General features: G+C 39.7%; 1 long non-coding RNA gene across 1 annotated transcript; it reads left to right on the top strand.

Annotated features, from left to right (window-relative positions):
* Positions 1 to 30,310: 30,310 nt before the first annotated feature.
* LOC142182699 (uncharacterized) lies at positions 30,311 to 32,301 on the top strand. Its single transcript, XR_012711655.1, has 2 exons — positions 30,311 to 31,074; positions 31,756 to 32,301. It is a non-coding gene; the product is annotated as an uncharacterized LOC142182699 (long non-coding RNA).
* The last annotated feature ends 39,788 nt before the right edge of the window (positions 32,302 to 72,089 follow it).

Below are 72,089 nucleotides of genomic sequence, written 5' to 3'. Positions count from 1 at the left end.
CAACTTGAGAGGAAAGGCATGGAACTGTCGACTGCACCGATGATCGACTAGTTTTACTGCAAATACGCCTTTCCAAATTTAAAGGGTGATATATAGGAAGAGTGCAAACACTCATCAAGAATTGCTACAGGATTGATTACGGACGAATGGAATATAATGTTGAGCATGATTTATGCAACAATAAATAGCATGTTGTCACGTATTTGCACATTAAAAATGATAAATATAGTATTTAAATAATTGAAAGACGTTAAAAAAGAAAACAAGGATACAAGTCAGTTTCAAGAAATAAAGGAAATCATGAATGCTTGAGAAATAGGCAATTAAATCCAAATAAGAGGGAAGGGGAAAGGGTGCACATGTATTAACAGAATAAGGCATGCTTAAGACTAATTCACAAAAATAAGTTCGTTATGGTAAGAGCCTAAAATATCCCCAGCAGAGTCGCTATGCTGTTGCGCCCCATTTTTCCTCGCGGAGTCCAGGTTTCGACATTTCTTTGAGATAACTCATTTCCTTTTGGGAATTGGGTATGGAATTTGAAGAGTCGCCACCAAACGGATTTAAGGTGCATTAGGGTACCTAAAGCAAATAACTCATAAACTCGTTTGCATAACCAGAGATTGGGTAAGGGCTCGAAATAGCCTTGAAGTGAAGGTATTAGGCACCCCTCGAGGTCCACAATGGTGAGTCACGGCCAAACTCGAATTAGGTGAATTAGTCTTATAAGCAAACAAAGCAATTTAGACAAATAGATATTATGTTTAAAACAAGGAGTAAAGGGTCCTAGGTTTTTTAGCCTATAGGATCACTTCTGTGCAATACTTGGTAATTGTCCCCAAGTTGGGGTGATACACATAGCATTAGCGAACATGTCATCATATCCTTACTACCCGATTACCCTCCCCTTAATTATTGTTACCTAAGCACTCTAATAGTATCCAGTACGTGCCTTATGCGTGCATTACCCGTCCCTTGCATGTGGCCCTGGAGGTGTTTAGGACCTCTATTTAAGAAAGTTCTGGACTCACCTATGTTGTTTAAAAAGGATAAAACTAAATGACAAACAAAAGGCAGATAGGATTATCACATAAAAATGCAATTAAAGGCTCATATTTACCTCCACAAATAGATAAACAATTGCACGCCTCAAACAAACGGTTTTAAACGATTTAAAAGTCATATAGCAAGATATCTAGATGAGTACAACATGTGCAGTAGTTTTATTAAGGCGGGGCAGTAAATACCTAATCAGTTTACCTACTGATTTTATTACTTCCTGAATCTGGGCAGTTTCAAGCAGCAGGAAAATAACAGTATTAAAACCCAGAACTAATTAACCTACAAGATTGCCTAAATGATAACCGAACAGGCTTTTTATAGACCAGGTGTCTAAGCTGTAAACTAATTACTGATTTTAGCGGCTGATTTTATCTTAAACCCTAATGGCATGATTTCTAAGTGCAGAAGCTAATTCAAACACCTTATAGGCATGGCATCTAAATGCTGAAATGATTTCAAACCTTATAGGCGTGGTATCTAAATGCAGAAATGATTTCAATCTTATTGGCATGGTTTCTAGAATGCAGAATTGATTTTACAACCTTTAGACATGGTATCTAAACGCATGAACTGAATTAAAACGTTATAGGTATGATATCTAAATGCAGGAACTGATTTAAAACCTTATAGGCATGATATCTAGATGCAGGAACTAATTTAAAACCTTATTTGCATGAATGACTAAGTGTCAATAATGATTTCTATATGTGTTTCCTACATACATGATTTTTATGCGAGTAAAGCATCAATCAATTGTCAAGCTAACTTAACAAGGAAATTCCTAGAAACATGATTTCTAATGCACACACGAAGGTTTTGAAGACATAATTATCGATGCAAAACTGAAAAGGGACTTAGAAGCGGGTTTTCTAATGATGTGAAGGATGAAAATTCAGGATTTTAAGGAAGTAAATGACTCCTATAGGCATGGTTTCTAATACAAATAAGTAAACAAACATTGCAGCAACTTATAGGCATAATTTCTACCCGTTCCCAACAAAATATATATAAGAATCCCTCCTAGTCTTACTAATAATCCCAATATCTGTTTTACAAGGAATTATTATTACAAACCAAATATAAATGAATTACAAAATGAAACTGCTATACTATAGGGAACCTAGATAGGCCCAAAAGTAATCCTGGAAGCCATGCCTTCAACCTAAGTCTAAAACATGCCAATATTCTCATAGTATTCCCAATAATCTTCTGGTGTGTCAAAGTTCCCAAGGGCTTTAGGGACCTTGGGAAATGCTCACACCAGAAAACTTTTAAAGAAATATTTTGTGAGCAAGTTTTAGATAGTCATCCCCAGTGTGTCAGGGTTCAGAGGAGTCTCATGGACTCCTAAGTAGTGCTCACACTGGAGGGGCAGGACCCTAGATGTTTTAAGAGTAGGAGTTGAAATAGGATGTAGTTTTAAGAAAACGGTTTGGATTTTCTATGGTAAATAGGAACAAACATAGTCATTTCAATTCTTGGAATTCAAACAAAGATTCTAGCAATCAAACAGTAGACAGAAACTTCAAGTAAAGTTTCATAATTCCTAGATTCAACTTAGTTCATTAATTACTATTAGATGGGCATATGGACATGTATTAAACAAAGAAATGGCATGTTGGGATCACATTACCAATCAGACAGTCATATATGAAGGCCAGCAAGGGTTAGGAGCATGGAAATCATTAATCAAAAGTCTGTTAGGGGTGAATACTTAAAACAGGACAGAAAGAACATGCTAGTTGAGAAATAAGTAGACATAGGTCTAATTTACATATAAGCAAACATGTAGACATGTTGAAAGCAGGAAGCACATAGGTCTAGTTAAAACAAATAGACATGCTGACATACTGAAAACAGAAATCATCTAGGTCTAATCACATGTAAGTAGGCATGCTGATCAAGAGTAATAACATGAAGCATATAGGTCTATTTAGATAGAAATAGATATACTGGAAACAGGAAGTACACAAGTTTAATCACATAGAAGTAGACATAATAGCAGGAGAGAAGACATATAGTTAAGAGAACGCAAGAGGAAAGTAAAGTAAACAAGATCCAAGGGTCGAGCCTTGGCTTTCAGCCAGCTAAACAGTGCAACAAACAAAGAGTAGGAAGATTGTGATGGAGGATAAGAGCAAGAACTTTGTGCGTTCCTTTGTGTTCCTCTATGTGTGTGTGTGTTTTTTTCTGAGTGTTCGTGTAAGTGTCCTGAAAATTAGAACAAACAGGTTTTTATAGCATGCAATAGGATAGGTCACATAAGGTAATGAATCAATCACACATACATAAGGTATGAAAATCAATTAGCAATCAGTCAGGAATCAATTAAGAGGACAGAATCAAATAAGTACAACTTAATTTAAGGGAAAATCGCATCTAGAATCAATCCATAATTAAAAGCATGGTTAATAAGGTAAGAAACAATTTTCGAAATCAATTAGAAATCAGGACACACAATCAAGCTAAATATACGGATATATAAATAGAGTAAGGACAAATAAAGCTTAAATAAGGAAATATGGGTACTAAATTCAAACCTTAATTCAGGTAAGTAAATTAATTAACAACTTAATTGCCAGAGTTAAAGGTAATGGGCAAAAGACAATAGGATAAATAGTCAGAGAATCAAACCCCTAGAATATGTCAAAGTCATAGAGATGAAACTCAAATGAATCGGTCAAAATAGTAGATGTCACGACCCAAGTTTTCCCTCCATGAACTATTGTGATGGCACCTAGTCTCTACGACTAGGTAAACTTAACGATTTTCGGAAAAAGAGATGAAAGATAAAACTAGCCAAAAACTGTGGAATACACATAAATAAAGCATTTAATATGTCGCTCGGCATATACAAATAAAAACTCTCAAACTGAATCAACTCCCAAAACCCGGAATCTCATGAAACACACGATGTTGAATGACTACAAGTGTTCTAATCTCCGGAATGTCTAAACAAAAGTAAATACATGAGAGCTAAAGCTAGAGGGGAGAATAGAAAGGGACTCCTCGATCTACGTACGCGACAGATATACCTCGAAGTATCTGAAGATCGCCTCGCTGAGCCGAAGAATATGGATCTGCACACGAAAAACATGCGCAGGAAGGGCATGAGTACACCACAGTGGTACTCAGCAAGTGCCAAGCCTAACCTCGATTGAGTAGTGACGAGAAAGGTCAGGGCCCCACTGATTATAGATGAAAAACAAGGTGAAACAGTATAGAATATGACAATATAATTAAAGAGCTAATAGTTTATAACGAATAAAAACACAAAAAGAATCTAACTCAGTACACAGAAATAACAACAGGGGATCTTCCGGGATACCGTCCCATAGTCCCAAACGTAAATATCCAGAGGATCTCCCGGGATATCGTCCCATAGTCCAAATCATAGGGTGCAAAGAAAACTCCCGGAATACCAATCCATAGTCCCAAAGAAAATATCCACTACGGGAAACCTACCGGGTGTTGTCCCATAGTCCCAATCATAAATGTGCAGGGGGATCTACTGGAATATCGATATGTAGTCCCAAAATAAACAAGCAGGGGGATCTCTTGGGATATCATCCCATAGTCCAAAAGTAAACACACAACCATCTCAGAAGAATATACAGTTCTATTCAATAATTAAATAGGAAATTTCTACTCAAACATGCTGCACAGAGTACAAGTAGGCAATTAAGGCAAGTAAGACAATTAAGTCACGTAGGCATGTTTTTCCTAATCTAAAGAAGAGGCTTCAAGTACAAGTATTTGCTAAAATACAAGAAAACATGGTATTAGCTTAAGGAAAATGGGATTTTCAACAATTAGCATGTTTACGCACTCGTCACCTCACGTACACGGCACTATATAACAACAATACCAAATCCTAAGGGTAGTTCCCACACACAAGGTTAGGCAAGCTACTTACCTCGAACCAACTCAATCAACTTGAAATCACATTCTTGCCACGAGTACCTAACTCTAAATTTCCCAAATCTATTCAAATCAATTGCATAATGTAAATATAACTTCAAGTAACTAATTCCACTAATTAATTCTAAGCTAACACGCGAAATTAAGAAAATTGCCCAAAAAGTCCCCCGAGCCCACGTCTCGGAACCGAGTAAAAGTTATGGATTATAAACCCCCATTTACTCACGAGTTCACTCATACCAAAATTATCCAAATCCGATGTCAAATTCACAATCAAAACTCGAAATCTTAGTTGAAGAACTCTATTCCATTTTTCCCAATTTTTCCCACCAAATCCAAAATTAAATGATAAATAATGATAGATTAGTGGGATATAACCAAAATCGAGTGTAGAATCATTACTAATTGATATTCTGAAAATACCCCAAAATCTAGTTCAAATTCGAGCTCCCAAACTCTAGTTTTTATAAAAATGGCTAAACCCTCGATTTTGAAACTTTATAATATGTCCAGGTGATTCCTTCTTCGCGAACGCGGAAGGCCCATTGCGTTTGCGAAGTATAACTTGGCTTGGCCCAGAATTCCTTCATCGCGAAAGCGATGACCCTGTCGCAAACGCGGAAGCAACTCTCTCCCTCCTATGCGAACGCGGGAAATTCTTCACGAATGCGTAGGCATATGACCTCTCAACTTCGCGAATGTGGGACCAACATCACGAATGCGAAGGATTAAGATTCCACCTACCACATCTCCCCTTCGCGAACGCGAGACCCCACTCGCGAACGCAGAGAAGGAAACCATAATTAGAGACCTGCTGTAATTTATGCAATTTTCCTCTTGAGTCTAAAGGTCCGTTAAACTCACCGGAGGCCCCCAAGACCTCCACCAAACATGTCAACCAATCCTACAACATCATACGAACTTATTCCAACCCTCGAATCACATCAAACAACGCTAAAACCACAAATAACTCTTCAATCTAAGTGTTATGAACTAGAAATCTCAAGAATCCTACATCCGATGATAAAACCAACCAAACCAAGTCCGATTGACCCCAAATTTTACACACAAGTCACATTCAACACTACGGAGCTACTCTAACTCTTGAAATCAGATTCCGTCCCCGATATCAAAATTTCACTATCGAACCGGAAACTTCCAAATTTCAACTTTTGGCATTTCACGGGTAAATGAGGTATGGACCTTTAAAACACAATCCGAACATGCCCTTATGCCTGAAATCACCCAACGGGGCTAACGGAACCGACAAAATTCCATTATGAGGTCGTCTTCACACTGCTCCAACTACGGTCCAAATTCTAAAGCTCAAACTCTCATTTAGGGACTAAGTGTCCTAAAATACTGCGAAACTCAAAAAAAAATCATCCCAGCAAACCAAAATAGCATAAACAAATACGGGGAAAGTAGTTAATAGGGGATCGGGGCATTAATTCTTAAAACGACCGATCGGGTCATTACAGTAGAGAAGAAAACCATAGTTGAAAGCATTTAAATGTTTGAGCATTTCATAAAAAACCTGTTAGAGATCAAAACCCTGGGGTAAAGAACATAGTCATGAGAATCAGTCGAACATACAAAGAAATTAGGGTTAAACACTAAAAATTGGTATTTTTTCAGAAACTTAAAGGGGTGTAACCCTAGTTTTGAGAAGACAAAAGAAACCTGTTAATAATAAGAAACACAGAAAGTTTTTAAGAGAAATAACAAAATAAACATAAAACTATCTTAGATCTACAAAGATCTAAATGGATTTGAGCAGAAAGAGACTAGGGTTTTAAGAGAATGATAGAGATGCAAGAAAACCTAGTTTGAAACCAAAGATTCGAGCCATAAACACAAGATAATAGTACTCACAAATGGAGATGATCATAGGTAGATTCATAAACGGTTGAACAAATCTGGGTTGGATCTTATTTAAGATTCTTTTATAAACAACAAAATCGAACAACCAGAAGAGGTAAGAGGCCGATAGGGGCCTGAAATCACAGAGGAACTCCATGGAACGGGTAAGATTCGAAAGGGTTTGGGGAAATTTTGGGATGACGACGCTAGGGTTAGGGATAGTTTCAGAGAAAACGGATAAGAAGAGGGATTCAAGGGCGGCGGGGTCGGAGAAATGACTAGGGCTTGGGGTTTAGGGCTAATTAAAAAAGGCAACAACATCCTGAACCGTTGATCTCTGAGATCAACTGCCAGGATTTGATCTGGGTTGGGTGGGTTTAAAGAAAAGGGTTATGGGTTAGTTTAATTGGGCTGGGGGGTTTTAATTTGAATTGGGTCGGGGGGTCCGATTTAAACCAAATTAAAGGAGCTATTTGTTAAATGCCTAATTAATTAATAAAATAATTTGTAAAAATAGCTAATTGAATGATAAAAATAATTTTTATGCATGAAGGTGATTTAAAATAATTACTTAGCATTATAAAAATATAAAAATTTATTTGCTGTATAGATAATGTAATTATGCATATGTATGGGCTATTATTGCAAAATATGCAATTATAGCCTTAAAATACAAATGAAATTGTAGAAAATACAATTAAAATATTTGAACACTTATATAAGCATAAATGATGAATTTAGATGATTAAATCATCGTAAAGTAGTATGAGGGATAATTATTGAATATTTATATAATTAAAAATGCAGAAGTAAATTGATTTAAGGTCTTTAAAAATTATAGAAAATTTGTAAAAACATTTGTGCATGTTTGTAAATGCATGTACAATATTTTGAAAGTATGTGTGCATATTTAAAAATATATGAGAGAAAAGTTGGGTATCCACGGGTTGTGGCTTTAGATTTTATCGATGTGTCATGTCACTAGAGTAGTCGTGTTGGATGGGAGGAGGTCATCGGGATCTACAATGAATACTATTGGATTCGATTTTAGCATGTTGGAGGGATAATAGTGAAATTCAGCTTAGAAATTTACTATAGTCCTTGCCGAAGCAGAGGGAACTCCATGGCTAGTTGATCAGAGGAATGGTTATGATTTCTACGTGTTTCTTTCATCATTAGCAGTATACGAAAGTGTTGGAACGAGGCTTTTTTTGATAAGAGGTTATTACCAGCGTTTGGTTATGTTAGGCAACTACTGTGATTGAAAATTATCACTGTAAGTGTTTGAGTTATGTGGTATATCATGTGATTTCATCTTGGGTCATGATTATGACTGGATACAGCTTGTTCAGACTTATACAGTGTGTGGATACGAGATTCTAATCTTATAGAAAATTTCGGATGTGGAAATTGGATTCTAAGGCTAATGGGCTAGGTTAGATTAAGAAATTTCAATCATGTTGTATTATCAGACATATATGGCATAGGGTGATGTGGGATCACCCCCGGGTATGTGTAAAGTGAGATTATACATGTCACAACCCCGGTTCTCCCTCCATGAACCATTGTGACGTCACCTAGTCTCTACGACTAGGTAGGCCTAAAATGCGGAAGATAAACAAATTCACGGAAGAAAACAATTTAAAACAGAAGTAGAGTAATAAAACAGCGTTTAAAAGTGCCGCTCGACATACACAATATTTAACTCTCAAAAACTAATACATATTCCCAAAACCTGGAAACCCATGAATAACAAGCTATGAATATACTAAAAATGCTCTAACTCCGGAATGTCGACATCAACAAAAAAGATAGAAGGGCTTTAACTACAAGATAGAATAGAAAGGGACTCCTCGGTCTACGGACACGGCAGATATACCTCAAAGTCTCTGGAGCAGTCGCCTCTCCTCAAGGGTGATAGGGCTGAGTCAAAGTACCTGGATATGCACATGAAAAACATATACAGAAAGGGCATGAGTACACCACATCAGTACTCAGTAAGTACCGAGCCTAACCTCGGTCAGATAGTGACGAGAAAGGTTAGGGCCCTACTAAGATTTAACAAATATAGAGATGACAGAATAAGATAAGCAGTACAATTGAGAATTTACAGTAAGAATTTAATACAGGATAATAAGGAATACAATAACTGAAATAGAGATAAAGACAATAACAAGGAAATACTACTCTTCACAAGGATAATAACAAGGGATCTCTTTGTATCCCGAGGATCCCTTAGTACCCTCAATATATGTCAGGGATCTCTTGGTATCTCGAGGATCTCTTGGCATCCTCAATATATGATAGGGATCACTTGGTATCTTGAGGATCTCTCGGTATTCTCAATATATACTAGGGATCTCTTGGTACCCCGAGGATCTCTTGGTATCCTCAATGTATGATAGGGATCTTTTGGTATCCCAAGGATCTCTTGGTATCCACAATGTATGAGGATCTCTCGGTATCCTTAATATATGCTAAGGATCTCTTGGTATCCTGAGGATCTCTCGGTATCCTCAATATATGCTAGGGATCTCTTGGTATCTCGCACTTCAGCTCAAGTCATAAATGCGTACAGGGGATCTCCCGGGATGTCGTCCTGTAGTCCCTAGTAAAACACACAACAATAGCACAAGGAACACTCAAATAAAACTCAACTTCATAATAAAGTAACACAGGCACTTTTAACCTAGTATGCTTCACGTAATACAAATAAGGTAGTTAAAGTAAATAAAGCAATTAAGTCAATTAGAAATGCTTCTCTAAGCTAACAGCAGGTTTATAAGTGCAAATAGAATAAATAGAAAGGGAAAACACGATTAAAGTTACTTAATGAAAATAGGATTTTCAACAATTAGCACAAGTATGCACTCGTCACCTCACGTACAAGGCATTTCAATTATCACAATACCAATCCTAAGGGGAAAGTCCCTCACACAAGATTAGGCAAGCCACTAACGTCGAACCAGCTCAAATCAATCTGAAACCATGCTCTTGCCACGAGTACTCGACTCCAAATGGCCCGAATTTATTCAATTCAATTTCATAATGTAAATAACACTTTAAGTAACTGATTCTACAATTAAATTCTAAGCTAATACGCGAAATTAGGTAAAATGACCAAAATGCCCCTCGGGCCCACGTCTCGAAATTAGGTAATATTTACATTTCTAGAATCCTCACACTCTCACGAGTTCAGTCATACCAAAAGTACCAAAATCGGACCTCAAATGGTCCCTCAATCATCACTTAAAGGTCTCTAATTAGTCATGCCTTAACCCCCAAATTACCACTGATTTTCCTTAAATTATCATGTTTATAATGATAAAAATCACTCCAATAACGAGTTTAGGGACCAAAGACCTTACCCCAATGAACTCCTCTGAAATCTCCCTTTGAAAAATGCTCCCCAAGGCTTCTTCCCGTTTGAAAAGAGGTGAAAATAACTCAAATTTGCGAAGGCAAGTTTTTATATGTTCTGTCCAGTTAAACCGCATCTACGGCCCTGTGCGGTCCCGCTTCTGCAGAGCCAAGGTCGCATCTGCGACTTCTCATTAATTCCCTTTTTCCGCTTCTGCGATAGACCTTCCACACCTGCCAAATACCCTTCTCGCACCTGCTGGACCTCCCCAATTCCGCTTCTAGGTCCTGCAGGTGCGGTTATGACAGATATCAGCAGCTTCAGCTGCTTCAAACCACTTCCAATTCTTTTGACAACCATCCTAAATCATCCCGAGGCCCCCGGGACCTTAACCAAAAGCACAAACAAGTCTAATACCACTGCCCAAACTTATACCAATCCTTAAAACACCTAAAACAACATCGAAACAACGAATCAACCGCGGATTCAAGCCAAAGAACTCCAAAACTCTAAAAGTACACTTTCGATCAAAAAGTCTATCAAACCTTGTCCGAATGACCTGAAATTTTGCACACACGTCACATTCAACCCTACAGAGCTACTCCAATTCCGAAATTCCATTCTGACCTCGGATCAAAATCTCACTATCGAACCGAAAACTTCAAAAATTTGACCTTTGCCATTTCAAGCCTAAATTAGCTATGGGCCTCCAGAAACACAATCTGATCATGCCCCTAAGCCCTAAATCACTCAACGGAGCTAACGGAACCGACGGAATTCCATTATGAGGTTGTCTTCACACTGCTCCGACTACTGTCCAATATTTAGAACTTAAACTCTCATTTAGGGACAAAGTGTTCCAAAACTCTCTGGAACTCAAAACCGAACATCCCGGAAAATCAAAATAGCAGAAATAAACACGGGTAAAGCATTTAATAGGGGATCGGGGCGTAAATTCTTAAAACGACCGTCCGGGTCATTACATCCTCCCACACTTAAACATTTATTCGTCCTCGAACGAGCATAAAGACATATCTGAAGTAGTGAAAAGATGAGGGTAACGGTTGCGCATATCCTGCTTGGTCTCCCAGGTCGCCTCCTCGACCGGTTGACCCCGCCACTAAACCTTTACTGATGCAATGTTCTTTGACCTCAGTTTTCTAACCTGCATGCCCAATATTGCTACTGGTTCCTCAACATAAGATAGATCCATGTCCAACTGGATTGAACTGAAATCCAACACGTGCGACGTATCATTGTGATACCTCTGGTGCATCGAAACATAAAATACTAGATAAACTCCTACCAAGCTGGGAGGTAAGGCAAGCTCATAAGCAACCTTCCCAACACGCCTCAATATCTCAAAAGGGCCAATAAAACGCGAACTCTTCTTCCCTTTCTTCCCAAGTCTCATGACGCCCTTCATAGGCAAAACCCGAAGTAGGACCCGTTCTCCAACCATATAGGAAACCTCACAAACCTTCCAGTCTGCGTAGCTCTTTTGTCTTGACTGGGCTGTACGGAGTCTATCCTGAATCACCTTAACCTTCTCTAAAGCATCCTGAACCAAGTCTGTCCCCAATAATCTAGCCTCACCCGGCTCAAACCAACCCACCGGGGATCTACACCGTCTACCATATAAAGCCTCATACGGTGCCATCTGAATGCTGGACTGATAGCTGTTGTTGTAAGCAAACTCCGCCAATGGTAAGAACTGATCCCAAGACCCTCCAAACTCAATCACACATACACAGAGCATATCCTTAAGAATCTGATAGTGTACTCGGAATGCCCGTCCGTCTGAGGGTGAAATGTTGTACTCAACTCCACCCGAGTACCCAACTCATGCTGAACGACCCTCCAAAATCGTGATATGAACTAAGTACCTCTATCTGAAATGATGGAAACTAGAATACCATGCAGATGAACAATCTCCCGAATATAAATCTCTGCCAACCGCTCCAAAGAATAGGTAGTACGCACAGGAATGAAGTGAGCAGACTTGGTCAGCCGATCCACAATCACCCAAATAGCATCGAACTTTCTCAAAGTCCGTGGAAGCCCAACTAAAAAGTCCATGGTGACCCACTCCCAGTTTCACTCTGAAATCTCTATCTGTTGAAGCAACCCACCCGGTCTCTGGTGCTCATACTTCACCTGCTAACAGTTGAGGCATCGAGCTACAAACCTAACTATATCTTTCTTCATCTGCATCCACCAATAGTGCTGCCTCAAATCCTGGTACATCTTTGCGGCACCCGGATGAATGGAATACTGCAAACTATGGGCCTCCCCTAGAATCAACTCCCGAAGCCCATCAACATAGGGCATACAGATCCGACCATGCATCCTCAATACCCCATCATCCCCAATAGTCACATCTCTAGCATCACCGTGCTGAACCTTGTCCTTGAGGACAAGCAAATGAGGTTCATCATACTGACGCTCCTTGATACGATCAAATAAGGAAGATAGAGAAATCACGTAAGCTAGAACCTGACTAGGTTCCAAAAGACCCAGTCTCACAAAATGGCTGGCTAAGGCCTGAACATCCATCGCCATAGGCCTCTCCGATATAGGTAAATAAGCCAAACTACCCAAACTCTCTGCTTGGCGACTCAAAGCATCGGCCACCACATTGGCCTTGCTCGGGTGATACAAAATAGTGATACATAGTCCTTTAGCAAATCTAACCACCTCCTCTGGCGCAAATTTAGATCCTTTTGCTTGAACAGGTGCTACAAGCTCCAATGATCAGTATAAATCTCACAGGGAACACCATACAAATAATGACACAAATCTTTAGGGCATGAACAATGGCAGCTATCTCAAGGTTGTAGACCGAGTAATTCTTCTCGTATACCTTCAATCGTCTGGACGAGTAGGCAATCACCCTACCGCCCTACATTAATACTGCTCCAAGGCCAATCCTTGAGGCATTACATAGACAGCATAAGACCCCGAACCTGAAGGCAATATCAAAACTGGGGTTGTAGTTAAAGCTGTCTTGAGCTTCTAAAAGCTCGCCTCACACTCCTCCATCCACTGGAATGGAGCACCCTTCTGGGTTAACCTGGTCATAGGGGCTACAGTCGATGAAAACCCCTCCACAAAACGACGGTAATAACCCGCCAAGCTAAGGAAACTACGGATCTCTGTAGTTGAGATGGTCTGGGTCAACTCTGCACAACCTCTAATTTCTTTCGATCCATTAGAATACCCTTACTCGATACCAGGTGGTCTAGGAATGCCACAGAGTCCAACCAAAACTCACATTTCGAGAACTTATCATATAACTTCTTCTCTCTCAGAGTCTAAAGCACAGTCCTCAGGTATTGCTCATGATCTTCCCGACTCCGGGAATATAACAGAATATCATCAATAAAGACAATGACGAACGAGTCAAGATGCGGCCGGAACACACTATGCATTAAATGCATAGAGGCTTCTGGGGCATTGGTTAGCCCAAATGACATAACAAGGAACTCGTAATGACCATCTTTTTTCTTCACAAACAAGATAGGAGCACCCCAATGTGATATACTAGGCCGAATAAAACCCTTATCAAGCAATTCCTGTAATTGTTCCTTCAACTCAGGAGGAGCCATACAATACGGAGGAATAGAAATGGGCTGAGTGCCCGGCAATAGATCAATGTCAAAGTCAATATCTCTATCAGGCGGCATGCCCAGAAGATCAGCTGGAAACACATCAGAAAATCCCGCACTATAGGGACTGAATCAACTACAGGGGTATTAGTACTGACATCTCTCACATAAGCTAAATACGTGTCACACCCTTTCTCAAACATACATTGAGCTTTAAGAAAAGAAATAACTCTACTAGGAATGTGATCTAAAGTACCACTCCACTCAACACGTGGTACACCTGGCATAGCCAGTGTCACGGTTTTGGCGTGACAATCAACAATAGCAAAATGGGCCAACAACCATCCCATTCCCAAGATAATATCAAAATCTACCATACTAAGCAACAATAAATCAGCTCTGGTCTCAAAACCACTAAGAGCAATTAAACACGAGCGATAAATGTGGTCCACAACAAGAGAATCTCTCACAGGAGTAGAAATATAAATAGGGGAACTCAAAGAATCCCGAGGTATACCCAAATGCGGAGCAAAATAAGAAGACACATAATAGTAAGTGGAGCCTAGATCGAATAGAACCGATGCATCTCTGTGACAAACCAGTATAATACCTGTGATGATAGAATTAGAGGCAACAGCCTCGGTACGGGCAGGAAGGGCATAGTATCGGGCCTGTCTTCCCCCTCTAGAGTGACCTCTACCTCCCCGACCTCCACCTCTAGCTGGCTGAGCAGGTGGGGGTAGCAACTGGAGATGTAACCATAGCCTGAGCACTCTGCGGGGCGCGCTGTGACTGAGAAGTCTGTGAAGGCACACTCCTCCCAAGTCTAGGGCAATCTCTCACCACATGGCATGTATCACCACACTCAAAACAAGCTCTAGGAGGATGTGGAAGTGGGAACTGTGCGGTACAAGTATTCCAAGACCCCTGAACACCTGAAATACTATGCAATTTCTGAGGTGCAAACTGAGCTGGCTGACCCACAAAACCTCTACCATGTCGTACTCTTCCACCAAAATAAGGACCAGTAGGTCTCTTCAGTCTACGAGGTCTCCTCACTTCCCTATACTCTCTCTCCTAACCTCATCTATCCTCTCTCTCCTGGGCCCACCTGTCCTCTACTCGGCGAGAGGTCCTCACCACCCACTGAACTGGGACCACAAGCTGTGCCGCCATGACACTTGGAACCTAAACAATGAGAGCTCACTGCTCTGGGGTGGGGTGGTGGAAGTCTGGGTCCGTTCCCTGATCTGTGAAATAGTTGGTACAACCTGAATCAACCCTGCCTGAACTAATATACCAAACATGCTCAGAAACTGTGCTAATGTCTCATGAGTGTTGGACTAGCAGTATCAATAGGCATCTCCGGTGCCTGCACTCTGGCTGAAACTGCTGGTGGCTCCTTGGTGGAAGCTCGCGCGGGTGTTCTAGCTGCATCGTGTGCATGTGCTCGGCCTCTACCCCGGCCCCAACGGGGGCGCAGGTGTCTGATCATCTCTGGTAGCACGTGTCCTCACCATCTGTGAGAGAATGGAAGACATAGGTTTTGGATTGTTATGTCAAAAATCTTGCACAATAGGGAAATCAAATGAAATGGAATTTTCCTAATGGTTACACAGCCTCTCGTAGATAAGTACAGACGTCTCCGTACCGATCAACAAAACTCTAATAAACCGGCTTGTGATTCATGACTCCTATAAACCTAGAGCTCTGATACCAACTTGTTACAACCTCGGTTCTCCCTCCGTGAACCATCGTGACTGCACCTAGTCTCTACGACTAGGTAAGCCTAAAATGTGGAAGATAAACAAATTCACATAAGAAAATAATTTAAAATAGAAGTAGAGTAATAAAACAGCGTTTAAAAATGCCACTCGGCGTACACAATATTTAACTCTCAAAAACTAATACATATTCCCAAAACCCGAAAACCCATGAATCACAAGCTACGAATATACGAAAAATGCTCTAACTCCAGAATGTCTACATCAACAGAAAAGATAGAAGGGCTATAACTACAACATAGAATGGAAAGGGACTCCTCGGTCTGCGGACGCGGCAGATATACCTCGAAGTCTCTGGAGTAGTCGCCTCGCCTCAAGGGTGATAGGGCTGAGTCGAAGTACCTGGAGCTGCACATGAAAAACATGTGCAGAAAGGGCATGAGTACACCACAGCGGTACTCAGTAAGTGCCAAGCCTAACCTCAGTCGGGTAGTGACGAGGAAGGTCAGGGCCCTACTGAGATTTAACAAATATAAAGATGATAGAATAGTATAAGTAGTACAATTGAGAATTTATAGTAATAATTTAATACAGGATAATAAGGAATACAATAACTAAAAGAGAGATAAAGACAATCACAAGGAAATACTACTCTTCACAAGGATAATAACCGGGGATCTCTCAATATCCCGAGGATCCTTTAGTACCCTCAATATATGCCAGGTATCTCTTGGTATCCCAAGGATCTCTTGGTATCCTCAATGTATGCTAGGGATCTCTTGGTATCCTGAGGATCTCTTGGTATCCTCAATGTATGATAGGGATCTCTTGGTATCCTCAATGTATATGCTGGGAATCTCTTCATATCCCGAGGATCTCTCGGTATCCTTAATATATGCTAGGGATCTCTTGGTATCCCGAGGATCTCTCGGTATCCTCAATATGATAGGGATCTCTTGGAATTCCAAGGATCTCTCGGTATCCTCAATATATTCTAGGGATCTTTTGGTATCCCTCACTTTAGCTCAAGTCGTAAATGCATATAGGGGATCTCCCGGGATGTCGTCCCGTAGTCCCAAGTAAAACACACAACAATGGCACAAGGAATACTCAAATAAAACTCAACTTCATAATAAAGTAACACATGCACATCTAACATAGCATGCTTCACGTAATACAAATAAGGTAGTTAAAGAAAATAAAGTAATTAAGTCAATTAGACATGCTTCTCTAAGCTAACGATAGGTTTATAAGTGCAAGTAGAATAAATAGAAGGGGAAAACACGATTAAAGTTACTTGATAAAAATAAGATTTTTAACAATTAGTACAAGTATGCACTCGTCACTTCTCGTACAAGGCATTTCAATTATCACAATACCAATCCTAAGGGGAAAGTCCCTCACACAAGGTTAGGCAAGCCACTTACCTCGAACCAGCTCAATCAATCTGAAACCATGATCTTGCCACGAGTATTGTACTCCAAATGGCGCGAATCTATTCAATTCAATTTCATAATGTAAATAACACTTCAAGTAATTGATTCTATAATTAAATTCTAAGCTAATACGCAAAATTAGGTAAAATGACCAAAACGCCCCTCGGGCCCACGTCTCGGAATTAGGTAAAATTTTCATTTCTAAAATCCTCACACTCTCACGAGTTCAGTCATACCAAAAGTACCAAAATCGGACCTCAAATGGTCCCTCAAATCATCACTTAAAGTTCTCTAATTAGTCAAGCCCTAACCCCCAAATTACCACTGATTTTCCTTAAATTTTCATGTTTATAATGATAAAAATCACCCCAACGAGTTTAGGGACCAAAGACCTTACCCCAATGAACTCCTCTGAAATCTCCCTTGAAAAATGCTCCCCAAGGCTTCTTCCCATTTGAAAAGAGGTGAAAATAACTCAAATTCGCGAAGGCAAGTTTTTATATGTTCTACCCAGTTAAACCGCATATGCGGCCTTGGGACAGCACTTGCGCTCCTGCTTATGCGGAGCCAAGGTCGCATTTGTAACTTCTCATTAATTCCCCTTTTCCGCTTCTGTGATAGACCTTCTGCACTTGCGAGATACCTTTCTCGCACCTACGGCTCCTACTGGACCTCCCCAATTTCACTTCTGCAATTTCTCTGCCACTTCTTCTGCTCCACACCTATGGGACCCGCAGGTGTGGTTATGACAGATATCGGCAGCTTCACCTGCTTCAAACCACTTCCAATTCTTCCAACAACCATCTGAAATCATTCTGAGGCCCCTGGGACCTCAACCAAAGGCACCAGCAAGTCTAATACCACTGCCCAAACTTATACCAATCCTTAAAACACCTAAAACAACATCGAAGCAATGAATCAACCGCGGATTTAAGCCTAAGAACTCCAAAACTCTAAAAATACACTTTCGATCAAAAAGTCTATCAAACCTCATCTAAATGACCTAAAATTTTGCACACACGTCACACTCAACCCTACGGAGCTACTCCAACTTCTGGAATTCCATTCCGACCCTCGGATCAAAATCTCACTATCGAACCGGAAACTTCAAAAATTCGACTTTAGGCATTTCAAGCCTAAATTAGCTACGGGCCTCCAAATCACAATCCGATCATGCCCCTAAGTCTAAAATCACTCAACGGAGCTAATAGAACTGACAGAATTTCATTCCGAGGTCGTCTTCACACTGTCCCGAATATTGTCCAATTTTTAGAACTTAAACTCTCATTTAGGGACTAAGTATCCCAAAACTCTCCCAAACTCAAAACTAAACATCCCGGCAAATCAAAATAGCAGAAATAAACATGGTGTTGATATCCAATTTTTTCCTATGTATTTTTATACCCAAAACATTTCCAAAATAACATATATGTGCATATAAGCACACCAAAAGGTTTTGGCATTTTAATGATTTTTAAACCAATTTATGGCCTATTTTTACACCATAAAATCCAATAATTATTCCCAAAGCTTGCCATTTTGGAGAATAATTTATTTTATTCTCATATTTACACCAAAATATATCCAACATGATTTTTGCACATTTTTTACAAATTCGTTTGGTATTTTTAAAGCCAAATTGCATATAATTGCAATACTAGCCTCTTTAAGATTTAATAGCATTTTATAATTACAAAATTGATCCCAATATTTTCAAATTAATATTTATATATTATTAGTTGACCCAGTGCCTTTAATTTGCTTTTAAAACATTTTTACTATTTTTATAAAATAATAAAAGGAAAAATTGGCTATTTCAATTGTAGCCTCAATTCATTTCAATTATAACCCAAATTCCATTTCAATTTCAGCCTGAAATCAGCCCAATTTCGAACTCAATTAGACCATCCCAATTCATTCAAACCCAGCCCCTTGACCCGTTTAATCCAACCCGCCCGAAAATTCTTTTAATCCAGGTCGTTGATCATTTTGATCAACGGCCACAAACGACCCTTTCCTTTTTAATTCTACCAACCCCCAACCCCAACCCTCATTTCTCTTAGGCAGCCGCCTCTGAAACCTCTTCTCTATCAAAATGCTCTCAAGCACTCGAAACCCTAATCGCCTCCCTCGTCTTCTCCGACCATTATCTCGCCGGAGTCCTTCGCTTTTCAGGCCATGGACGACCTGTGCTCACCTTCCTTCACTCCTAAGCCGTGGATGTTCGAGATTTCGAGGTTTGACCTCAACGGCGTTCGTTCAGATCTTCTCAGATCTGTGGTTCTATGGCCTCTCCGGCCTTGCTCCGACATATTCGAGCTTTAGAAGCCTAGCCATGGCCATCTCTGACTCAAGACCAGACCTCTTCCAAGCCTTCTCATTTCTAGGGTTTCAGAGAAACCCTAAAGCTATTCGAGGTTCCTTCCTCTTTTATTTACTTAGATTTGTGGTGAATTCGTGCTATATTCAACGTTTTAAAGCTTTTCCCCAATTTTCTTTTCAAAATTAGTTCGTTTTCAATTTAAGGTTTTCGAAAAAATCTCAAAATAACTTCTGACTCTTCTTCTTCTTCTTTTCTTTGTGTGAATCTGTTTGTACCACGTTCTTATGAGTTTTTCTCTTGTGTTCTTATGCTTGCCATTCGATGCATGTTCTTCTATTTTTGTGTTCTATTCTTCCCTCTACTGGGTTCTATAAGCATGCTTTACATGTCTATCTCGTATGTTCCTCTACTGTATTTTTTACTGAGCTTTTGCTCTTTGCTTACCTTTACTGGACTTTGTTTGAACCCTAAGCATGTTTCATCTACTATTTTCCTAAACCTGTATCGCTTTTTCTTTTCTGAACTTGTTTGAGTGAAAAGCTTTGCCTAAATGTATTCCATGTGTTTCAAACTTGTTGTTCTCTGTGTTTGTTTCTCATAAGTCTTTGAAAGAGACTATTGAGCCTGTTCTATTTGTTATTTTCTCATCTATGCATCTGATTCGAGTCAGAAACCCTAGTATTTGGGGGGTTTTGGCAAGCTTGACTTTGTGTTTGGACTAGGGTTCCATTCAGAACCCTGACTCTCTTTCAGACTCATTCTGAGTCTGTGAACCTAACCTTCTTGGGTACTCTGATTTCTTGCTAGTTTTACAACAACTCTCTCTTGTCTCACATGTCTGTATGCTTTTTATATGACAAATTCTCTTCTTTCAAAAGGCCTTTGGCCAGCTTGTGATTGATTCCGAGTTCCTTTTTTAAAAGGTTTGATTGTGTGTTGTTGATTTTCTTTAAATTAAACCCTTCTCACCTTTTTCTGGTTGGATTCATTCAGACTAAGATTCGAATCCTGATTTTACTGGCTGGTTGATTGATTATCTTTCCTTGTTTGACCTAAACTGTGTACTACTAAACTGTTTCCTTAAATAGGTTTCTGTGTATTTGCCCCTGTTATAATGCCTCAGAAAAGATTGTTTAAAACAAATCCTTTCCTTATTTATTTTGCCCGTTTGAATCAAATTCCTTAACCAAAGGGAAACAGCTTGTGATTGGTTTCAAAACTATTCTCTTACCTTTTTTTACTCACTTTCTGCACTATAAAAGGGACTGCTCTTTTGCACTAAAGCAAGGGGTTTTCACATGCTTTCACAGACTTTTCTGCACAAAAACACAGGCTTTTACACATTCGAATACTGAGTTCTTTCACACAAAAAAAATTCTACTCTCTTCTTCTACTTTGTGCTTTCTGAAACAATTTTGAGCTCTCTCTCTAAAACTCTCAAGTGTTCTGCTGAACTTAAGTCTGCTCCTACTGTGTTTACTTGCTGCGATTGCTCTATTGTTCTGCTTGTTCTTACTTTACAACTGGTACGTTATTCTTAGTTGAATAATGCTTCTTCATTATGTGTTTACTTCCTAGTCTGTTATGTTCTTCTTTACTATGTTTCTGCAACTCTGTTGTGCTTTTCTTATGCGAACTCCCCTTCCCTTTTCCCCTTTGTATGTGAGTATAGTTCCAGCCATAACAGCACTTTGATATTGTTGTCTATGACTCTGAACTGGGTTCTTTGAACCTCCTAACTCAATCAATTCACACTCCCTTCTCCCCTTTATGTGCTTGAGCCTGGACCTGAGTCTGGTGGTTTCCTAATCACCATCCAGACCTAGGTTTGACCCTCAAGGGTCTGCTCCTAACTTGTTTGACCAAACAAATGGTCAGGGGTGTGCCAGTCTGCACTTGTGGCTGGGTATGACCACCATTTGTTATGGCTCCCCAATTCCTTTTCACTTTGCACTTACTCCTAGCTCTAAGTTCTGTCCCTCTCTTGCAAGCCATGCTTTGGGACCCTTGAGCTCCCACTGAACTTGGATGCCTGAGGACTGGTTATTTTGCACTGCACTATTCTAATTCTAAATGGTATCCTGAGTGTAAGCAATGCCGGGAATCCTTGAGATTCCTTGGAACTTTGAAACACTTTGGATAAAGAGAAGGCTTTGGAAATCCGGAATTGGTTAATCACATGTTATTGGACATTAAGATTGAATTAGGCTGCTCGGATCTAGCTGTTAGTTTTTAATGTATTTATTTTCTTTCTTTTGGTCTGTAATAATTTGTATAAAGAATTTGGGGAATATAGTAAAAGGGTGTGGGAGGGGTTTTACATTCTTGCATCAGTAAGGGTAGAAACCATGCTTTAGGATTTTAATTTTTTTTAGAAATCCTGCCTATAGGATTGTTCAATGTTTTTGATTCCACATCACTTAGAGACCATGCTTATAGGGTCAACGCTTCATTATGCTACAAATCACATAGAAATCATGCCTATATGACTTAACGTTCATGTAATCAATGCATATAGCGATCATGACTATAAGGAATGCATATGCATTAGGCAAACTGTAGGGTTAATTAACGCAATCATCTTTTACAAGTTCAATAACAGGTTTTAAAAATCAAAATAGAAATCATGCCTATAGGATTTGCATCAAACTCGTCTGATTCGCTTAAAGTAATAATGATCTATTAAGTGGTCCTTAACGTCTTAATATAGCAACGATTTTAGAAGTCTTAATTCTTTGACAAAAACTCTCTTGACTCAGTATGCTTTTAAATCCCTCAAATCGGCATCTTTTTCTAAAACAGTTTCTTTCTAAACATTCTGCCTAAACGTCTTACTCAGACCCTGAAATTATCTTTTAAAACAGTTGCAACTTACCCTTTCCTTAGATATTTCTATCTCTGAAACTCTTTCACAACCATTTCTGTGTTTTATTTTTACTGCAGTCTATACTTTCTTTTCAAAACTCCTCTGTATTAGACTATTTTTTCCTGAAACCATTACCTTTTAAATCACTCGCTTGAAATACCTTAATTTCTGACAATTGGATCCAAGTTTCCTAATGCAGACTTTCTATCTAAACATATGGGTTTAACCAGTCCGTTCGCTGTTTAAGTTTAATTTAAAGACCAAATCAGTATATGCCAAGACATGCTAAACTAAGTGTTTGTTTGATAAGGAGGCCGACTTGAGCCTTAACTGCTATTTGTATCCCTTTTAATTGCTATCTGTTATTGCTTGTCGCCTAGATTTTTATCCTTTTGAAACTCCGCAAAAGCCCTCAACTCCCTCCCCTTTAGGATTAGTAGTCTCATATGCCTCCGGGACTGATAGGATTGGGACGGGTAATAGCATGCAATAAGTAACGATACCATTTCGCGCTTTAACACCTTAACGGGGTGGGAAGGGTAGATATGGATATGATGACTGATGCGCTAATATCACGTGCGACCCCTCTTCTAAGAAGTGATCGCTGGGTATTGCATTGAAGTGATCCATATTAATTATAAACTTAGGACTCCCCTCCCTTTATTTGCTTTCATCTCTTCTTGTAAAACTATTCAAATCTCTTTTTCATAAATTTCTGCCCTCTCTACTTACCTTGGAAAATTTTCAACTTGGTCGCAATGTAATGTGCGAATACTTATTTGAGCCTTAATTGTTTATTTGTAAAGTCACAATTGTAACATGGCCGGGAACCATACTAATGTATATTGAGGGGTGCCTAACACCTTCCCCTCGGGATAATTTCTAGCCCTTACCCTAATCTCTGGTCTCTTCATCCTCAAACCCTTCTTAAAGTGTCCTAATGTACTATAATCATTATGTGGCGACTCTCCAAAACTCCATAACCCAATTCTCACAAGGGAATAAGAGTTGTCCTCCCATAATGTCGTGCACCCGATTTCCGGACCCTACGTCCAATGAAAGAGGGGGCGTCGACACATGGGGAAAGCAGTTAATAGGGTATTGGGGCGTAAATTCTTAAAACGACCGGTTGGGTCGTTACAATACATCGATTTGATGGCTTCTGAAATAACTCTGGACATGTTCGAGGACGAACATATATTTAAGTGGGGGAGGATGTAACGACCTGACTGGTCGTTTTGAGCATTTGTACTTTAATCGCTAGTTCTCGGGTATGACTAGCCCCGTATGATTTATTTTGACTTATGTAAATCATCGGTTTGGTTTTCAGGTTAAGCGGAACAGATATGAAAAAATAATTCTCAACTTGAAGCTTTAAATTTGAAAGGTTTGACCAAGTTTTGAACTTTTAGTATTCGATCTCGGATTTGGATTTTTATGATTTTGTTAGCTCTGTTAGGTGATTTTGGACTTGGGAGGGTATCCAGAATGTGATTTGGAGGTCCGTGGTGAAATTAGGCTTAAATTGGCGAAATTAGAAATTTGGCGATTTTCGGCCGGCAGTGAAAATTTTGATATTGAGGTCGCAATAGAATTTCAGAAGTTGGAGTAGGTTTGTGGTATCATTTTTGACGTTTGTGCAAAATTTGAGGTCATTCGGAGGTGATTTGGTGGGTTTCGGCGTCATTTGCGGAATTAAGAAGTTTAGAAGTTCTTAGGTTTGAATCCGAGGGTAATTTGGTGTTTTGATGTTATTTTGAGTGTTTTGAAGGTTCGACTAAGTTCGTATGTTTTTATATGACTTCTTAGTATGTTTGGTTGGTGTCTCGAGGGGCTCGGGATGATTCCGGATGGTCGTCGAGAAGTTTGGAATTTGGTAAGTGCAGCTAAAGCTGCTGTTGCTGGTGTTTCTGCACCTGCGGAGCGGGAACCGCAGGTGTGAACTTCGCATGAGCGGTCTTGAGGCACAGGTGCACAGAGGAACCGCATATGCGGCTTGGTCCTCGCATATGCGTGACCACAGGTACGGTTAGGCGATCGCAGAAGCGGAGTTTGGCTGGTTAATGATAATTCGTAGAAGCGAAGATTTGTCTGCAGGTGTAGACCGTAGATGTGAAAATTGGTACTGCAAATGCGGTTTTGCTGGGCAGAAAGTACAAATAGAGAGCTTCGTGAATTTTGGTTCATTCTTCACCATTTTATCTGGTTTTGGAGCTTTTGGGAGCAATTTGAAGAGGGATTCAAGGGAGTTTTCATTGAGGTAAGTAATTTGAGCCCTAATACTCGTGTTTATGTTAATTTTTCGTGGTTTAATCATGTAATTAGTGGTGATTAAGGGTGAAAATGAGTGATTAGGGCTTAGGATTTTTGAGAGTTTGATTGAGGATTTGAGGGGTCAAATGGAGTCGGATTTTGATAAATTTCATATGGATGGACTCGTGAGTGAAAGAGCTTTCTGGTTTTGTAATTTTTTGTCGGATTCCAAGAAGTGCATCGGGGGCTGGGTTTGAGTGAATTTCGGGATTTGTGCCTAATTTGATAGTTTTTCTTGTGGAATTCATTCCATTAGCGTATATTGATGGTATTGTTCTGGTTGTCAATAGATTTGGAGCAGTTGGAGGCCGAGTCGAGGGGCAAGAGCATCGCAGAGTAGAAGTTTGATAGGTTTGAGGTAAGTAATTATTGTAAATCTAGTCTTGAGGGTATGAAACCCCGGATTCCGCATCATTTTACTACTTTGAGGTGACGCACATGCTAGGTGACAGGCATGTGGGTGTGCACCTTTAGGGATTGTGACTTGGTCCGTCCCGCAGCAATTATAAAGTTGCGTATTTGACTGAAACTATATGATACTTATGTGATTTATAAAGAATTTCTATACATTAGGTTAAATGCCATATTTGAGCCTTGTATCAGAGTTGTTTGAACCCTTAGGGGCCTTTTCTTATTATCCTCTCACTGTTTTGATTGAAAATCCATACTCAGTCATTTTTTGTTTACTGATTTCATAACTCAGTCTTTATTACCCTGTTTTTATGCATATAAAAGGTTATTTTGGGCTGAGCACCCTGTTTTTACTGATAGCCCGAGTGGCTTGAGTCATTTATGACTAAGTGAGGTCGAGGGCCTGTTTTTGTAAGGATATTATGGGATCGGTCTGCGCATCGCAACATGTTGTTATTGATTCATGATTATTGAGGCCGAGGGCCTGATTGATTTTTCCCACGAGGTGGCTTGTTATAGCGCTTGGGCTGTAGAAGACCCTTCGGAGTCTGCACACCCCCAGTGAGCGCGGGTACCCTAAGTGATATGATATTTTTCTGGCTGGGCTGTTCTTGATTCATATTGTGCCCGAGGGTCTATATACGAGTGATTGTGAGGTATGACCGAGAGGCAGTATATGAGTGACTATGAGGTTTGCCCGAGGGGTTGTTTATGATTTATGTTTTCCCGAAGGGCTGTTCACGAGTGATGTTTTGCCCGAGGGGCTGTTTATGTTTTCATCATTTTTACTCACTATTTCATCACTTTGTTTGAAAGATGTTTTAAACGGTTTTACTGAAACTGGATTTAAATGAGCTAAGTTGATTCAAAACACTGGTTTTAAAAACCTGCTGTATTCTACTGAGATTTCATAATATGAACTGTATATGTGTTATTGCTCGCCACTACTGCTCAGTATTTATTTAATTTTATTACTTACTAAGTTGGCATATTCACATTACTCCTTTCACCTTATGTGCAGATCCAGGGATTGTTGGACATGCTAGTGAGTGTTGATTTCATCCGTCGCGGATCTGCTGGGGTTAGCAAGGTAGCTGCATGGCGATCGCAGCCCTACTCTTCTCCCTCCTATCTTCATATAGATGTTATTCGTTAGTTTCCAGACTATATTAGTCTTAGTAATATAGGACAGTTCTTAGTAGATGCTCATGACTAGTAACACCCCGATGTCGAACTTTTCTTTTCGCACTTTGTTATTCAGATTTATCTTATAAAGTTTTATTATTTAAATAGTTTGAAGTACTCTTTAAATTGAAATATCGGAATGTTTTGTAAAAGAGTCGGCTTGCCTAGTTCTACGATAAGCGCCATCACGAAATGGTAGATTAGGATCGTGACAACATATGTATTTTTCTTTTATCTTTTTTGTGTTGTCGAATTTGATAGACCAAATAACCTAAAATTTGTAATATTTCGATCCAATAGATATATGGAGGAGTATGACACAAAATAAGATAAAGAAATTCATGCACAATGTGATGTAACTAATGATAAATTATGATATAATACATGATGGATGGACTTTGTTACTACTGATCCGAGGACTTCTATTGAGTTTAACATTCATTATTTTTAAAAACTTGAATCTTTATTCCTTAAATGTTATTTTAAAACTCAAATATATTTTAATATAATATTAGAAAATGTTATTTTAAAAAGTTTATACTCAATGATTGCGCGTGTACCCTAATACTAGTAGTTAAATAAAATATAGAGAGTTGATTCTTGGATTAATACTGAATGTCTATAAATTCATCGTAAGAATATATTTCCTCCATCTTAAATTTTTGTATAAACTCCCTTCTTCTTTTTTTCCCTATTCCCAAGTAATAATGTAGCGAAATGATTGACAACTGCCTAATTTAACAGCGAACTCCAATTAACATAAAATTTTCTATTCTGCCAAATTAAAATATCATGAAAATCACGTATAAGTATTAAAGTACTTCATATAACTTATGTGACTAACTATATATTGGCAAGAGAATAAAAGAAAAGACCTGTTTTTTTGTGATTAGTCCTTTCATTGGATGAGGAGCTATAACATTTTGGATGAAACTTAGAGGATACTTTAGAAATAGGTTGAAGTGTATTACTCCGTCCGTTCTAGTTTATGTGAATATATTTGATTGGATACGGAGTATAAGAAAAAATAAAAAGTTTTGAAATTTATAATCATAAACAAGTCAAAAGGAATCCAGAGTATTTGTGTGATTATAAAAGTATTTCATTAAGGATAAAATTAAAAATTTAAACTAAATTATTTTTAAATTTAAAAAAAAATTATTCTTTTTTGGACGGACCAAAAATAAAATATATTCATAAAAATTAGACATACGTTGACATCATCCGGTACGTATCATTTTTAGATGTTTTCTCAATGCTTTAGTTTTCAAAGTTAAAGGTCATCCACATTTGGGCTCTCGGGAAGTGAACCCCAAAGCCTACCGACACAGAAATCATTTTTAGTTGACAGTTGGTACGTATCATGTTTATCATCACATTCGTTTTATCTACTCATCCTTTCGTTTCAATTTATGTGACTCTATTTAATTGGGTACAAAATTTAAAAAAACAAAAAAATTAAAATTTATAGTCCTAAACAAATAAAAAAGGGACCAAGTGTATCTGTGTAGATACAAAAGCTTCTCATTAAGGGTATAATTATAAGTTTAAGCTAAATTATTACCAAATTTAGAAAAGAATCATTCTTTTTGGACGGACCAAAAAGAAAATAGGTTCACGTAAATTGGAACAGTGAGAGTACAATTTAAACAAAAAAAAATCTTGATATCCTTAATACTACTCGCTGGTTTCACTCTAAATTACCCATTCAGAATATGCAGGTTGAACTAACCAATTACGATTTCGAATACTTCCTCCATTTTAGTTTATGTGAACTAATTTCTTTTTTGGTCTGTTTCAAAAAGAATGACCCTTTTCTAAATTTAAAAACAATTTAGTTTAAACTTTCAATTCTATCCTTAATGAGAAGCTTTTATAACCACACAAATACTCTGAAACCCTTTTTGGCTTGTTTAACACCACAAATTCTAAAGGTCTATATTTTTTCTTAAATTCCATGTCCTATCAAACATGTTTACATAAATTGGAATAGCGGGAGTATATCCGGCTGAGGCAGCTTCACTCAATTGGACTCAATTCTCGGATATGTTCTTGAGGGAGTATGTTCCCCAAAGTTTCAAAGATGCATAGCGCGCAGAGTTTGAGCAGTTGTGCCAGGGTTCTATGACTGTGTCAGAGTATGCGGTTCGCTTCAATGATTTGGCTAGGCATGCACCAGTCTTGGTTGCTACAGCTCGAGAAAGGGTTCATCGGTTTATCGAGGGGCTCAACCCCAGTATTAGGCTTAGCATGGCCCGGGAGTGGGAGATGGATATTGCATACCAGTAGGTTGTGGGGATTGCTAGGAGGTTGAAGGGTATGCTTGCTCGGGAGAGAGAGGAGAGGGAGGCCAAGAGGTCACGAGAGCCTGCCACTTATAGTGGTACTCGTGCCCCAGCAACTGCTCGTCATGGTAGGGGCTATGTGAGTGGCCCTATTCACTCATCACTTCTAGTCGCCAGTGGTTTTCCGGCCACTCCTAGGCCCTAGAAACCTTATTATGCACTGTTAGTGTCTAGTGCACTTCCTGCACGGGGTACTTTCAGCGGTTAGTCCACCCGACCTAGCCCGAGCCAGTCGTAGTAGCAACGCCCTCCGAGAGCTTGTTTCGAGTGTGGTGACACTCGCCATGTGGTAAGGGATTGCCCGAGATTTAGGAGGGGTGCACCTCTGCCGACTTCTCAGGCATTGCTTGTTCCACCTGGTCCTCAAGCTATGATTACAGCACAGGCTACCACTCCACCTTCTCAGCCATCTCGAGGTGGAGGTCGGGAAGGTAGAGATCATCCTAGAGGGGGAGGCCAGACTAGGTATTATGCCCTTCCTGCTCGTATAGAGGCAGTTACATCTGACTCTGTCATTACAGGTATTGTTCCGGATTGTCATAGAGATCCGCCAGTCTTATTTGATCCAAGCTCCACTTATTCTTATGTGTCGTCTTATTTTGCTCCATATTTAGGCATATCCCGTGATTCTTTTAGTTCTCCTGTTTATGTGTCTACATCTGTGGGAGATTCTATTATTATTGACCGTGTGTAACGGTCATGTTTGGTTGTTCTTAGTGGTTTTGAGACTAGAGGCAGTTTATTATTGCTCAATATGATAAACTTTGATATTATTTTGGGCATGGACTAGTTGTCGCCCCATTATGTTATTCTTGATTGTCATGCCAAAACGTGACACTAGCTATGCCAGAATTACCACGATTAGAGTGGAGATGTACCTTAGATTATACTCCCAGCAGAGTTATTTCATTCCTTAAAGCTCAACGAATGGTTGAGAAGGGGTGTGACGCGTATCTAGCTTATGTGAGAGATGTTGGTATTGATACCCCTATAGTTGAGTCAATCCCAGCAAGGAGGGATTATCCAAATGTATTTCAAGCAGATCTTGCGGGCATGCCGCCCGACAGGGATATCGATTTTGATATTGATTTGTTGCTAGGTACTCAACCCATCTATATTCCTCCATATCATATAGCTCCTTCTGAGTTGAAGGAGTAGTTACAAGAATTGCTTGATAAGAGCTTCATTTGGCCTAGTGTGTTACCTCGGGGTGCACCAGTCTTGTTTCTATCAGAAGAAGGATGGTTATATGCGTATGTGCATTGATTATCGCTAGTTGAACAAAGTTACAGTGAAGAACATGCACCCATTGCCTCGTATTGATGAACTATTTGATCAGTTACAGGGTGCCAGAGTGTTTTCCAAAATTGACTTGCGTTCAAGCTATTATCAGTTGAAGATTCGGGAACCAGATATCCCGAAGACGACTTTCAGGACTCGGTATGGTCACTACGAGTTCCTTGTGATGTCATTTGTGCTGACTGTAGCCATGTGATTTTTGATCCTCCCCAAGATTTTTTATATTTTAGCATGTAAATATTTAATTTAGGCATAATATCGCTATTTCAACTAATTTTGAATCTTTTACTTTATTTTATTAGAAAAAAAATGAAAATTACAAAACAATAGTTTCATTAATATTTTGTAGTAATTTTTAATCTTAAAAAATACCAAAAATAGTTTTGTATTAATGGTCAGTCTTATTTTAATATTTATTTTACTTAAATAGGACTAATTAATAAATGAGGTTGTATTTTAGTCTCGTTCGCGGAAAAAGAATAAAACTTGTGCTCGAACAACCTATTTCTAGGCCTAATTTTAGACCTAGGCTATAATTCCTAGGCTCATACCCCTTAACCTAAAAAAATCCTATAAATACCTAATACCCTGGACCTAACGGGGAGGTATACAGACAAGGACAATTAGTGTTGTTTCCTCTGAAAAAGATCAACTAAAGAGAATACAAAAAATGAGAGCTTAAGACCTAAGAGCAAAAATACACAAAAATGGGAGAACCTAAGAGATCGGTCGTTTCTTGATTTTAGGAGGGGACAAAAACTCTTCAGCTTCTTCCTATTCTTTGAAAACAAAAGAACAACTAAAGAGATCCCTAAAGCAAAATCTGAGGAGCGCCACTAATACACAAAGACCCCTTCCCCGCCGAGCTTCTTCTTCTTTAACGAAAGACAAGTACCAGCCGTTTGATTCTAACCTAGAGAGACTTCATTTTCCTAGAAAAATCAGAACCATCTCCTTCTCAAAAATCAAATGACATTGTCTTCTCTTCTTTGAATAGAGATGAAGGATCTCTTTTCCTAATTTTGAAAGAACAAAACCGGCGACCACCCCCGTCATCATCTTCAGCCACGCCACCCTTCCGAAACCCACCGGAAAAACTCAGTAGAACACTGCTCCAAGCCCACATCTTCTTCACAAAACAGTCACACATATACTCACGAGAGAGACAGAAAATCGGGATAGAGGGAGAGGAGAAAAGTTCTAGACGGACTTCGATTGTGGTTTGGTTTTGAGTTCGTTCGCCGATTGGAGAGTTCTGTTGCCAAATCGAGTTTCGCCAACTGGTTCGCAGTCTTAGCTTCGTTCTGTGGCTTTATTGTTGATTTCTCTCGACTTTTCGCTGTTGTATTCACTTGAGGTAATTCCGAGCAGAAATAAATTGAAATCTCACTTTCAGGTCCATATTCTATCTTTTCTTCTGTTTTTTCCCGTGAATTGAAGTATGATAAGTGTTAGGATTAAATCAATTTGGGGAGCATTTGAGCTAATTGAAATTTGATTTGAGAAGTATTTGAATTTTGAAGTGTATGGATTAACTAAGGTTGGATATGAGTTTGTTGTTGTGCCTTACATGACTTTATTTTGTGTGTTTTAATATATTGCTTCAGATCTGAACGCTTATGTTTTATATGATCGATTCGAGCTCGGCATGGCAACGTAGTTATTGGAGGGATCATGAAATCAGTGACGACTTGCTTGCAATTTTCATAAGTGTTTTGGCATGTTCGTGTCAACTTTAAGTTGTTAGACTCTCACTAGATGTTCTTTATGTGTTTATTGAACCAGTTTAGTCGTTCCTAACATTTTGAAGCATGTCTCATTGTGCTTAAATCAGTTTGGTTGATCTTTGTAGTCATTTTAGGCACGAAATATTGATGTCATTGTTTGTGATCTTCTTGGAATATTTGGAGGTTGTTTCTGTTAACTTGACGATAATAGGTGAATTTAACTTTATTCAGACCCTAAATAACCGCCTTCTGGCATAGTTTTGATAATAAAAGTGATAACAAAATGCTTTAGTGCTTTTAATGATTTGCAGGTTATATATGACTAAGGAAGGTTGGGGAGCACTTTTGGAGTGAAAAATGAAGAAAGAAAGGCCAACCATGAAATATCCCAAGTGAACCACGCAAAAACAGGCTGAAGAATCAGAAAACTGAGGTACCGCGGTAGAACCGCGGTGAAGGATGTTCGCGGATAGAAGGAAGATCAGAGGCCATGTTTGGTCGCGGTTCTACCGCGACCGCGGCAGAACCGCGGCAAGAGGCGGAAAGTTCAGGGACTAAAGTGCAAAACACGGGATTTTCAGCCTCAAACCCTATTTTAAACACTAGACTCCGCCCAAGAGAGGCATGTATTGTTTTGGAGAGTAGTTTTGGAAGAAGAACAAGTGTGAGAGATCACCCAAAACATCTTGGTTTCTTCTTCTCTTTATGTTTCTTGCAAGTTTTATGATGAACATTGTTTTAGTTTATTTACCCATAGTTATGAGTAGCTAAATCTTTTGTCTAAGGTTTTGATGGAACCTATTGGGGGATGAACTTCTTGTTTATGTGAATACAAATTGCTAGTTTCAATCTTTATTTATTCAACTATGTTCTTGTTGTAGTTAATTGACAGGATCCTCAATTAGCTGTGCCTATTTAGTGTGCATAACTCGGGAGAGAGTGCATATTTAGGTTATTGTTGAATAACACCACTCCTAAAGTATAAGAGGAATCTATAACTGCGGGTTTAAAGGCGAGATTAGGGATAACGAAGCCTTGGGTGCAATCTTAAGTGAACTGTGTTAATTAAAGCTAGCTAGTGTATCTCGGGAGAGTGCAATAGTATATTACTGTGATTACTCGGGAGAGATTTACGGTAAGAAAAGTGTTCATGATTGATAGAGGTGTGTTGGTAAATTTGTATGACGCATAAACAGAAGGGATTCCATCAATAGGGGAAATCTTTACCTTAGCTTTTTCTCACCTTTGTTTACAACCTTAGCATCTTTAGTTTACAGCTGTTTATTTACTTGCAATTTTAGTTACTATAGAAACCATCAACTTGTGATTCAAATATTTGGGAAGCTGGTTCTGAAGAGTTTAGTGGGTCTAAAGATAGTGATTGATAGGTTAACTCTCTGTGGATTCGACCCTGGGCGTAATACTCGGGTTATATTTGCAACGTCCGCATTGCCCTTTTTATAAGGCATAGTTGGGCGTGATCAAATTTTGGCGCCGTTGCCGGGGAGTTAACGGAATTATCAATTACCATTGCTAGAAATACAAAAATTCTTCGCGTAGGCAGTTTCTCTACACCCAATTTTTGATTGAAATTTTTGACGGTTGTTGAGTTGGTTGCACAGGTGTATGCCTAGAAACTCTACGAGGACTGGAGAACTACTTGAAGGACTCGCAGACCCTGAGAAAATATTTAAGGCATTTAACTGTGCCAACAGAAGAGACAAATTCGAAACTGACATGGGAGATGCAATCGACCCTAACGGAAACGGCAGGCATGAGCAAATCAACTTGAATGTCAGAGACGCAGCACCTCTGGTGCCCGAGGGTGCACTGTATGACTGGGCACAACCCACAGCTCACAATTTAGCTACTGCCATAGTTGTGCCTGCAATACAAGCTGAGTCGTTCCAGATCACAAATAATATGCTGCACTTATTGCAAAACAAGGGACTTTTTTCTGGGACACAACTTGAAGATCCTCAGCAACACTTGAAGAACTTCCTGTCGATCTGCAAGACCCAAAGGCAGCCCAATGTCACTCCAGAGGCTATCAGGTTATTATTGTTCCCATTCTCGGTGACAGGAGCTGCACAGGTTTGGCTAAACTCACTCCCCATAAATTCTATAGCAACGTGGGATGAGTTAGTCAAGCAGTTTCATAACAAGTTTCATCCACCCAACAAAACTGCCCAACAAATTGATGAGATCGTGAGCTTCAAGCAGAAACCAATGGAGACACTGCATGAAACATGGAGCAGGTTCAAAGGAATGTTGGTTATGTGTCCACATCATGGTATTCCAGAACAGATGTTGGGACAACGATTTTATATGGGACTGTCGGATGACTTGAAGAATATTGTAGATGCTTCAGCTGGTGGGGCATTCTTGAGCAAGACATGGAGAGAAGGTCAGAGTTTACTTGATAAAATGGCACAGAATTCGGGATGGACATCCAGGAATGCACCCATAACTCCAGTGGTACACTCAGTGCCCCTTGATCCTTCAAACACTATGGCTGAAAATATGGCGACCCTCCTGACACAAATGAGCATCCTCACCAAAAAGGTGGAGGAATCAGGACAGAAGCAGCAGGTACACATAGTAGACACTACCAATGGGGGCTTGTGCACATCTTGCATTAGTCAACCAGTTGGTAATCCTTGGAATACAGAGCTTGATCATCATCATCAGCACCCTGAAGATATGAACTATGTAGCTAACTATGGGGGTCAGAGACAGGGAAATCAGAACTGGGGTCAGCAAACTCAACAACAGTACAGACCACCTCCGCCACAATATAACGCCGGAAACATGGGAGGTATGAGACCCTCCAACAACATGGCTCCGTATCCTAGATCCCAGGGGTACAACAATCAGCAGCAGGGGTACCACCCGCCTCAGCAGCAGCATGGTGGAAGACAGGACGACGGGTTTGCAAGACTGGAAGCAATGATGCAGCAGGTTATTGGGTCCACTGCGAAGATAAATGAGAGAGTAGATGCACATGACGCAGCTATCAAAAATATTGAAGTGCAGGTGGGCCAAATTTCAATGTCTTTGAATAATCGTCCTCAAGGAACGCTACCTGCAGATACCCAAATCAATCCTAAAGATCAGGGCCCGAAACAGCTGATGGCGGTGAGTCTCCGTAATGGCAGGGATCTCGATGAAGAGCAGGAGAGAGTTCGTGACAATATACAGGCTGAGACACTTATTCAAGTACCCATTGAGCTGGATGAATCCATAAGGCTGACAGAAGTGACAGTCCAGCCTGCTCAGGAAGAAAAGAATACTCAGCAGGAGACCGAGAAAGTTGCTGAAGCAGATGAAGAGCCAGTAGTAGAGATAGTAGCTGAGAAAGAAAAGTCACAAGTGATTGGGAAGAAAAGACCTCTTGCACCATTTCCGCAAAGGTTGGCTAAACACCAAAAGGAGGAGCAATACAAAAAGTTCTTTGAGATCCTCAAGCAAATTCAGGTAAATATTCCATTGATCGAAGCTTCAAAGGAGATGCCTGGATACGCAAAAATGATGAAAGACTTAATGTCCCGAAAATTTGACTTCCAAGACTTGGCTACGGTGACACTTACTCAGACGTGCAGTGCAGTGGTAACTAGACCTGTTGCTGAAAAGCTCTCAGATCCCGGGAGTTTTACTATTCCATGTACTATTGGAAACTTTGCTTTTGCGAAAGCACTCTGTGATTTAGGGGCCAGCATTAATCTTATGCCCCTGGTCATTTACAAGAGGTTAGGCATTGGGAGAGCTAGACCCACCTCTATGTTGTTGCAGCTGGCTGACAGGACTGTGAAGCGTCCATTTGGGATCCTTGATGATGTACTTATTCAGGTGGGGAAGTTCGTGTTCCCTGCTGACTTTGTGATATTTGATTGCAAAGTAGATGAAGAAATTCCTATCATCTTAGGAAGACCATTCTTAGCCACAAGGAGAGCTTTTATTGATTGTGAGACCGGAAAGCTTAAGATGAGGCTCAATGACGAAGAGATTATATTCAATGTGCAGAAATCTATGAGGCGCCCAAGTGAGTTCGCAAGTTGCTCTCTTATTGATGCCGTGGATGTAATCGTTCAGTCTGATGATGAAGTGTTGACGATTGAGGATCCCCTCGCTGCATGTTTGACGAATTTGGAGGAAGTGAACGGTGAGGACTTGGCAGAATGGGTGTTGACATTAGAAGGTAGAGGGTTTTGGGAAAGAAATCTAGAGTTTGAGCCCCTACACTTAGAAAAGAGGGAGACTCCTCCAGCTAAGCCATCCATTGAAGAACCACCGAAGCTGGAACTAAAGCCATTGCCAGGCCACCTCAGGTATGAATTTCTGGGACCTAACTCCACTCTACCTGTTATTATCTCATCTGGTTTGTTAGATGTGCAGGTTCAACAGCTTCTACAGGTATTGAAGGAATGCAAAACTGCCATTGGGTGGACCATGGCAGATATCAAGGGGATCAGCCCCGCGTACTACATGCATAAGATTCTGCTGGAAGAGGGGCACAAACCTTCCAGGGAACATCAGAGGAGGCTGAACCTGAATATGAAGGAGGTGGTGAAGAAGGAAGTGATAAAGTGGCTAGATGCGGGAATTATTTTCCCAATCTCTGACAGCAGCTGGGTTAGCCCAGTTCAATGTGTGCCTAAGAAGGGTGGCATGACGGTTGTGAAGAATGACAACAATGAACTAATCTCAACGAGAACCGTCACAGGCTGGAGAATTTGCATGGATTATCGAAAGTTGAATCTAGCCACCCGGAAAGACCACTTCCCACTTCCCTTCATTGATCAAATGCTGGATAGATTAGCAGGGAGGTCACACTTTTGTTTTCTGGACGGGTACTCAGGGTACAATCAGATTTCCATTGCACCTGAGGATCGAGAGAAGACCTCTTTCACATGCCCTTATGGCATCTATGCCTTTAGGAGGATGCCCTTTGGCCTATGCAATGCACCCGCCACATTCCAACGGTGCATGATGGCCATATTCACTGACATGGTTGAGGATATAATGGAGGTGTTCATAGATGACTTCTCAGTGGTGGGGAATTCATTTGATGAGTGCCTGGTGAATCTGACGCGTGTGCTGAAAAGGTGCATCGAGACAAATCTGGTGCTGAATTGGGAAAAGTGCCATTTTATGGTACAAAAAGGCATAGTTCTGGGGCACCGGGTGTCAAGCAAGGGAATAGAGGTAGATCGAGCAAAGGTTGATGTAATAGCAAAGCTGCCTCCACCAACTTCAGTCAAAGCAATCAGGAGTTTCCTTGGACATGCCGGTTTCTATCGGCGGTTCATAAAAGACTTCTCCAAAATCGTCAATCCTCTCTGTAAGTTATTAGAGAAAGATCACCCGTTTGTATTTTCTGATGATTGCAGGGTATCGTTTGAGAAGCTGAAGCAGAGGCTGGTCACAACACCCATCATTGTTGCCCCCAACTGGGAGCAACCGTTCGAACTAATGTGTGACGCTAGTGACTACGCAGTGGGGGCAGTGCTGGGCCAGCGAAAAGATAAATTGATGCACCCAATCTACTATGCTAGTAGAACGCTGAGTGGAGCCCAGTTGAACTATACGGTGACTGAAAAGGAAATGCTAGCTGTGGTGTTCGCATTCGACAAGTTCCGGTCCTACCTGATAGGATCAAAGGTAATTGTATACACTCACCATGTTGCTCTCAGATACTTAATAGAAAAGAAAGACTCTAAGCCATGCCTGATTCGTTGGGTGCTGCTTCTGCAAGAGTTTGATCTTGAAATACGTGACCGCAAGGGCACTGAGAATCAAGTCGCTGATCACCTATCACGACTGGAGGGATCTGAAAATGCAATTGAAGTTGAGGAAATTCTGGAAACTTTTCCAGACGAGCAACTTCTCGCCACCACTCATCAGGAAGCGCCATGGTATGCGGACTTGGCCAATTACCTAGCCAGTGGTATAGTTCCTCACGATCTTTCATCGGTCCAGAGGAAACGATTTTTTCGTGAAAGCCGCTTGTACTATTGGGATGAGCCCTATCTCTTTAGAATATGCCTGGATAACATGATCCGGAGATGCGTCTCCGAGATAGAACAATCTTCTATTTTGCAGGCTTGTCATGCATCGGCTTATGGTGGACACTTTGGAGGGATCAGGACAGCAGCGAAGGTGCTAGAGGCCGGATTTTTCTGACCGACTGTATTTAAAGATGTGCACTCATGGGTGAAAGGTTGTAATGAATGTCAACGCACAGGGAACATTTCCCGGCGCCACGAAATGCCCATGAACCCAATTCAGGAGATAGAAGTGTTCAACGTCTGGGGGATTGATTTCATGGGTCCCTTCGTCAGCTCCTATGGCAATAAATACATCCTTGTTACTGTAGACTATGTGTCCAAGTGGGTGGAAGCTGTAGCATTGCCCACAAATGATGCGAAAGTGGTGGTGGGATTTCTAAAGAAGAACATATTCACCCGTTTTGGGACACCACAGGTGATTATTAGCTACGGAGGCACTCACTTCTGCAATAGAGCCTTCGAGAAGTTGCTTATGAAATATGATGTGCGCCACAAGGTAGCTACTCCTTACCACCCGCAGACTAGTGGACAGGTTGAGGTATCCAACAGGGAAATCAAGAGTGTGTTAACAAAAACTGTAAACACCACAAGAACTGATTGGGCAAGGAAGCTAGATGATGCACTCTGGGCTTACAGAACAGCTTTCAAGACACCAATTGGTATGTCACCATACAAGTTAGTGTTTGGGAAGGCATGTCACCTACCTGTAGAACTTGAGCATAAAGCGTGGTGGGCACTAAAGCAACTAAACTTAGATATGGAAGTTGCGGGCACATCAAGAGTCACAGAATTGCATGAGCTCGAGGAATTCAGTTATCTTGCTTTTGAGAGTACAAGGCTGTACAAAGAGAGAATGAAGAAACTACACGATCAAAACATTGTCGAGCGAAACTTCAATCCTGGGGACATGGTATTGCTATACAACTCAAGACTAAGGTTGTTCCCGGGCAAGCTGAAGTCACGATGGTCGGGACCATTTCTAGTAGTTGAAGTTTTCCCGTCAGGAGCGGTTGAAGTTGCCACTGAGAATGATTCTCGTACATTTAGGGTCAATGGTCAGAGATTGAAGTTGTATGTGGGTATGAGCGAGCTTAAGGAAGGGTCTGAACTACACTTGACTGAACCACAGAGGTCGAGCGAGCCTTAAATGCGCTCATCCTGCATCGTGCCGCGATGTTAAATCAGGCGCTCCGTGGGAGGCAACTCACGAAATTGTTGTAAGCATAACATAAACATAAAAATAAAAAAAATAAAAAAAAGGTGTCTGAATCAGATACGCGGTCAGACCGCGGTTCTACCGCGATCGCGGTCAAACAGCGGTACTGACCCCTCTCTGGAACCCAAGTTATCGCGTTTCCACTGCGGTCGCGGTAAGTACGACCCTCTGAACTTGGTCTACCGCGTTTCCACCGCGGACACAGATCGGGTCCACGTCCGATTTTTAAAAAAAAATAAAAAATAAAAAAAATAAACCCTTTTACCCAAAAATAACACACACCCACCTACCACTAATCCCCCCATCTGCCCAGCACAATAAAACACAACCCCCCCCCCCTTTTCTTTTCTCATTCTCTTCTTCTCCATCTTCTCTCTATCTTCTCTCTTCCATTCTTCTCCTCCCAAAACCCCATTATCACCCTCCCTTGCCATCCACCTTCATCACCCACTTCTACTCAACCACACTAGTAAGTTTTTATTTTTCTCTCTCTACTTAATCTTCTATTTTTGTGTAATCTAGAATACTTTTACTTAGTTTTAACCTAGGTAGGCTTCGTATAATTTTTGTCAATTTTCGCTTTGTTCTTGATTTTCGTTGTTGAATGATAATGTCATGAACTTGGTCGGTGTTAAGGTGCTTGAGGCTTCATGGTGTTTGTGATTTATTTAGTCAAAAAAAAAATCTAATCTTTTGGGAATAGTTGTTGTTAGGCACCATGTGGGCCACAATTTTGGAGTTGTTGTGATATTGCGGAGTGGGTTCTACCCACCCCTAATTGGGGAGTGTTGTACCAAGGATAGGGGGTGTTGTTTATGTTTGGAAAGATATGCACGGGAGTAAGTGTGGGGTGGTGTTGGCAGAATGTGGTAAGTAGTTCTGTTGTGAAGCCTATGGAGGTTATGACCTTCACTACCCCGCTTGTGCGGCTAGTTGTCATGAAAAATTATATGGGGGCATTGTTTTGGTGCCATACGGTGGCGATGTCTGCGTACCCATCTGACTGGCACTAATTACGATGAAGTTGATTTTTTTTTCTGACTCCCTGCAGGTACTATGGCACGTAAAAGGCAAAGGAGAGGGGCGGGCACATCCCTCCAGCCGACATTTGACGAGTCCCGGTTTGAATCGGAACGAGCTGAGGATGATTTTAATGCGAAGGCTGGAAAGAACTTCATTCACGAGATACAAATTGACCGGGCAGCCCTCCGAGTGGAACAGGAGGACATGTATGAAAAAATTCGGAGGAGGGAAATGGAATTCCTCTTTGATCCGCCCGGCCCGGTGAACCGGATGATTGTTAGGGAGTTTTACGCGAACTGCCCTGCACATATGCTGCGGGAGGTGATTGTGCGAGGTATAGTGGTGGATGCCTCTATTGTGACTGTCCAACAGGTATTGCAGCTGCCCCAGTTCATGGGCGACGTTGATTTCTACCATGACAGACCAGGTGTCACGTGGGAGGCTATGACGGATGTACTTTGTGCTGGGGGCACCCCACCTGGATCAAAGACCAAAGCACCCTGAATTCCAATTCTTTCACGCATTTGGCTAAGTGTTGGTTGACTGTCATCTGCAGCCGGTTCATGCCATCCAGCAACACCACTGATGTGAACTTCAACAGAGCATTATTGACATGGTGTTTCGTGACGAAGAAGGACTTTGATGTAGCCCGGGTAATTAGTGACGAAATGGTCCTGCGGGGACAGCTGCTGTCAAAGGGGTTTTACTTCCCTTCCTTGGTGACTGCACTGTGCTTGCGGAGGGGGGTCCCCACAGGTCCTGCCGATGGAGAGTTGGCTCCTGAAGCACCATTCCGCGCTTCACGCATCAGAGTGGGCAGGGGTACACGTGCTACAATTGTGATAGATGATGAGGATGCTGACCCATTTCCGAGTGCACCGTCCAGGAGATCAACTGACAGTGCGGGACCCTCTCGGCGCCCCCATACTGGGGAAGGCTTCGCAAGATCTCAGTCTACCAGGCCTATGCTGCGTTCCATGGAGGAAGAGGTCGCGGATCTCCACGCCTCAGTGGATGGCCTACACACACGAATGGATGCAATGTCTCAGAGGCAGGCCCTCTCTGAGAACAAGTTCATGGCCTGGTTCCGTGCTCAGGGGAGAGCTTGCCATGTGGATCCCCACACCGTCTCCGACTCTGATTGAGTCTCAGGGAAGTCTTCTTACCCTTCTGCTCTTTACTTTCTTGATATGACATGAGGACATGCCATTATTTTTAAGTGTGGGGTGGGAGACTTGCTCTAGTTATATGTGTACTGTACATAGGCATTGTGTATTGCTCTAGTTAGGTAGTGTAGCAAGTCCCCCTTGGTTTTTCTTTTGGCCACGGTTCTTTTCCAAGGGTTTTGCTTGAACCGGGTTAGGTAGATTTTCCGTTTGTAGTTAGAACTGAGATAGGTAAAGGCTATAATTCTACCCGTGATGCACACACCTGCAAACAACTAAAACGATCTTGAGAGTGTGAAGTCTGGGCTCAGTTGTGGACTTATAAATCTATGCCTTAATATTGCACATCTTGCCTTGATCGAACGCTTGTATGAGTGTGTTGATAAACTGATTCAGAATGAGTTATGTGTCATGTGTGTGTGAGGTTTGTTGTATTCTGTGCATTGCATTTGATGCCTAGAACTTGCCCCGTGTGTTTGCAAAGCGACATAGTAGTTTTGTTCAGTCTTGGAAGTGATATAGGCATTTTCTTTGTTGAGCCAGATATCTATATTTTACCCGCCTAATTGTTATGTATCGTAGTTAACCCCTTTGAGCCTGTAATCCTGTTTCTTTGGCAACCACATTACAAGCCTTACCCATTTGTTTGAATTAACCATCTTTTGAACCTTTTCACCTCTCATGAGCACTTGAATTGTTATGAACTTTATAAAAGTTAAAGTGTGGGGTGGTTGGTTTGGCTTTTGAGTGGAACTAATGAAATAAGGAGAAAGGTGCACTATTTCTTAAAAAAAAATGTAAGAGCCACTTGAATTGAAAAGGAAAAAAAAAGTTGTATTGTTGTGAAGAATATTTCTTGTGGCGGTGACTTTTGATGTAATTGTGCTTAAAGAAGTATGGAGTTAATATACATTGATATGAAGGTGGAGTTTTGGTTTGACATAAGTGTGGTTTTAAATATTAAAGTGTATGTATTAAAGTGCTTGGGGAGGTGTAGTCACTCTTATATCTAAATGTATCCTAACCGTCCCTCAGCCTACATTACAACCAAATAAAGTCCTAATTGATCCTAGAATGAATGAGCTCCATTAGTAGAGTAGTACACTACGGGCAAGCTTATGGTGCATCTTTTGTGGCATATGAATGTTATTTTTGAGAGTGAGTGAATTCTTGATATCTTCGATTCCTTGTGTTTAAATTTTATGCATGTGGAAATGCTCTCAGATTTTTTTTAATGTGAGGGAATGTGATTCAGGAAGAAAAAGTATGTCTTCACCTCTGTTAGAGTAACTAGAGTGAGCGCAAGTGTGTCATGGCAGTAGTGTCTACAACTGGGGTGTGACCGGCACATTTCTTAGGCTGTTCTGTCAAAATGGAAGGTGTGACATACATGGGGTAATGCGTCAAATGGGTAGGCCTAGAAGTGTGGTTTAGCTTTCTCGAGGACGAGCAAAGGTTTAAGTGTGGGGTGTTGATAATAGGTGAATTTAACTTTATTCAGACCCTAAATAACCGCCTTCTGGCATAGTTTTGATAATAAAAGTGATAACAAAATGCTCTTATTAGTGCTTTTAATGATTTGCAGGTTATATATGACTAAGGAAGGTTAGGGAGCACTTTTGGAGTGAAAAATGAAGAAAGAAAGGCCAACCATGAAATATCCCAAGTGAACCACGCAAAAACAGGCTGAAGAATCAGAAAACTGAGTCTACCGTGGTTCCACCACGACCGCGGTAGAACCGCGGTGAAGGATGTTCGCGGATAGAAGGAAGATCAGAGGCCATGTTTGGCCGCGGTTCTACCGCGACCGCGGCAGAACCGCGGCAAGAGGCGGAAAGTTCAGGGACTAAAGTGCAAAACACGGGATTTTCAGCCTCAAACCCTATTTTAAACACTAGACTCCGCCCAAGAGAGGCATGTATTGTTTTGGAGAGTAGTTTTGGAAGAAGAACAAGTGTGAGAGATCACCCAAAACATCTTGGTTTCTTCTTCTCTTTATGTTTCTTGCAAGTTTTATGATGAACATTGTTTTAGTTTATTTACCCATAGTTATGAGTAGCTAAATCTTTTGTCTAAGGTTTTGATGGAACCTATTGGGGGATGAACTTCTTGTTTATGTGAATACAAATTGCTAGTTTCAATCTTTATTTATTCAACTATGTTCTTGTTGTAGTTAATTGATAGGATCCTCAATTAGCTGTGCCTATTTAGTGTGCATAACTCGGGAGAGAGTGCATATTTAGGTTATTGTTGAATAACACCACTCCTAAAGTATAAGAGGAATCTGTAACTGCGGGTTTAAAGGCGAGATTAGGGATAACGAAGCCTTGGGTGCAATCTTAAGTGAACTGTGTTAATTAAAGCTAGCTAGTGTATCTCGGGAGAGTGCAATAGTATATTACTGTGATTACTCGGGAGAGATTTACGGTAAGAAAAGTGTTCATGATTGATAGAGGTGTGTTGGTAAATTTGTATGACGCATAAACAGAAGGGATTCCATCAATAGGGGAAATCTTTACCTTAGCTTTTTCTCACCTTTGTTTACAACCTTAGCATCCTTAGTTTACAGCTGTTTATTTACTTGCAATTTTAGTTACTATAGAAACCATCAACTTGTGATTCAAATATTTGGAAAGCTGGTTCTGAAGAGTTTAGTGGGTCTAAAGATAGTGATTGATAGGTTAACTCTTTGTGGATTCGACCCTGGGCGTAATACTCGGGTTATATTTGCAACGTCCGCATTGCCCTTTTTATAAGGCATAGTTGGCGTGATCACTTGACATGAGAAATGCTCTTGAGTCCGTATTGATTGTATGTTTGGCGATGTACAGATCCATCTATACTTTTATGGAAAAACATTCAAGAAGTTGTGTTCTGTGTATGTCGAGGTTTGAGACGGCAATGCCATAGTTTTCGATTTCATGAAATTGGTTTTGTTTACCTTGTTAAGTTTGAACATTGGTATTAGGTTTGCTTGGAATTTTACATATGAATATTGAATATGTGTAATTAACCTCCCTGTTCCAGTTTTGATTGATTTAGAGGCTGATTTTTCGTACCATTCTGTGTTCATTGCGAGTGTTTGTGAAAGAACCGAGTGCGCGATGTTGCATTTATTCGTATTTCCATTGTCCACGTCTTCTGGAATCCCCCATCTGTTTTTTTTCTAAATAAATGCTCGACATGTATTTGGTGTTTGATTGTGGAAGGCAATTTGATCAAGCGAATTGTGTACTAATTTGGCGCACCAACTGTTGGTGTAAGTTTGTGACATCTTCCAAAAGTTGTGCTCTTATTTCTAAATACACATGTAGCAATTTGAAATCAAGTTCGTCATCAAAATACCACTTGAGCAGTAAGCATTGATGTGCACGAGTTTAGTCGGTGTAGATTGCAATCTGGATTGTTTCGTTCTATGTCTATATTTCATTTGCTTCTTTCAGCTATTTTCCCTAGTTTGATTGAGCTATAACCGGACAAACTTGAAATCCTTAATGGAGAAATATCTTCTTCCAACTTCATATTTTTCTTCCTTCTCAATAGCTTTGTTAAATTAATTTTTCTTCTTTCTCAATAGCTTTTATTAAATTAAAAAGTTAGTTGAATCCCGTAGAATTCCATAATATTAGAACCTCACATGCAACCCTGAACTTTAAGACAATCAAACATTATATATTCGTAGTTGCTTTAGGCGCGTTTAATGATTATCATGGCTATGGGTACGGTTCCCATGACGTAATTGTGATTTATAATTGTTATAAATTCAGGCGTACATTTTATGTGAGCCGATTCTAATTTCCAACAAGGTTAAATAAAACGTGTCGTGAACCGCGGGTGCATTTCATGTAGCGTGGCTTACGATGTGCTTTAAATAACCTTAAATTTTTCTGAAATATTAAAAGCGGTTTTAAAGTTTAAAATTGCACATAGGCTTAAAAGTGTTTTAAAATCAGATGATTAGGCCAATAATAACAGCTGAGCGACCGTGCTAGAACCACGGAACTCGGGAATGCCTAACACCTTCTCCCTAGTTAACAGAATTCCTTATCTGGATTTCTGTGTTCGCGGACTATAAAACAGAATCAATCTTTCCTTGATTCGGGATTTGAACCGGTGTCTTGGGACACCATAAAATATCCCAAGTGGCGACTCTGAATTTAATATAAATAATCATGTTTCGATTGTCACTTAAATTGGAAAAAACTCCCTATACCCTTTTCGGGGTAGAAAAAGGAGGCGTGACAGCTCTGGTGACTTTGCTGGGGACCAAAACCCAGAACTTCTAGTTCAGGGTTAAAGAATTCGAGCTTAGAATAATTGTTAGTTTGACTTGATTTATTATCTGGTTTTATTTACATGTTTGGGCCTAATGTGCTAAATGTTGCTTTTTACCGCTTTGATATTATCTGAACTGTATATATAAACTGCTATGAGACCCTTCTCTTCTATCTTCTGAGGAGTGCACGCTGGCGTGACTTCTTTCTGTTAGTTTCATATCCCAATTTAGAACGAGGATCGGAAAAGTTGTAAAGCCGGATGATCTTTTGGTTACCGGTACGCTGTCCCCCCCCCCTCCAGCTCGAGTTGTCCGATCGGGTAATCCAGGGATAGAATAATGCACCCAGGTTTTAAACTTAGAATAACTCAGCCTCATGCTGGATCCCTAGTAGGAATGCTTATTTGCATAATGTGCATTTGCCTTTGGGGACTCAACACAGGGGTTGGGTCCGTCTAGGACGGGTGTACCCAAAAAATAAAAGATCATCCTGATGCATCATATGTGCTACATGTTGCATTTCTTCAAGGGTAAAAGGGTCATTTGGCAGACCAATGATGGCTGGGGGTAAATGAGAAAAAAAAGAGTGTAAAGTGTGAAAATAAAGCAAGTAAAGCCCATTTATGTTTTTCTCTCACACTTTTTTTTAAGAAAAAGAAAAAAAGTATGAATAATCCAAAAAGATTTTGCACTTTCCCCATCATTTTTTTCAAAAAAATCAAAAGAAAATGAGAAAAGAAAATCCATAAAGATTTTACATGTTTCATCATTTTTCAAAAAAAAAAAAAAGACAAAAAAAAAATATATTTTCTCTAAATTAGTTATTTTTTTTATTTCTCGCCCGTATCCAATTGGCCCAAACTACGCATACCTGATTCTCGTCTTTCGGGGCATGATACGTAGGCAACCCACATAAAGTCCAGTCTTCCTAGTAAATCTTAGGTTCTTGACTTTGCGGGGTCTTAGCCAAATTTTGCACTTCTAGCCACCTTTTGGCCAAGTAAGCCGTTTTGCAAAAATAGCCTCAGTCATGCCTTGCATATGTCCAACAGGAAGGGTTACTGTCTCACATAGCATTTTTGGTCTTTAACTTATTTGGTTTTAATTTTTTCTCATACAGGTGTGGATTTACTTACCGGGGTTTGAGCATGAGACGCCCCAAGACCATATAGTCAGGATCGCTCGATCAGAAGTGGCTTAAGGAGATTTTTTTTATTTTATATTTTGAGTATGTTTTTCTTTTTTATGTCATCTTTTACATTCTAGTTTTGTACGGTAATGTCGAGTCTTTTGTTATTGTATTTCCTATTTTATATTTTTTTTTAAAAAGATGTGTAATAAATCAAAAAAAAGAAGAGATTTTGCGTTTTTATATTTCTGTTAGATGTTTTCTTTAGAATACTAATTCTAGAAATTAAAAAACAAAAAAAAACAATTCTTTTGAGGTGGTTTTCCTTACGAAGTTGATATTTAGAACTCAGAATAAAAATTGCTTTTATATTCCCTCTCGGTACATTAAGACTAAAAATTCAAAAAAAAAAGAACTTTTTTTAGTAACTCTTTAAAAAAGTTTTCTTTAAGGTATTAATTCCAAAATCCAAAAAGATTTTCTTTCAATGTGCTTCTTTGGGAAATTAATGAAAAATGAAAAAAAAAAACTTTTTCTTATTTTCATTAGAACATTAGAATATTGTACATAGAAGAAAAAAACATACTTTTTCTTTGGTTTATTTTCAGAGTTTCTTCTTTAGGTAATCAAACACTGAAATCCAAAAATGAAATTTATCTTGTTCATTTCTCGTTTGAAATCTTTCTTCAGGGATATCAAATGAAAATTCAAAATATTTTCTTTGGTTTATTATTTAGATTTCCTTCCTAAAAAGAAAAAAAAATAAAAAAAAATATTTTTTCCTTGTAGGGTTTTTTCCTTAATAATTTCCCGTAGAGTGTTTGTTTCAAAAAGAAAAAAAATCCATTAAGCTTGAGTTTAGAATAGGTTATAGAACATTAAGTCTAAAAAACTCAAAAAAAGAAGAGATTTGTTTCTTTTATTTCCTTTTTCTCGTTAGAGTAGTCATTAAGGTAAGAAAGAAAAAAAAGAAAAAATTGAGAACGTTAGTTTGTTACTTTATTCCCGATCTTCCCGAACTACGCAAATATCTGATTCATGCGGCGTCACGATACGTAGGCAACCTACATAAGGTTCGATCGAATAATATTTATTAAAAAAGAAAAAAGAGAAAAAGAACGAAAATAAAAAAGAAAAAAGAAAAAAGAGAAAAGACAAAAAAGGGATGAAGTTGTGGGACGTGAGAAATGAGAGGAAAGAAGAGAGTGATAATTAGCCAAAAAAAAGAGGAAGGAAAATGAGCAAGCAAGTGCTAGAAAAGGAAAGAAAAGAGAGGATTGAGATGAACAAATTGGGATGATGCCACCTGACCTTCGTACCCTCGAAGTCATTTTAGAACCGATAACTGTGGTTAGGTGCATTGCAGATAAAATGGGATTATCTTACGTTAAATTCTCTAACGCTAATGTGATGACTTCATTTTGTTCCTTTTGTTATCTTCATTATAGCAAGGTGGTTGGTTTGTGGTTCTTAAAGTGGTAATTCTTCTCTACAACATACAGTTGAAAGGCAATGGCAGATGACAACAGAACTGAGTTGGTTGATACGGGTGCCCAAAAGCAATTGGTTGAATAGGACAATGGGTTGGTCGAAGAGGTGAGGATGTTAAGACAACACATGGCGGACATGTATCGGGCTTGGATGACTGGGAATGCACCACCCCCGCCACCACTTACCTTCCTAGATGCTACCCTTACCCAAACTCCGGTCATAGTGCCAGATGATTCCCCATAATCTCCAGATTTTCCCGCTTATCACAGCTTTCCCAACCACCTTAATAGCTCTATCACTCGTCCTCCAATTACCTTTCCCCAAAATTGCCCTCCTGTCATATCTACTATCCCCAACAATGAATACCCACTCAAATTTCATGATGCCCAATACTACCCCTCAGAGGTTGCCCACAAGGTTCTTGACTCATACAAGAAGAGCCCTCGGAATGAGCCTCATGCTGAAAATGAAAAGGTCACAGGAAAAGAAGAGCGAGATGAAATATCGAGGAAGCTGAAAGGTAAAGAACAGTCCTTAAGGAGCATGCAAGAGATGAGAAATCAGATTCATATGTTCCCTCATGTTCATCTGCCTACGAGGTTTAATGTGCCAAAGTTCAATTTGTATGAGGGGCGTGGAGATCCGGTAGCCCATCTGAGGGGTTATTGCAGGGAAATGAGAAGTGTTGGCGAGAAAGATGATTTGATGATGGCGTATTTCAGTGGGAGCTTGACTGGGGCAGCTTTGGAATGGCATAATCATCAAGATGTCGGTAAGTGGCATACATTAGGCGACATCGCTCAAGATTTTGTTCGATACTTTTAATACAAATTAGACATTACCCAGACCGCTCCTCCCTCTCTAAGATGGAAAAGAAACTGGAGGAAAGCTTTAGGGAGTTTGGGCTCAGATGGAGAGAGCAAGCTACTCGAGTCAGCCCTCCGATTAGTGAAGAAGAAATAGTTGAGCTTTTCCTACAAGCCTAGGGGCCCACCTACTTCAGTAATTTGATTCTGACCTTGGGTAAACCTTTCAATGATGTGGTAAAAATGGGGGATATAGTAGAAGAGGGAATCAAGTCAGGCAAATCATAAGTTATTCAGCATTGAAAGATACTACGGAAGACATTCAGAACATCCTAGTAAGTTTGGGTGGAAGAAAGAGAAATAGAAAAGATGATCCGCTGGGCATTCCTACTCAACGCTTTCAGCCTCGACATCAACCCCATGGATATCCTTGTGCACCAGATGATCCTCCCCAATGCTACTTCTCTCCACAGAAACCCCAAAGTCGTACATCACTTTCCCAGTACCCTATCAACAATGCACCACCATATGCTCCACACCCGCAAGGCCTGTGATGGCCCACACCACTTCCCCAAATGTCTTACCCGCCCCTTCAAGCATATCAGCCACCTGCCCGCAAAAGGTTCCAACCGAGGCTAGAATACAAACTGAAAAGACAACAGAAAAAAGAAAAGGCTTTCACTCTTATTGGAGAATCATATGTCAGTTTGTTCCAAAGGTTGAGGCAATTGGACATGTTGAAGCCGATTCAGATAAAAAATGCCAAACCCTCTGCCAAAGAAGTTTGATTTTTCTCAAAGGTGCGCATATTTCTCCGATGCCCCGGGTCACAGCACAGAAAAGTGTTGGCACCTGAAAAAAGCAATTCAGAAGCTTATTGATACAGGTGACATTGTCATGCAAAATCCAGATGCAGTGGACACTAGCCAAAGTCCATCACCTGTTCATAATGAGACGCATATGGTGGGTATGATTTGTTTTGAAAAGGAATATGAGAATTCTTCTGAGGTCCTCGGAGGTCCACATGCTGCGAAGCTTTCAGCGTTATCAGAGTTTGATCTTAAAAACGAGCCGGCAAAAGGGACCCAAACACAATTTGCTAAAGTTAATGTGATGAAGACTTGCGAAGGTCCTAGTAATGGTGATGCGAAACCTAGTGGCCAAGATGCCGTGCTTGGTAATTGGAAAGACGCTCCATTCTTGGTTAGCCCGGGGAGGAGTTGTGGTGGTTTATTTTGTTGTCATTTCTGTTGTCTGGATTAGTTTTAGGGTTGTAATCCGGATATTGTCTTGTGACTCAAACCCTTCTATCCTTTTATTTTGCCTAGTTTGTTTAGTCGTAGTAGCTCGTTTAGTGTTGTCTGGTTTTGTTCCAGGGTTGTGCCCCAGTTTATTTTGCTTGTCTTGTTGTTCAAACCCTTTCACCGTCTGTCTAATGCAATTTCCTGTTTTCTGTTATTTCTGGTCATTTTTTGTTTAGTTCTCTTCTCCTTTTATAGTTTTTTTCCTCATGCTGGCTAACATGACATGCACGCATAATTCTAAGCCTGGTTTTAAAGTTAGTTTAATCATGAAGCAATGAAACAATTTTGAAGATGATATGGACATTTGACGGAAATAAGTACAAATTTGACATTTTGAGATCATTTGAAGCCCGAACCATGTGAAATTGGGGCAGATAATTTGGGAAGTTTATAAGGTGACAAGAATTCGTTAAAGGAGAGTGCATCCCGGACGATTTGAAGCAAGCAACTTTGAGTTCAAATGCATCTCAAGTTTCAAAAATAAAGTCAAGGAAGTTTTTTCCGAATTGACGGAGGATATCCATTGTGAAAAGGGAATCACCCAACGAGAGTTTTGTACTTGACAAGGCGCTAAAGAAGAGTGGAAGGAATATCAGTAATATCAATGCCGAAGCCGCAAAAGAAATATTGTGCATGATCTTCAATTTTCATTTTAAGTTGCATGTGTTGTACTTGGCATTTTCAGGGATTTGGAGGCCCTCTTTCAGCTACCCAAACACTTATACCATTTGATACCCTTTTGAGTCTGTACTTATTTCTTTGACCTCCCCTCTTTTGGAATCTAGTTAGAGTCATACGAAAAAAAGAGGGAAGAACTCATGTCCCCATAGGTTTATTTTACAAAGTTCATTCCAAAAGGCAAATTCAAAAAAAAGGAGATAAAAATAGAGATAAAGAAGAAGAAGAAAAAAGAAGGAAAAAGAAAAAAAAGAAGGAAAAAGGAAAAACAGAGAAAAGAAAGAAAAGGAAAAGAAAAGGCAAATAGTAACAAAAGGTAGTTTTGTGAACTACGTTTGACCTGATTTTTGTCACCACAAGATATGTAGGCGGCCTTAGGGTTCGGTCATACCAAATAAAATATTTCATAATCCCACGAAGTCGAGAGTGGGAAATTAAAAAACAAAAGAGGGAAAAATATATTCAAATTTCCCTGTTTTAGAAATTGGGGCAAAATTTTTATAATGGATTCAAAAAGTTGTAGATAAATTAACCCTTTATTTTGAGCCTTTATGATATCTTTTCTTTCTAACCCTGTCCAAAGGCCATATTGCAGTCCAAAAAAGACCTCTCAGATAATCTTTGAGAGTGCTGAGTTTAGACATGCCAAGAGTATATGATGTTTTTACCATGGTTAATGCCTTGTCATCTGCAGAATCAGAGAAAATAAGAAGAAAAGAACAAAATGAGAGAGTGTTATTGGTGAAAACCTTCACAGGTACCATAGGGCGATGGTGAGTTGAGAGAAGGAACACAATGAGAGAGGCTTGATGGTGAAAACCCTTTGGGCACCACAAGTCGAATAAGGATCGTGAATCAGATAGAATAATCGGATCATTGAAGCCCAGATTCACGGCGAAAAGGTACAACAAGAGTTGAACATTAAACTTTCTTGACAGATTAGGTCATTAATCCAAAAATACATGTCATGGTCGTTAGAGTTGGTATCCATATCCGATAAGTTTCTACTTTGTAGTTTTCTTGTTAGGAATCATCTCCTTCCATTGTCCTTTACTCTGTTCCTTTTGTCTTGTTTGCTTCTTTTTCCTGAGTCTATTTGGTCGGAACAAGTGATAAATGACTACAAAATTTGCTACCAGCTTTCTAATTGCATAAACGGAATATGTTTGGCACATTAAAGTGGCATAAGTCAAAGAAATAATAGTAGACGCACTGAGTTGGCAACACTCAATGTGTTTTGGGATTCATGTAAAATACAAAGGTTCGATATGGGTCAATTCATGAGCAATGCAACAGATAGAGGGTATTGGGTTTGAACGGATCGGAGGTACTTTCTGTGATAAGGTTGACAGAGAAAATGGTTAACCAATAACAAGCAAGGTCTCCCAAGCAGAAATCAAAGTTATCATGGCAAGTGAAGGGGCAATAGATCTCAAGGCCAAGGCTAGTGGGTTAAGTCAGGAAAGAATAGCATGCACATTGAGTGAGTGACAATTGACGTGCTTTGGGATTCATGTGAAACACAAAGGTTCAGTATATGTCAATGCCTGAGCACAATGCAATAGATGAATGGTATTGGGTTTGAACGGATTAGAGGTATTTTTCGTGATAAGGGTAACAGAGAAAGTGGTCAGTCAATAAACAGGCAAGGTCTTTCGAGTTGAAATCGAGGTTATCATGGGAAGTGAAGGAGCAATCGCCCTCAAAGGCAAGGCTACAAACCAAATACCATATTTATAAACTCACAAGTTTTTTTGTTTGAAACAAGGACGAAAATTGTGTCCAAATCAAAGCTTGGAGGTTTGAATTTTTTTCAAGTGTCGTGCCCAAATTTTGTCAACACAAAAGCGATTTGAGAAGGGGAAAGTAAAATTTGTTCGATCTACAGGAACCCTCCATGAGGAAAAGCATGGTTCAGGGGCAAGGAATTTTGTTCGTTCTACAGAGATCCTCTAGGAAGAGAGCATGGCTCAACTATCAAACTGGGGCAGAAAAATTTCTTTTGTTTTGTCTGTTGTTGTAATCAGGTTCAAAGGCAGCAGTTTCGGTGGAGTCAGTTCAAGTGTTGGAAATCAGGAGCCCACTTGGAGAACAAAGGAAAAGAAATTCAAGTGTCGGTAATCAGGAGCCCACTTGGAGAACAAAGGAAAAACAGTTCAAGTGTCGGTAATCAGGAGTCTACCTGGAGAACAAAGGGAAGCAACAATGTTCAAAGGAAGACAACAATCAGGAGCCCACCAGGAGAACAAAGGGAATGCAGTAGTGTTCAAAGGAAGACGACAACCAGGAGCCTACCTGGAGAACAAAGGGAAGGCAGCAGTGTTCAAGGGAAGACAACAATCAGGAGCCCGCCTGGAGAACAAAAGGAAAACAACATGTTCAAAGGAGTTTAGCAATCAAAAGCCCACCTTGAGAACAAAGGGAAGCAGTTCAAGTTTCAATTAACAACAGTGCAAGTGTTCAGCAATCAGGAGCCCACCTAGAGAACAAAGGGAAAACATCAAGGTTCAGTAATCAGGAGCCCACCTGGAGAACAAAGGGAGAAACAATTCAAGTGTTCAGCAATCAGGAGCTCACCTAGAGAACTAAGGGAAAGCAGCAAGGTTCAAAGGAGTTCAGTAATCGGGAGTCCACCTGGAGAACAAAGGGAGAAGCAATTCAAGTGTTCAGCAATCAGGAGCCCGCCTGGAGAACAAAGGAAAAACATCAAGGTTCAAAGGAGTTCAGCAATCAGGAGCCCACCTGAAGAACAAAGGGAAACAGTTCAAGTTTCGAGGAGAAACAGTACAAGTGATGGAAATCAGGAGCCCACCTAAGAACAAAGGGAAGCACTTCAAGTCTCAAGGGAAAAAACAGTGCAAATGTTGGTAATCGGGAGCTCACCTGGAGAACAAAGGGAAAGCAACAAGGTTCAAAGGAAGACAGTTCGAATATTGGCAATCAGTTGCCTACCTGGAGAATAAGAGAATTCACTTCAGAATGCAATTCGAGTCAACAACGAAAGAAGCTCGTGGCAAGAATGCGAGTCAACAGTCTGAGATGATCAATGGAAGTTAGTCACAATCCAGAATTAAAAAGAAAGAAGTAGAAGAAAAGCAAAAAGTGAATCCACATGCAGAAGTTGATGAAAGATGTGAGCTGCTCAAGACATGACTGAAGTCACAAGCATGGTGTGTCTGGCTTTGATCCGAAAAGCTGAAGAAGAATGAATTAGCACCTGCAACTAGCAAGCATCAAGGTTCAAATCCAAAGTCTGCATGAAGAATCATTCAAAACTCAAGATCAAGCTTCAGAAGACTTATAGATATGAATCTTGTAACTCATAGTTGACAGACTTAGTCTTTTTCATTTTTTTAAATTTTGATGTAACATCAAGACCGCGGACCGGAACCTCGACGGAACGGCACCTCGACCGGCTCTCCACCTCGGTATACTCCATCATCTCACTTAACTCTAAACTACACGTGGCCTGATTCCTTTATATCCAAGGATATGTAGGCATCTCAGATACCAGGGCTCGGTCACATTCTCTTTTTCTCTTAGTTTTCGTCTCCTTAAATAAGGGTCGGGTCAAAAAATCTGTCTAGTCGTTCTTTGTCCGAAAACTCTGCGTGTTTCCAGTCAAAGAGGAGCAGCTGTAGACATGTGATTTTTGACCCTCCCCAAGATTTTTTATATTTTACCATCAAAATATTTAATTTAGGCTTAATATCGCTATTTCAACTAATTTTGACTCTTTTACTTTATTTTATTACAAGAAAATAAAAAGTACAAAAAATAGTTTTATTAATATTTTGTAGTCATTTTTAATCTTGAAAAATACCAAAAATAGTTTTGTGTTAACGACCAGTCTTATTTTAATAATTATTTTACTTAAGTAGGACTAATTAATAAATAAGGTCGTATTTTAGTTTCGTTCGTGAAGAAAGAATAAAATTTGGGCTCGAGCAAACCATTTCTAGAACTAATTTTGGACCCAGCCCATAATTCCTAGGCTCATACCCCTTAACCTAAAAAATCCTACAAATACCTCATACGTAGACCTAATGGGGAGATATACAGATAAGGACAATTAGCGCCGTTTCCTCTGAAAAAGATCAACTAAAGAGAATACAAAAAATGAGAGCCTAAGACCTAAGAGCAAAAATACACAAAAATGGGAGAACCTAAGAGATCGGTCGTTTCTTGATTTTAGGAGGGGACAAAAACTCTTCATCTTCTTCCTATTCTTTGAAAACAAAAGAACAACAAAAGAGATCTCTAAAGCAAAATCTTAGGACCGCCGCTAATACACAAAGACCCCTCCCCCACCGAGCTTCTTCTTCTTCTTCAATGAAAGACAAGCACCATTCGTTTGATTCTAACCTAGAGAGCTTTCATTTTCCTAGAAACATCAGAACCATCTCCTTCTCAAAAATCAAATGTCACAGTCATCTCTTCTTTGAATAGAGATGAAGGATCTCTTTTCCTAATTTTGAAAGAACAAAACCGGCGACCACCCCTGTCATCATCTTCAGCCACGCCACCCTTCCGAAACCCACCGGAAAAACTCAGTGGAACACTGCTCCAAGCCCACACCTTCTTCACAAAACAGTCACACATATACTCACGAGAGAGACAGAAAATCGGGATAGAGGGAGAGGAGAAAAGTTCTAGACGAACTTCGATTGAGGTTTGGTTCTGAGTTCGTTCACCGATTGGAGAGTTCCATTGCCAAATCGAGTTTCGCCAACTGGTTCACGGTCTCAGCTTCATTCTTTGGCTTTATTGTTGATTTCTCTCGACTTTTCGCTGTTGTATTCACTTGAGGTGATTCCGAGCAGAAATAAATTGAAATCTCACTTTCAGGTCCATATTCTATCTTTTCCTCTATTTTTCCAGTGAATTGAAGTATGATAAGTGTTAGGATTAAATCAATTTGGAGAGCATTTGAGCTAATTGAAATTTGATTTGAGAAGTATTTGAATTTTGAAGTGTATGGATTAACTAAGGTTGGATATGAGTTTGTTGTTGTGCCTTACATGACTTTATTTTGTGTGTTTTAATATATTGCTTCAGATCTGAACGCTTATGTTTTATATGATCGATTCGAGCTCGGCATGGCAACGTAGTTATTGGAGGGATCATGAAATCAGTGATGACTTGCTTGCAATTTTCATAAGTGTTTCGGCATGTTCGTGTCAACTTTAAGTTGTTAGACTGTCACTAGATATTCTTTATGTGTTTGTTGAACTAGTTTAGTCATTCCAACATTTTGAAGCATGTCTCGTTGTGCTTAAATCAGTTTGGTTGATCATTGTCGTCATTTTAGGTACGAAATATCGATGTCATTGTTCGTGATCTTCTTGGAATATTTGGAGGTTGTTTCTGTTAGCTTGACTTGAGAAATGATCTTGAGTCCCTGTTGATTGTATGTTTGGCGATGTACAGATCGATCTATACTTTTGTGATAAAACATTGAAGTTCTGTGTATGTCGAGGTTCGATACGGCAATGCCTTAGTTTTCGATTTCATGAAATTGGTTTTGTTTACCTTGTTAAGTTTGAACATTGGTATTAGGTTTGCTTGGAATTTTACATATGGATATGGAATCTGTGTAATTAACCTCCCTGTTCTAGTTTTGATTGATTTAGTGGCTGATTTTTCGGACCATTCTGTGTTCATTGCGAGTGTTTGTGAAAGAACCGAGTGCGCGATGTTGCATTTATTCGTATTTCCATTGTCCACGTCTTCTGGAATCCCGCATCTATTTTCCTTCTAAATAAATGCTCGACATGTATTTGGTGTTTGATTGTGGAAGGCAATTTGATCAAGCGAATTGTGTACTAATTTGGCGCACCAACTGTTGGTGTAAGTTTGTGACATCTTCCAAAAGTTGTACTCTTATTCTAAATACACGTAGTAGCAATTTGAAATCAAGTTCGTCATCAAAATACCACTTGAGCAGTAAGCATCGATGTGCACGAGTTTAGTCGGTGTAGATTGCAATCTGGATTGTTTCGTTCTATGTCTGTATTTCATTTGCTTCTTTCAGCTATTTTCCCTAGTTTGATTGAGCTATAACTGGACAAACTTGAAATCCTTAATGGAGAAATATCTACTTCCAACTTTATATTTTTCTTCCTTCTCAATAGCTTTGTTAAATTAATTTTTCTTCTTTCTCAATAGCTTTTGTTAAATTAAAAAAGTTAGTCGAATCCCGTAGAATTCCATAGTATTAATACCTCACATGCAACCCTGAACTTTGAGACAATCAAACAATATATACTCGTAGTTTGCTTTAGGCGCGTTTAATGATTATCATGGCTACAGGTACGGTTCCTGTGACGTAGTTGTGATTTGTAATTGTTATAAATTCGGGTGTGCATTTCATGTGACCCGATTCTAATTTTCAACAAGGTTAAATAGAACGTGTCGTGAACTGCGGGTGCATTTCATGTAGCGTGGCTTACGATGTGTTTTAAATAACCTTGAATTTTCCTGAAATATTAAAAGCGGTTTTAAAGTTTAAAAATGCACATAGGCTTAAAAGTGTTTTAAAATCAGATGATTAGGCCAATAATAACAGTTGAGCGACCATGCTAGAACCATGGAACTCGAGAATGCTTAACACCTTTTCCCGGGTTAACAGAATTTCTTACCTGGATTTCTGTGTTCGTTGGACTGTAAAATAGAGTCAATCTTTCCTCGATTTGGGATTTGAACCGGTGATTTGGGACACCATAAAATATCTTAAGTGGCGACTCTGAATTTGATATAAATAATCCCGTTTCGATTGTCACTTAAATTGGAAAAAAAACTCCCTAAAGGAGGTGTGACACTAACCAACACTCCAGCAACATTCATGCATTTGTTGCACATCGTATTACGGCCCTATCTTGACTCATTCATCATTGTATTTATTGGCGACATTCTAGTGTACTCCCGAAGTCGGGAGGATCATGAGCAATACTTGAGACTGTGCTTAGACCTTCAGAGAAAAAAAGTTATACAAAATTCTCAAAGTGTCGAGTGAGGGGATTAAGTTGGATCCAAAGAAGGTTGAGGCAGAGCAGAGTTGGCCTAGACCGTCCTTAGCGATGGAGATAAAGAGTTTTCTTGGTTTGGTGGAGTATTATCGGCGATTTGTAGAGGGTTTCTTATCTATTACAGCACCTATGACAAGGCTGACCCAGAAGGGTGCTCCATTCCAATGGACACAAGAGTGTGAGGAGAGCTTTCAAAAGCTCAAGACAACTTTGACTATGGCCCCAGTAATGGTATTGCCTACAAGTTCGGGGTCTTATACTATGTATTGTGATGTGTCGCGTATTGGTCTCAGTACGGTGTTGATGCTGAATTGTAGGGTGATTGCCTACGCGTCTAGACAACTGAAGGTACATGAAAAGAACTATCATGTCCACGACCTTGAATTAGCAGCTATTATTCATGCCTTAAAGATTTGGCGGCACTATTTGTACGGTGCCCCTTGTGAGATCTACACCGATCACCAGAGTCTGCAGCATTTGTTCAAATAGAAGGATATTAACTTATGTCAGTGGAGGTGGTTAGATCTGCTTAAGGATTATGATATCACTATTCTATACCGTCCCGGGAAGGCTAATATAGTGGTCGATGCCTTAAGTCACAGGGCGGAGAGTTTGGGGAGCTTAGCATATCTACCAACAGCAAAGAGGCCATTGGCATTAGATGTTCAGGCCTTGGCCAACTAGTTTGTTAGATTGGATATTTTGGAGCCGAGTCGAGTTTTGGCTTGTGTGGTCTTTCAGTCTTCTCTTTATGATCATATCAGGGAGCGTCAGCATGACGGCCTCCATATGTTTGTCCTTAAGGACATGGTTCAACATGGTGATGCTAAGTAGGTAACTATTGGAGATCATTGTGCATTGAGGATGCAGAACAGGCTATGTGTGCCCAATGTAGATGGTTTGCGTGAGTTGATTCTCCAGGAGGCTCACAGTTCGCGGTACTCTATCCATCCAGGTGCCGCGAAAATGTATCAGGACTTGAGGCATCATTATTGGTGGAGGAGAATAAAGAAGGACAAAGTAGAGTATGCAGCTCACTGTCTAAGTTGGCAGCAGGTGAAGTATGAGCATCAACGGCCGGGTGGATTGCTTTAGAAGCTAGAGATTCCAGATTGGAAATGGGAGCGGATCACTATGGATTTCATTTTTGAGCTTCCACGGACTCAGCGAAAGTTTGATGCTGTTTGGGTGATTGTGGATAGGTTGACCAAGTCAGCTCATTTCATTCTTGTGATGACTACTTATTCTTATGAGTAGCTAGCTTGAGTTTATATCCGCGAGAACGTTAGGCTTCATGGTATACCGATAACTATCATCCTTAATCAGGGTACGCAATTTACATCACGGTTCTGGAGGGTCGTACAACATGAGTTAGTTATTCAGGTTGAGTTGAGCACAACATTTCATCCTCAGATGGACGGAGAGTCTGAGCGTACTATTCAGATACTGGAGGATATGCTCTAGGAATGTGTGATGGAGTTTGGGGGTTCTTGGGATCAGTTCTTGCCACTTGCGGAGTTGTCAGTCGAGCATTCAGATGGCACAAATGAGGCTTTGTATGGTAGACAGTGTCGGTCTCCAGTAGGTTGGTTCGAGCCGGGCGAGGCTAGGCTATTGGGTACGGACTTGGTTCAGGATGCCTGGGAGAAGGTTAAGGTGATTTAGGATCGACTTCGCATAGCCCAGTCCAGACAGAAGAGTTATGCGGATCGGAAGATTCGCGATGTTGCATTCATGGTTAGGGAGCGGATCTTGCTTCGGGTTTTGCCCATGAAGGGTGTCATGAGGTTCTAAAAAAAGGGCAAGCTGAGCCTAAGGTTTACTAGCCAATTCGAGATGTTGCTACGAGTTGGGGAGGTTGCTTATGAGCTTTCCTTGCCTCCCAGTCTAGTAGGAGTTCATCCAGTATTCAATGTTTCTATGCTCTGGAAGTACCATGACGATCCGTCTCATGTGTTGGATTTCAGCTCAGTCCAGTTGGACAAGGATTTATCTTATATTGAAGAGTCGACGACTATTTTGGACATGCAGGTTCGAAAGCTGAGGTCAAAGAACATTGCTTCCGTGATGGTTCAGTGGAGAGGTCAGTAGTCGAGGAGGCGACTTGGGAGACCGAGCATGATATGTGCCGCTGTTATCCTCATCTTTTCACCACTTCAGGTATGTCTCTATGCTCATTCAAGGACGAACGATTATTTAAGAGGGGGAGGATGTAACGACCCAACTAGTTGTTTTGAGAGTATTATTCCTGATCCCCTATTTACTGCTTCACCTGTATCATTTTATTCTTATGTGACTTGTCGGGAGGTTTTATCTTTCCTTTTGGAGTAAAATGGGACACTTAGTCCCTAAAATGGAAGCTCAAGTTCTAGGGAATTGACCGTAGTTGGAATTGTGTGAAGACGACTCTAGAATGGAGTTTTGTCGGTTCCATTAGCTCCGTTGGGTCATTTTGGACTTAGGAGCATGTCCGGATTGTGATTTGGAGGTCCGTAGCTAAATTAGGCTTGAAATGGCGAAAGTTGAATTTTTGGGAAGTTTGACCGGGAGTCTACTTTTTGATATCGGGGTTGGATTCCGATTTCGGAAGTTGGAGTAGGTCTGTAATATCAATTATGACTTGTGTGAAAAATTTGAGGTCAATCGGACGTGATTTTATAGGTTTCGGCATCGGTTGTAGAAGTTTAAAGTTTCAAAGTTCATTAAGTTTCAAATGGAGTGTGATTCATGTTTTTATTGTTGTTTGATGTGTTTTGAGGGCTTGACTAAGTTTGTATGATATTTTAGGACTTGTTGGTTGGTTTGGTTGAGGTCTCGGGGGTCTCAGGTAATGGTGCACTGTGGGCCAGGCCTGAACCGGACCGGACCGGGCCCGCGGTCCTAAAGGGCCTAACGGGCCTGGTGGGCCGGTCTTAACGATTCTTTAAAGCCCGTGGCGGGCCGGTTCTTCCTAGAAAGCACACGAGCCCGGGACCGGCTGGAGGGCCTGGGCCGGGCCTAACGGCTAGTTTTTATTTAAATTTTTTTTTTTTTTTAAAAAAATTCCAACGGTCAAAATTTAAAAAGTAGCCGTTTGGGCTGCAATTTTGACCGTTTGGATGTTTAGAAAATAGCCATTTGGCCCCCAAACTTTATATAATTATACTTTTTCTCAATTCTCAACTATAAATACCCCCTCATTCTTTCATTTTTACTCACCAATTCATCAATCTCTCTCAATCTCTCTACTATAATTGCTTATTTTATTGTTGAAATTTCGTGAAAAATTGTGAAGTTGGTGAATTGAAGTATTCAAGTCTTCAACGATTTTCAATTTTCAAGAGGTTGTTCGGCAATTCGGTAAACACGTTCCAACTCTTAAGTTTTAATATTATAGTTTTGTTAGTTTTATTTAGTATAATTATAATTAATATGACATTTTCTTTGAAAAATATTTTTGGTGGTAAGGGTAATTAGTAGTTGCATATGAATATAGAAACCCAATTAATGCAACGTTTAATGCTCGGGTAGGTGGTGAGGATGATGATGAAATGCTTACTACTCGAGATTGGACGAATGTTAAAATTCTTATAGATTTTTTAGAACATTTTCAAATTGCTACAAATGCATTTTCTGGGCAATATTATCATACTATTTCAAACTATTTAGTTTATATTGCAGCACTATGTGATTTGTTTGTTGAATTTTCGGAGGGTGGGGAAATTTATCAACTTGCTATAAATGCAATGAAAGAAAAGTTTAAAAAATATTTTTTCCCTATCCCTCCTATTTATGGTGTTGCTGCAATGTTAAATCCTACAATGAAATTAGGAGGTCCTCATTTTTGGTACTCAAATATTTATAAGGCTTTAGATCTTTCAAATGAGGAATTTGCTACACTTGCAGATGCAAAAGCCTCAATTAAAATTAATGCTCAAACAATTTATAATGATTATCAACTTGCCTTAGAGCATGCTATGCCAAATGTTCCAACCCGTACTTCGTCTAGTTCACAATCGTCTAAAAGAGCTGCGGGCTTAAAATCACTTAAATCTTGTACGGAGTTCAGGGGTTCTCAAGGTGATAATTATGATGAAACTTCACGTCTAAATGAGCTTCAAGTTTATTTGTCGCAGGGACTTGAAAAGGAAAATCAAGACGACACTTTTGATCTTTTGGAATGGTGGAAGGCAAGGGAAAAATATTTTCCGGTTCTTGCAAGGATGACTCGGGATATTTTATCTATTCAAGCTTCAACTGTTGCATCAGAGAGTGCTTTCAGTCAAGCAAGACTTCAAATAGGTGATCATAGAGCGTCAATGAGGGAGAGCTTGGAAAAATCTGTACTGTTCAGAGATTGGATCTGCTCGGAAAGAAGAAACTTTGGAATTGCGGAATCACAACCGGCGATAGATGAAGCTTATGAAGAAATGATGGCAGAACTTGCGGAGGATGCTGCTTCGCCCGGAAGTGGTGATGAACAAGCTTCTTTTCCACCACCACCAACGCAACCGCCTCCGAACCTTGAAGGATTTATAAAATTTGTTAGAGATACAATGTAGATTATGGTGTAACTTGTACTTTGGCATATCTTCTTTTAGTTTTTTCCCTTTTAATGGTGGTATTAGTACCTTGTTGTGCTCATTCCATTGGGGGGAGGAAGACTAAGAAAGATATGCCATTTTTGGTAATAAAAATTATAATACATGCCCTTGAATATCTTTTTGCAATATTTTTTTGTCTTTAACTTGCAATTATTTATAAGCTATAATATATATACATAACATACAATATATACTACAAGAAAATATATAAGGTAATATATATATACATAACATACAATATATACTACAAGAAAATCTATCTATATATATATATATATATATATATATATATATATATATATATATATATATATTACAAAACATTATAAGAAATTATATTTGGAAATATATATACATAACATACTATATATAGTATACTATATATACTACAAAACAATATATATATATATATATATATATATTATATACTATACTAGTATACTATATATACTACAAAACAAGATTTTTCAAAATTCAAAATGAGGGCCCCACCCCCAATGACCACCAACGGCCATATTGCACAAATAGCCATTTTTTTTTCAATTTACAAAACTAACCTTCTCTAACACTATAAATACCCCCCTCCCTCTTCTTCATTTCAATACTCAATACTTATTTCTCAATCTAAATTTCTCTCAATCTCTCAATCTCCAATTTTCATGACTTCAAGTCTCAATCTTAATTTTCAAGTTACATCATGCCTCGTTCGGAAAGAGTGCGCTTATTTGTTTCGCACTACTATGAACTGCTTGAAGAAAATGAAGAAGGCCAAATATTAAAATGCAAGAACTGTGGAAGAGTCTTAAATTTTCGTTCAGGGTGTACCACAGACATTTTAAGGAGGCATATAACGTATTGTGTTGATGGTATTTATCCGCAAATTCGTCTTTAAGATATTTCAACAATTTGTGTTATTTTAAAATTATTATACGTATTTATGCTTCATGTTGTACTTTCTTATTAGTTTATTATGCATGGCAATTTAGTTTTACTATTGTTTTGTTATTTTACTTTTTCGTCAAGCACTTTAATAATTAGATTTCTACATATATATTACATATATATTTTTTATATAGCCATGGTATGGTTTACAAGAAATTGCCTTAAACAAAAAAAATAAAAAAATAAAAACCCGGAAATAAAAAAGCTCGTTAGACCCGCTAAGCCCACGAGCCCGACCCGTTTAGCCCAGGACCATATGGGCTTAGGCCCGTCACGGGTTGGTTCCACCCGTTGAGCCCACGAAGCTCGGGACCGTGAGGCCCGGGACCGCCAGAGCCCAGGCCCGCCAAGCCCAGGCCCGTTAAGCCCGGGCCCGGCCCAGAATACAACACTAGTTTCAGGTGGATTCCGGGTGGTTAATGGACTAGAGTTGGACTTGTTGGAATTGCAGAAAATCTAGTGTGTCAGTTGCTGATTTCCTTCTTCGCATTCGCGAGGGGAGTTCCGCGTTCGCGAAGGGGTGCTGGTGGCAGGTGATGATTTGTGCTTCACGTTCGCAAAGAGGGAGCCGCGTTCCCGAAGGTCTGAGCAGTGGTGCATCGCGAACGCATGAGGGGTATCGCGTTCGCACAGAGGAAGTAGAGGCAGCTGGGACTCCAAAGCATTTGTTCTACGCGTTCGCATAGTAGGGATCGCGCTCGCGAAGAGGTGGGTCAGTCATGAATCGCTTTCACAAGAGGGTTGTCGCGTCTGTGTAGAAGGAGTTTTTGGTCAGTAGCTATTTTTGCTACACGAACGCGAGAGTGAAATCGCGTTCCCGAAGAAGGAATTACCTGGGCAGATAAAATAATTCAAATCGAGGGTTTTGCCATTTTCATCATAACTTGAGATAGAGATCTCCGATTTGGGCAAGATTTGGAGGGATTTTTAGAGGCATCGATTGGTAATGATTCTTGACTTGTTTTTAGTTATATCTCACTAATCTATCGTTAATTTCATCTTCTAATTTAAGATTTGGGTTGAGAAATTTGGGGAAAAAGTGAGAAAGTTCTTCAACCAAATTTTTGGGTTTTGATTGAGATTTTGGTATTGGATTTGAGTAATTTTGGTATTAGTGAACTCACGGTTGAATGAGTGTTAGTATTTTTTGACTTTTACCCGATTTTGAGATGTGGTCCCGGGTCAACTTTTTGGGGCAATTTTCTAATTTTTTGTTAAATTCTTGATTTCATTAAATATGTTGGTTTTCTATAGTTATATTTATAGTATGTAATTGCTTTTAACTAGATTTGGTACATTCGGAGTTGGAAAGTCAAGGAAAAGGCATTCTTGTTGATTGATTGAGCTTGGTTTGAGGTAAGTGGATTGCCTAACCTTGTGTGGGAGAAATTCCCTTAGGATTCGGTACTGTTGTGATAATTTTGTGATATGGGAGTGTCATGTGCGTGAGGTGACGAGTGCATACACGGGCTAATTGTTGTAAAATCCGGGTTTTACTGAGCAGTAACATGTTACATCTTAATTGAGTTATACCAGCATGTGTAGTTATCCTATTTAGCCTAATGTCGCATGTCCAGGTATCTTAATTGCTTATTTGAAACCTCTACAACATGCTTAGTTGGTTTTCCTGTTTTTCCATGACTTGTATTTAGTATTAAATTATAGAATTTCATGCTATAATTGTTGTTTCCATAGGTTCGAGCTGTGTGTTTATTTTTGGGACTACGAGGCGGTACATCGAGAGATCCCCTGTTGCATATTTACTTTTGGGACTACGAGGCGGTACCTTGGGATATCCCTTGTGGCATATTTACTTTTGGGACTACGAGATGATATTTCGGGATATCCCCGTTGCATATTTACTTTTGGGACTACGAGGCGGTATCTCGGGAGATCCCCTGTTGAGCATTTAGTTTTGGGACTACGAGACAGTATCTCGGAATTACTTTAGTTTCGTGTAGCTAACCTTGATATGCTATTTGTTGTTTTAATTTCATTACTGTCATTATTACAATGCTTTATACTTGTTCAGTCTTTTATTTATTCCAGTAGGGCCTTGACCTGACCTCGTCACTACTCTACCGAGGTTAGTCTTGGCACTTACTGGGTATCATTGTGGTGTACTCATGCTACTCTTCTGCACATATTTTGTGTGCAGACCTAGGTACCTCCTACCAGCCCTGCTATTAGTCGAGAGTATTATTGCAGCTTTCGGAAACTTCAAGGTATATCTGCCAGGGTCCGCAGACCTTGGAGTCGCCCTCTATCCTTTATGTTGTGTCTTCTTAATTTTTCCAAAACACTGATGTATAAAGACAATTAAAGTTTTCCTTAGAGCTTGTGACTTGTAATTATCGGGTCGTTAGGGAGTTGTTTATGCTCAAAAATTGTTGGTTTCACTTGCATATATCGAGTGACTGTTTTCCATCTTTTTTTATATATATATACATACACACACACACACACACACCAATTATTGTTAATATTTAGTAGTTATGTCTGCCGTTGTTCAAGTTTTCCGCAACTGTTAGGCTTACCTAGTCTTAGAGACTAGGTGTCGTCACGATATCTTACGGAGGGAGATTTGGGTCATGACACTTCTAAATTCCCAAACTTAGGACTTTGGTTCGTGAATTAGGGTGTGATAGCCCCTTAGTATTCGAGACTTAATTTTGAGGGTTCGAATACTATCGATCTGATATGGATGATCTGCAATCCCCGGTCTTAGACCTTTCCTTAAAACTAGCGTAGCACGCTTACTGTTGCCTCGTTAAAAACCTTGACGTAAAACCCACTTCGGAAAAAAAAACTGTCAAAGGAAAAAAAAGTGCAATACGTACTTTCAGACCTAATCTTTAGATATGATTCCAGTTGTGTACCTGTACGGGTTAGTTCATAGCATAATAAACCACAAAAGAATATTGTGTCTGTTACATCTCGCATTTTTTGTACGTTAAAATCTCATCTTCAGTTAATTGACATAGACTCGGGGATGAGATTATCTCGAGGTTAGCATATTTATGCTATTTATAACAATCAATAAGTAAGTGCCATGAAGAATAAAGGGTACACGAATAAAAGAAAATAAGTTTCGTTGAAGGTTGTCGATTTGGGATAAAATACGGGCTGAGCGATAATACCCGATATTTATGGACTAGTACCATACAAGGTACCATGTGACCACGGTAGTATGATGTATAAAGTATATTAAAAAAAGTAGAATTTTAAGTAATTTGAGACAATTTTTAAATTATGCGGGTAATTTGTTAATTACCGGGTAAAAGGACATTACCCGATTAACTAATAAGCGGATAAAAACTTAATAGTTATCCACCAACCACGTGGCAAGAAGCCACTAAGTTAAGAAGTGACTAAGCAGTCACTTATTTGCCACCTAGTGATAAGTTGGTATTTTACCAACTTATCTTGTCTTTAAGCTTATATTTTTGCTATGATTGATGTGATAAAATCATGTATATAATGCAATTTACTTCTATATTATAGGGTCTATGTGATTTAGAAGTGATGTTGAAGAAACCAAGTGAAACAAGTCAAAAAGAAGCTAAAAAGAGGAAAATCTGGGCAATGCCCTCAGTGGTCGCAATTGCGACATAAGCCTAGGAATTGCGAAAATTACAGGCTTGGGTATTCCGAGGAAAGAATGGGAATTGCGAAGGAATATGATCTAAGGAATCATCTCAAATGCAAAAAAGACATCGCAAATGCGAAGTCAACCAAGGGAGTCAAACTTCGCAAATGCAAAGTCCTCTTCGCAAATGCGAAAGTGCACAGTATAGCCATACTTCGCAATTGCGAACCTTTGTTCGCAAATGCGAAAATCGAGCTTCAGACTTGGGAAATTCTGGTATTTCACATTTTTGGCCCCAAACCATTTTATGCCCGACTAGGCTCCTTTGTGAAAGATCTTTGGCTAATCTTTGGCTTATTCAGTTCCAAGAGACTAGAGAGAACAAGTCTTGAAACTAGGATTTTGCACACACACTTTGGTATTGAAGATTTGAAGCTTGTGGTTAAGGATTTCTTACCCATTTATGTTTATTTCTTCATTTCCTTGCTTTGTATTGTAAATCTAAGTGTGTAGTATTTTATTCAACACTTGAATCTTGTTTATGGAAATATTCATGTTTAAAGTGTGGATTAAATACCTTGTTGTGCTTTTGTATTAAATGATTTTTATCCTTTTATGAAGTGAGTATTGTTACTTTAATTATTCTTGTTCTTTAATGTTTCCAAATGGATTAGCTAACCCTATGACTCGCCCATTAACTCCGAATTAATTTTGGAAAAGATAATTTGGGGTTGGGAAAGATTAATTAACAAGAACTTGAGGTTTTAACCCTCATTTTATAGATTCTACCTAGGGATATGATTGAACTACTTGTAGCCATTCCGAATGTGCTTAATCTCTTAATTGTTTTAGGGATAATCCAATTAGGAAGTCTTGTTAGTCTTCGGAAGAGGCTAATTATGAATTATTATCCGTGGCTAATTAACATTAACTCGCTCATGTTAGTAAAATCGTAAAATACATTGGATCGTTACTTGAGTGTAATTCCCGATGCATTGATCATTTTACTTACTTTCTAGGTTAGTTTACATTTCCGCATTTAGGTAAAAATATTTTCTCAAATCAATTCTAAGTGTTTGACATTGCATAACAAGTGATAATTCTCTTACATTCCTAATCGCCTACATATTGTTCTCTGTGGGATTCGACCCCGACTCATAGTTGAGTAAATTATATTGCATGTGACCGTGTCCATTTACTTTTTAGTAGTGAATTTGGACATCATCAAAATTGGCGCCATTGCCACAACTTGGCGTAATTTTCGTTGGTTGAGAAATAAGCGTAAGTGCTTTGGTCCAAACTTGTGAATATTTGTGTAATTATTTTTCTTACCTTGATCTATTTTGCTTGTTTATTTTCTTATTTTTGAAAAATGGCATCATAGAATGAAAATTGATCGGATGGTAGTTGTTCATACTTTGATGACCCTTGTCCTTATTGTGGAGGACCACACTCGTGGCAAAATTGTTTAAATTCTCCCGGGGGTGGATTGTGCGTACAATCTCAAACCCTTGAGTGGAGTATTTGTGATAAATGTGGTTTTCAAAATGGTCATTGGGATTATTGTACTTATTGTCACACCTCCTTTTTCCGCCACAAGGGGTGAAGGAGTTTTTTCCAATTAAAGGACAATCGAAACGGGATTTGTTTATTTATTTCAGAGTTGCCACTTGGGAGGTTTAGGGTGTCCCAAGTCACTAATATAATCCCGAATCGAGGAAAAGAATGACTCTGTATTACAGTCCGCGAACCAGAAATCCGGATAAGGAATTTTGTTAACCCGGGAGAAGGTGTTAGGCATTCCTGAGTTCCGTGGTTCTAGCACGGTCGCTCAACTGTCATATTCGGCTTGTTTATCTGATTTTATACAATTATAAGCTCATGTGCAAGTTTTAACTTTTTACCGCTTTTATTATTATATTTTAAAAGAATGTGAACATCGTTTAAAAACATGTCTTTGGATTGCGTCACATGAAATGAACCCGCAATCCTGAACACATCTGATTCGACGTTTTGGGATTTGGATTTGGGTTGCATGAAATGCACACCCAAATTTAAGAAGGTTAGATTATTAAATACGCGCCTAAAGAGCCTATCGCGTTCTTATTTTGGGGACGGCCGTGAAGTTTTGCTAAACGGCTCCTCCCGAAGTCTGAGTAGTTAAAATGTACATTTATTGAGGGCCCCACAGTTTATGATTTATTTTGGAGAGGCGCAACTCATTTGTTTTTTAAAAGGTATCCTAAAGTGACTACGTTTTCTATTTCGTTTGTCTCTAGAATAAAAGAATAAAAATACCTAATTTATTTACATGCTTGCAAGTTGTTATAAAAAATTTCGAACCTACATAATCGTCACCGAAGATAGGCGGGAACATGAGGCAGCACAGTTTGGGCCAGGTCCAACATACCAGGCGCGGAACTGGACCTGGGCCATTTTGTTTTTACGTCCGGCCTGCTACTTACTTTTACCCTTTTGGTTTTCACAATAAGGCGGAAATGGAATCAACAACTAAAATAACTCCTTTTATGACTCTAAATAAACATGCTAACTAAAACAGTTTAAATTACTTGACTAATTAGCCTAAAGCCTTTATACGTATTTGAAACGTGCTTTGCGAAGAAGTAAAATGAAATAACAGAATGCTATCATTACATTATTGGTTCTTGTAGAATAACATGCAAGGCATTCTATCCAATATTGCTGCTCGATACTCAATTGTACATAGCCAAGCTACTACATGCTTCTAACAAATGAAAATAACTACCCTTTTTGCACAACTTAAAATTTCAGAATATATAAAGCTAAACGTTAAAATTTCAGTTCTTCAGCTCATATTCATGCTTCAAATTTTCAGAGTTACACCAGCCATGATAAAGTTGTGTACCTGGTAGAAGAACAAAGATACAGTAGAAGAGGGGTCAGCAGTAGTGGCAGTAACACAACAACAGATCCAATAACACAGCAGTACCCAGGGAAACCAGTAATAATATCCAGTAGGGGCAGCCAAAGGAACCAACGACAGATTCTTAAAACCAAAACAGAAATCCAGCAGTAACCCAATAGAACAATGCTCAAACCAATAGAAAACTAAGAATTAACAAACTGAAAATCTAGCAGTACCAACAGGGCACAGAGAGATGCAAGAAAAACAGTGATTTCTAATTTTTGTCAAACACTCAAAGGGCGAAGACAAGCTGAAACTCTTTGATGTAGAGCTTAGCCAGCATTTAGGATCAACCAGCCTTAATACTCTTGCCTTTTTTCTCTCCGGATCAAAAATAACAGCCCAGTTTTTGCTCTTCTCCCAAATCTGAAATCTTAGTCTCCTAAACTCAAAATCAGTTCCCCTTTTTCTAACCTCAAAGATCAGTTCCTAACCTCCAAACCAGTCCTCACCTCAAAAAATCTGTTCTATCCTTCAAAGTCCGTCCCATCTATTGTTCTAAATGAGCCTATTTATAGCCAAATAAAGGGCAAGCACCCGCTGCCTTTTTTCCCTTTTCCCATACCCCCTTAGAACTATATAGAAATGCCCATGACATTCCTGACAGACTCCCCATACCGCATGCTTTTCTCTTTTTAATCAAAGTTATGGGTGTTTTAACTTATTTTAATCAACCTCCCCATGCCATTAAGTCTTGTTCCCCACTATCCTTAAACAATATATTAGTTTGATGGTATTTTAATACCCTACTGTCAGCCCACTTAAACTAACCACTTTCTGATCTTTTCAAACCCCAAACTACCCCTTTAACCCCTGTGTACTACTGTTTTACCCTAAGCTTCAGCAGACTGAAATTTGAACTTATGGAAGTTCATACTCAACAACTGCCCCAGACTGAGTTCTAGCTATTTTCCTAATTGCACTGCAGCTACAAACCATTCACAGATAAATTCAAACAATCAGCTAAATTACAATGGTTCGATCAATCATGTGAGGCTATCAGAACATTCAAACCTATAAAACTAATCGACGACGTTTATCCAATCGACTATACTAGCTATAACATAGAACAATCAGTCGATAAACAAATAAAATGAACAGGGCATCAAATGACTTCAAGCAACTTTGCACAAAACAGGGGAACAACATGAATGAAACACTCGACGATATTAATCAAATCGAGTACGTATCTTACCACACGTATTTGACAATGGACAGAAGAATAGTCGACCAGATAAAAAGGTCTTACGAAGATGGAGAAGATTGAAAGAAAATATCAGTAAAATCAACAAACCAACTAAACATGTTAACAAACACAAACCGCATTCAAACAAAGACATAAAGAAAAAAGAAAACTTACTTTGTAAGCTCAACAACAAACGACCTAGGCTTGAACTGGATTTGACCATTTGAGGTCGAACGGACTTTAATCGAAGTGTTCTCAACCGAGAACACCTCGATTAAGGTCTATTAGACCACAACCCTCTGTTTAAACTGGCCGGATTCCCAAAGCTTTGTGTTCTAGGGTTTACATGGTCTGATTTGGGGCTTGAGGGTTTCTGGGTAGATTCGGACCAAAACAAACTTGGTTTTGTCACGAGTGAGGCCAGGGCAGTGACCGGTGTGAATCTGGGGTGGGTTGGTGTAGATCAGGGTTTTGCTCGAACCTTCAAACGAAGATCGAGATGATGGGGAATAATTCGAGGCAAGATGCTAACAGATTCGTGTTCAGGGTGGTTGGGTGTATCATGGGTGTTATTTTGGTGGTCACCGGCGTCGTGGTTGCCGGGTTTACGGTGAGAGTGCAGGGTGGCGGCTAGGGTTTGGAACGGGATGTTAGGTTCGTCTCTGAGACGATGGTGAACAGTAGGTGAGGGGGGGTTTGGTTTGGGGGCGTGGGGTGAAGGGGTTAGGCTTATATACGTAAGGGGTGGTTTGATCCTGGCCGTTGGATGAAGTGAGATCGATGGCCAGGATCATTCACTTAATGGAACGGTGCCGTTTGGCCTTGGTTGGGGGGTCAGTTCGAACCGGGTAATGGGTCGAGTTTGGAATGGGTAGGGAGATGAAATCCTGGCCGTTGGATTGATTTTATCCAACGACTCTGATTAAAAGGGCCAATACGACGTCGTTTGAGGTGCCTCAAAGCTTGACCAAATTGGATCAGATCTGGGGGGTTGTTTTGGGCCTGGATTTGGGTCCAACTAGGGTGGCCCAATTCCGATTTCCTTTATTTTTTGCTTTCTTTTCTTTTACTTTTCTAAAATTAAAATTCTAAATTAAGTTATAAACTAAATTAACTAATCAAAAATACTAACTAATTCCTAGCAACATTTATCATACATAATTAAACACCAATTAAAACAAAATTGCACAATTTGACATTGAATGCTAAAAAT

The sequence above is a fragment of the Nicotiana tabacum genome, chromosome 7 (genome assembly GCF_000715075.1).
Source record: "Nicotiana tabacum cultivar K326 chromosome 7, ASM71507v2, whole genome shotgun sequence".
NCBI classification, from domain to species: Eukaryota; Viridiplantae; Streptophyta; class Magnoliopsida; order Solanales; family Solanaceae; genus Nicotiana; species Nicotiana tabacum.
The sequence above is the reverse complement of the archived record's forward strand: the minus strand, read 5'-3'. Positions and strand labels throughout refer to the sequence as shown.